Here is a 72089-nt window from a genome sequence, read left to right on the forward strand (position 1 = left end):
AGCAGTAGCTGACTCTCAGAATGTTCTCAAAGGTTAGCTTTTACTTCCAATGACTTTGATCTACCACCTAATAGCCTCTCCTGACCATAGCTGACATCCACCTAACTAAACTCATCTCCAGCTGTGCTGAAACAGAAGTGCTCAAATTCTGCCTTCGAAGTCTTCTCTTTGTATCTTGTCAGAAATCTTCTCTCCAGACTCCCAAAGTGTCATCCACCATTTGCTAGCCTTAAATCCTTGTCCTAAAGTCTCTCAAAACTAAGCCGCTGCCCTCAGTTGACCTCTATCTAACCATAAACTATCCTGGTTGCCATAGACAAGTTAGATTTTGTTTGTCTTCTGCTTCCGAAAAAATGGGATGGCTTACTCCAGTCCACAATTGATCCTTTAGTATCCACCTCAGTCCTCCAGCGTCATCCATGGACACTTATAGACACACTCCCTAGACCTTCTTGACTCTCCTGTCGACCCTCCTCTGACCTTTTCTTCACCTTCCTCCTACAGAGTTCTGCCTTCGAATTTTGCCACAGAACCTTCTGCGTCTGAAATCTACAATCAATCTGAAACTTCCCAAAATGTTCTCTAACAGCTACAGACCCTCATACATCAATCCACTTAATAAGATATTGACTCCCAAGCTCTCTGCTGACTACTACAAGCCCACAGCTTCCTCCGAAAGGACTGTTTCCACACCCAACTAGCCTAACTGACTTAGCTGACACAGAAAATCTCTCCTTTGAGTCAGCTAACACCATAAGAACCTCAAAACACTTAAACACAACCAAAACCAATCCTCAAAAACTATCAGTTGAGCACCAGTGTCAAACTGTTGCCACCGAAACCATTATGATAACCAAGCCTTTTGACACTTGTTCTCAAACAAATCCAAAACTGATAGTTGTACCTCTGAATCACTCCCTTTCAACTCAAATAGATCAAAATAAGGTCCCAGCACAACTTGCTGACGTTTCTGATCTATGGCTGACTCAAAATCAACCCTTACTCAGGCTGATTGGCCCAACTTAAACTCAACTAGAGTTAACTCTCCACCTGAAGTCTTTTCATCAAGAGCACTCCATTCATGTAACACAGAGTTGAATCAAAACACAGAAGAAGTCTTTAATACCACACAACTTGATTCTCTATCTACTCAAAGAAGACTATGCAACACGTAATCAATCTTGAGCACATGATTAAAACAAGCAACAAATCAAAAGAAACTCTTACACACATGAACCCAAAGAAACCCAAACTTATAATTTTAAACTTTTACAAGATCATCAACAACTATATAATCTGCAACAACTATTTGCAAGCTTCACTGGCTAATACAACAGGGAGATGCCTAAGCAATCCTCAAGTCTGGTCCAAGTTCCAACAGTATTGCACTATGAGAGGTTCTGGGACACAATATCCCACACAAACCCTCTCCCACTCCTGCAATTCCCTGCTCTAGATAGATCTTAGTCTTCTCTCACAAACCCCATGTCTCCATTCACACAAAATGAATCCTCAGATATCCAGCTTTATAGCAATCTCACAAAACAAAACTAGCTCGCTTAGCAATTGCTTCGTCCACACCAATGCTCTCACACAATGCTGTCACCAACAAAACTCATTTACACATCCCCCCCTCCTTGCGCAACTATGCTCTATCGCCAGGCGTACTCTCACCTACTCTACCCAATTATATCAGCTAGCCACCATGCAATAGTCATAACATCAACTTATTACAACGAGTTACCAATGCGTATCTACCCAAGCAAGATCCTATGTTTCCTAAGGTCTTTGATCATACCCAATATATTATTTTCTTTTCTTGGGGTGTGGGTGAGCATCTTCATGGAGCATATCCCCTTGGCCACAAAGAAAACTATCAACGTTGCCCTAGGGATGATGAATACTTATACATCATTAAGCAAGCGCACCAAGGGGTAGCTTGTGAACACTTCGCATGTGATGTTACAGCAAGAAAAATACTCCAATCCGGGTATTAGTAGCCCATGCTCTTCGAAGATTGCGCACTATTGTCAAAGGATGTGAGGAGTGCCAACGTTGTGCAAAGCCACAAAATAAGGACATGATGCCACTACATTGATGCCACTACATTGTGTGAGAGTCAACCAACCTTTTAAAAAATGGGGCTTAGATTTGATCCTATTAGTCCTGCTGCATGTTGCACACAAGCACGCTTCATCATTGTCTCTCTATATCCTAGCCAAAGAGCCATACCCTTTGCAAAGGTAATCCTCTACAACTTTCTTCATGGTGAACCATGAGAGTTAACTACTTCCATTAGCTTCCCCTTTGTATGTGAAGTTATGCCTATTAATTATAGTTCTAAAACTACTGAAAATCATAATCTCAATTTAACCAAGGTGGACCCATTGTTTTGCATTCCAATTCTAAAAGTGTTGAAAATGATAACCTGGATCTTATCAGGGGTGGACCCGTTGTTTTGCATGGTCACAAAATGTCTCAAAGGCTACTAAATGCTAGCCCTTGGAGAAAGATGAAATCGCACAATACCATCTACAAAAAAAAGATTTATAAAAATGATGTGACATAAGGGACATCCATATTCACGACATTGCTCAATAAAATCAACCATCTCACCAATGCATATTTCGATAAGGGTTGGATAAAAAGGACATACCAACTTGACACCAATTCTGCTCCTAACCTTCCCTTGGGTAGTTTTGACACATCACGTGACTTGTTCATGAAAGGCCATACGAGCCCAAACACCTCATATCAGTAAAAAAAACATCTTGGATCTTGTTGAAAAGTTTCCTACACGTGATAGCATTGAAGGCCTTTCAAAACTCTACAAAGCTACATTAAACTTTCTCAAACTTGGCACTTGCCGAAGGAAGACTCTAATACAAAAAAGGTGCATCATAAAAGCAACACACAAATTGTCCTTCATGTTCTTGCCTTCAACAACAAAGTTGCTAACAAGAGATACCAAAAACGAAGCATAGGGCTATCCATTGTGTGACTCACAATGATCATCCTCCAATTACTTGTTGCCTCTAGGGATGGTGGGGTTGGATGTCCAAGTTTTTGTTTCACTTGGCAAAGCACCTCATTGACAACTTAACAAACTTCCATCCATATACCCCAAAAAAATGGTAGATCTTCATGATCCTCAATCTTTCTGTTATGTAGTTTTATGTTGGCATCGCATCCCTTACATTAGCAATGATCGATAGGTTGAAAGAGCGCAATCTAGGTATGTGTGAGAAGTCAAGTGAAGGTTAGTTAGGGATATCTAGAAGTGTCCATGTAAATACGAGAGTCTATGATGGGTATAGGAGAGCATTTTCTCAAAACAAGTTTCCAACCATGTGTGTATGTATCATTTTTCTTATATGAGATCCTTTTTTATTCAACAAGTGAAGCTCTTGCCTTTTTCCTAAGCATTCTTGGGTGAAAGTGTACTTCTAGCCACCTCTAATTTCAAATGATCATAATTTTCCTCACTTAGCACCATATCATCAATTTTGAAAAATATACCCCCCACTTTAGAAGCGGATGTGTGAACATGGAGGAATCGTTGGCTTGCATTTTTATGTGTAGACTTCAAGAGGTATGTCACCGAAGCCTCCCAAGTAGACAACCTACGGGATAGTGTGAAGAAAATCCTTGGACATGATTACAACACTACCATGGAAGGTGTGGTCAAAAAGAAATCTTGTGTACACAATGGTAAGTGACAAGATAGGTTGTTTAGTGCTTGTGCAAATTTGGAGAAGGTAAGAATTGCATGACGAGCTCCTCATGTGGGCAAGATACAATTACATCAATGATGTCATGAATGAAAAGATAAGGCTTCTAAGATAATCCATTTTGCTTGAGCCAAATGCAAGTAAGACCACCATATTTGCAGCACCTTTGAATCATGTCATAAATTATCAATTCCACATCTTCACACACACACACAGATTAACATTTGCAAACGGCCAAAATGGCCTATGACACCAAAACAATGGTGCCTAGTGCATCTCTCAAATGCTATTGAAGCAAAATTTAAAGTGACCTAAAACGTGGAAAAATACTATGATCAACTTATGGCCTTTGGGAATATGCTCCTCTACTAAGGCTACAAGCTCACATTGTTTCAAAAGAAAATGATTACAAAGCTAGTAAAGAATCTTATCCTTTTAGGACCTAGATGGTTGATCCTTATATGTCCAAGAAACATACCCACAATCCTCATCCACCCTTGGATGGCATGGTCTATGAGAAGCGGAGTCCCCTATGGGTGTGCCTCAAAATATAATATATGCTCCAAATTAACACACCTCCAAGTGGTTGTCTACAATCCTTGGATAGAAAGAATGAAGAAATTGTGGATGGTATCTTCCCACACTTGAAACTAAGCTTTTTCAAGGATCAACCCCCTATGCCTACAAACCTAAAGTGGGTGGAAAGCAACAAACTTCTTATCCTTACTCCGTGACTCTCCATGGGACAAAACACCCCCCTCGCATCCTGGATCGTGTGCTAAACAATAAACTATAAAACGAGAGAGAGAGAGAGAGAGAGAGAGAGAGAGAGAGAGAGAGTTATATTAAACTTTTTCGAAAGACCCAATGGGTTTAAGAGACCAAAGGTGACACAACAGTGTCCATGTAATCTCATCATGGTACAAAAGAAAATGAAGGCTAAAGCTATGAGCTAGGAATGTAAAATCAAACCCATATGATCATCATCATCATCCAGCCTATGGAGCCAAACCCCTAGTAGGAGCACCAAGCCATCAAGGAAGCATGGAGGTAGCCTATAGAAGGCTCTACAAATTCACTGGGCATGGATAGGTGGCTTTGTGTCTCTCCAAGGTCTCCTCAAGGTGGGACTGATGTCTATGTTATTGGTGAAGTCGAGGGAGTCTAGGGCGTTGAGCTCGCTGTAGTGCCGAGGCCTGCCGAACTAGAGTCATACCAGAGTGGGGTCTAGCAGGTGGTCCAACACTCGAGAATGTATGGCTCGATGAGTTTGTGGGCATGTCATCCATGGCTAGTGTGGCATGTCTCATGGTCGGAAGAACCAAGTGATAGTCATCTGTGGATGTCTCCCACAAGGTCTCGACTCTCTAATTAATGAGTCTTTGTGGCGATGATGCTCTACTAGGCACCACTGATTTAGATAATCCATGATCCTCGATAAGCGTCCACCCTCTCTCTCTCTCTCTCTCTCTCTCTCTCTCTCTCTCTCTCAAATGATTACAGTAATGTTTTCTAAGGACCCAAAGGATCTATGACATCAAAAGGTAATAGTGGCCCATGAATGTCCAAACCATGGAAAGAAAAAGAGGAGACGGTGGGGAGAGAGGGAACCTTTGAAAGCCAATTTCTTATCCCTGCTGAAACAAAGTTGCCCACTGGGTTTTGTAGGAGTCCAAACTTGATCCCAAAAGGTGAATTAAAAATGCAGATAAATAAATAAAATTCGAATGTAGGAAGCTAGAGAACCAAAACAACTGATCTGGCGAACACTACTGCCTGTCAGCTGCACGTGTAAAGACTTGGAAACACGCAAGATGACGAAGCTGAGTAGAATATGGCCTTTAAAGCCTGCATAGCCCATGAGTCTTGTTTTCTAGAATCCCCCACGCACAATCATTTGATAACCAACATCTTGCTATTTTCATTACATCAACACCTTCAAAAATCTTCTCCTTATATCTGCATCCACTCTTTCCTTTACCTATTCTCTTTAGAAGTAAGGACATTAGGCAGGTGACAGTGAGCAACCCTTTTCAATGTCACCTTTGCATAATCATCATTAATACTACACATTGGAAATATCCTACTGTTTTTTTCTTATGGTTTTGATGCGGAGCAACAACTGTTCTGTTCTTATGGCAATGGTGTGGGGCTAGCAAATTCACGCTTATAAAAGCAAACAAGAAAGCCACCTGTGCATTTAGTTCTAGACTTCAACAGTGTGGGAGGGTTTCCTGTCAGCTTAGCATCTGCTGTCTCCATGAAGCCTACTAGCTGTTCAGGCCATGGACTTGGTTGTGCCTGCAGTACTTGAGCAAAAAGAATACTTAGATCCCGCATCAGCAGTTGCTGCTGACAGTTGGTATCATGCACAGAAATGGTGACTGGGAAGTAGAATGACTAAAGATCAATCTCTTCCGGCAAGCAGGCACGACTGGCGATCGACAGACAATAACTAGCAGTTGGATGCAATCTCAGCACGCGCTGCATTTGGGAGTGCAATTCATCAAGAACCCACAATCAAATGAAGAACAGCTTGCAAACCCACAATCTTTAACACTAAATGGTCTTAATGCTTTGCAGAATGAAGAAGATACAAGATTTTACAGTTGGCCAACTTAAGATATAATCTTGTGCATACCATCTCTCTATAGCTCTTTACAGTACAACACACAGATAAAGATCCCTACTATTATAACCAACAGTAGAACTTTCTCTTCAGCTCAAGCACCTGAGAACTACAGAAAACTGCTTTTCCGAAAGTATGTCTGACAAAAATTAGTATGTCAATGTGCTTCCGACAAAAAATAGAAAAGTATTAAAGAACCCACAATACAGATGAGTTTGAAAGGTGATCTGGTGCCACTCTAAACCAGTTGAGAATTACAAAATCGAGCCAGCCTCCACAACTTTGCTTGCCGGGGCTCGCTGGCGTCGTTCCACATGTGATGTCGGGAACCAACCACACTTGGCTTTGCATTCTCCCTCGGACCAGCCAGTAGGAGAAACCTGTAAAATGCAACTTTAATCTCCCTCTCTCTCTCTCTCTCTCTCTCCATGCATAGACATCTCTGGTCCTCATACTGTATGACACGTGATAGGTCATGCTGGGGCAGCGCTCCCAGAGACAAAGCCAGCAAGGCCCTTCCCAGACCTCCATCACATATTTTTTAGGGTTACAGCCACCGACTATAGTAGTACCTTTGGGCCCTAGTATACTCAGACCAACATCCCCGCCCCATTCTCCCTTTCTTCTGCCTATTTGTCTCCAGGGAGTGGGACACTTGTGAAGTCATCTCCTGTCTATACATTTACACCAGGGCCTCTGATGTGGGTGTGCCCGCCCGGATTAGGTGTTTTCTCATTTTTCCCCACTCTCCATATTTTTTCCTATTTTTATCAGGTGTGGGAGGATGTTCCGTGGCTCCTGGCTGATCCAGACACTGGGGCCGACTGCTGGTCTGGGTGTCCTGGATGCTGGCCGACTGCCCCTACTGGTCCCCGATTTGTCCTATAGGCTGGCCGACCCTGAGAAGCTGCTGGTCGTGGACATTTTAGTCCTGTCGGCTGTCTTTTAAGCAGGCCGACTGCTCATGTGGGACCATTTTACTGCTCATGTGGGGCCATATAAAATGGCCCCATGGCCCCCCACTTGTTGTATCATATTTTCGGGATTTTCTTGTGTATATAGAGCAGAGTTACACGCCTCTCTTTGTCCTTCTCCATTGCTGTATTTTTCTGCAGTGCACTTGCTCGTGTTCTCAGATTTTGTCATCATCTCCGCTGCATATTTTGACATGGTATCAGAGCTCTAGGCTCTTGATAGATCTTGGAAACTGTGTGAGCAAGAAGGGGGCTGTTCTGTTGCTGATTGGTGGACTGCTCTGGACTCTTCTGGAAGAGGAGAAGCAAGAGGAAGGCAGGCTGATTTGCTGGACAGCCACTTGCAAGTTTAAGAAGTTCTTTTTTCCCACCCACCCACCCACCCTTTTCAGTTACATCCCTGCAATGGCAGATTTACTTGAGATGGCTGAGAAGCATGTGAAGATCCCAACACTCCCCACGTTCCCAGTGGACCGCCAGTTGGACGGGAATAACTACGGCATCTGGAAGGTAATGATGGAATCTGTTCTGGAGTCTTATGACCTCGATTCGGAAGGACCACGAGGCACAAGCACAATTGTGGGATCAGGTCAATGCCAAGGTCCGCTCTTTCATCTTCCTCAACTGCACACCGCAAGTAATCAATCATATCAAGCACATGATGCTGGCCAGAGGTATATGGTAGCATTTGGCTTCTCTTTATAACAAGGTATCGCCCATGAAGAGGATTTCCTTGGAAGTACAGATGCGGGTTATGAATCCTGCAAAGTCATCGACGATGCGAGAGCACATTAACAAGCTGCAGGCTCTTCAGCAGGAAGTTCTTCAGGCTGGGAAGGAGATATCATTGGAGGATATGGCCATCACATTGCTGTCGCATTCGCGACATCCCCACTAACGTCATCAGTGCCCAATAGTGGGTGTAGAACTCTGTATCAAGATATGCTCTCACACACGCACTCCACACACACACACACATAAGAGCATATATTTACACAAAGCCCTTCGTACTGAGTTTCTGTCAAACCTCCGGAGATGCACACCTACCGCCAAGCGTGTGTTTACAACACACGCCCGGATATTTACTTTGGGGTTTCCCAATGTAGCAAATTTATGCACAGCCCAGGTACAAAGCATTGGCAAGCAATGAAGCAGATCTTCCGCTATCTTCAAGGCTCCCTCGATCTTGCATTGGTATATCCCAGGGGAGGCAACTTGCAGTTACATGCTTACAGTGATTTGGACTGGATTGGACTGGTGACTAGGATACACGACAATCCACCAGTAGGAATTGTTTCTTTTTGGGGCATTCATGCATATCATGGTTGAGCAAAAAGCAGCCCATTGTTGCCACATCTACTTGTGAGGCTGAGTACAGGGTGGACTCTCAATGGAAGTGCAACCATGTGACTCCAAGTGGATTGCAAGATTTTCAAGCCCTAAACCAAGAATTGGCTGAGGTGCCGTGTTTAGTGCTTGCCTCATGGCATGATCCATTCCCCGCACTTGGATGCCTTGGACATGACTCTACAGGAAAACTACAAGTCCTGCATTCAGAGTCTTAGGTCTAGGTGAAGGAGCCTGTGTGTGTGTGAGCCCATAGTTTGCATGGAAACTAGCAACACACAACTGGAATTATGGTGGCTATTGGGGCCATGGGCTGTAGACAGCCCATTTGCTAGGCCCAATGGGAAGGCGGAAGGCCAAGAGAAGGGCCCATGCATGGTTGCCAATCTCTAGGAGACACATGTTGGAATATATCATCTCCAAAGGGTCTAAATCATATTTTTTTCATGCTTATACTAGTCATTTTATGAGACCTTGCATTGGCATATTTAGCACATATTACTCAGTCTCGCATAGCCAAGTCCTCATTTAGGGGGCCTGAGGTGACAGATTTCCCCTTTCCCGCTCGGTTTGGTTTTCTTTCTTTTCGTCACCGAGGCCATGAGCAATTTTCTCTTTGCCCAAGAGATAGGGCTCCAAGGATTGCGTCTCCCCATCCGTACGCAGGAGGAGTTGCTTGATTCAGAGTTTGCAGATGACACAGCGACCTTCCAGAGATTTGCGGAGACGATTAAGATTTTCTACCGCGCATCAAGACCCTACATTGGCATATTTAGCAGATATTATTTAGCACAAACTGTAGAAGGCTCAAAACAGTTGATTATTGCTGAAAATGAGCACGAGGGAAGCCCGTAGGTGCTTATAAGCATAAGAGACTGTTGCTACTGTTAGAAGTCATCTCCTGTCCAGTTTTATACACCAAGGCCTTTGTTGTGGGTGTGCCTGCCCTTATGAGGTGTTTTATCATTTTTCCCCACTCCCCGCATTTTTCCCTTATTTTTCCTATTTTTTCTGTGGCTTGGGAGGCAGCCCATGTGCTGGCCGACTGCTGAACTGGTCCACGACTCCATCAATGAGGTGGCCGACTGCTGATGATCTGGCCGACTGGAGATGTGAGCTGGTCGTGGAGTTTCAGGGCCAGTCGGCTGCCTACAGCAGGCCAACTGCTGATGTGGGGGGCATATAAATACCCGGGATCTTCTTGTGTATATAGAGCAGAGTTACACGCCTACATCTCTCTCTCTCTTGTGCTGTATTTTTTTCTGCATGTGTTTTGCTCTTGTGTTCCCAGATCTGGTCATCATCTCCGCTGCATATTCTGACATGGTATCAGAGCCCTAGGCTCTAGATAGTTCTTGGGATTTGTGTGAGCAAGAGGGGGACTGTTGTGTGGCTGATTGGTGGACTGTTTTGGACTGTTCGGGAAGAGGAGAAGCAAGAGGACGGCGGGCTGATTTGCTGGACAGCCACTTGCAGGTATTAGTTCTTCTTTGTTCCCACCCACCCACCCTTTTCAGAGGACATCCCCGCAATGGCAGATCTGTTTGAGATGGCCGAGAGGCATGTGAAGATCCCGACACTCCCCACGTTCCCGGTGGACCGTCAGTTGGACGGGAGCAACTACGGCATATGGAAGGTTATGATGGAATCTGTTCTGGAGTCTTACGACCTCGCTGATTTCGTCATTGTTGGGGTTCCACGGCCGGAAGTAGAGGAAGGGGAATTACCGTCGATCCGAAAGGACCGGGAGACTCAAACACACATGTGGGATCGTGTCAACGCCAGGGTCCGTTCGTTTATCTTTCTCAACTGCACACCACAGGTAATCAATCATGTAAAGCATATGACGCTGGCCAGAGGTATATGGCAGCATTTGGCCTCTCTTTACAATAGGGTATCGTCCATGAAGAGGATTTCCTTGGAAGTACAGATGCGGGTTATGAGCCTTGCAAAGTCGGCGACGATGCGGGAGCATATTAACAAGCTGCACGCTCTTCAGCAGGAAGTTCTTCAGGCTGGGAAGGAGATATCGTCAGAGGACATGGCCACAACGTTGCTGTCGCACTTGTCCTCTTCGTACTTAGCATTTTACTCGTCTTTGATTACCACTGGCAAGCTCAGCACCATCACGTGGGAGGAGCTTGTGCCCATGGTCCTGGACCAGGAGGAACGATTCACGAACCCTCCTCAGGGTGGAGGTTCGGAGGCCTTAACTGGCCAATGGTCGAAAGGCCGTAACACGGGCAAAGGGAAGGCTTCGACGGAGAAGTCTTCTGAGAAGAAGTCCGTGACTGACCGCGAGAAACTAAAGGCAGAGAGGACCTGTAATGATTGTGGCGAGAAAGGCCACTATTCGAGGCATTGTCCCAAGCGGAAGACCGAGAAGGGTGAAGATTCCTCAGTAGCAATCATGAAGACTCCAGCTTTTGTGCACCTGAAGGTGGTGGACACCGATGTTTCATTTTCTTCAGGCAAGAGATTGGAGGATTCTCTGCACGGATACTCGAGAGTGGATTCTAGATAGTGGTGCTTCCAGGCACAAAACTCCTTCCCGTTCCGGTTTACTGGATCTCTGCAGGCTTTCTGGTCACATACTTACTGGGGATACGTCCACTATCCCAGTTCACAGTGAGGGCAAGATGGAGATAGTTCCCGATGGCAGAGGGGGGAAGCGTTCCTCCCAGGTGTTATATGTTCCGGCACTTGGTTTTCATCTGTTGTCAGTGCATCAGGTTTGCAAGACTGGCGTACGGGTGAAGTTTGATGAGCATTTTGTTGCTCTCCGGGACAAAGCAACACGCCAAGTGGTTTGGGAAGGCGGAGTGGAGCATGGAGTTTACAAGCTTTCAACACTCTCTCTCCCAGGTCCTCAGGTTTGTGATGAGTGGCAGTTTGGTAATGGCCACTTGTGTGTGGATACGCTGCAGCTGCAGGCTTTCCGGGACCAGATGGTGGATAGCTTGCCAGTAGACTGGCGTACGGGTGAAGTTTGATGAGCATTTTGTTGCTCTCCGGGACAAAGCAACACGCCAAGTGGTTTGGGAAGGCGGAGTGGAGCATGGAGTTTACAAGCTTTCAACACTCTCTCTCCCAGGTCCTCAGGTTTGTATAGAGTGGCAGTTTGGTAATGGCCACTTGTGTGTGGATACGCTGCAGGTGCAGGCTTTCCGGGACCAGATGGTGGATAGCTTGCCAGTAGATGGCAGCAGTTGGCAGAAACTTTCCAGTACTGATGTTGGTGGTTCTTGTGTTCATCAGTCAGAGGAAACTGAACAGGTCACTTATGCTCTGATGTCTCGTAGTATTCGGGACAAAGAACCTCCAGTAGATGAGGATGTTCTTTCCACGGGGACCTTTCGGAAAGCCAGGCAGGTGGCAGGTGATTACTTGCAGAAGGAGGTGGTTTCTCCAGGCTTTGTGGTTCTGGATTCAGAGGGGGTGGTTGACAGGTTTCAAAAGGCCTTGCATGGTCTTCATAAGGTTTCCAGGACTTGCTTGTGCACCGCAACAGGTGTTGATCCTTGTGAGCAGTGTGATGCCTCTTTGACTCAGAAGCAGAATGGTTCATTGATCTTGTTGATGGACACCAGATCGGACGAGAGCTTCCTGATGAGGCAGTTGAGCTCATGGTTGCAGATGTCTCTTTGGGAGGCAGGATTGCGTTTCCTGTGGTTTCTGCGGCATGCGAAGGATCATGGACTCTTGTACACAGGAGGGAGATTGTTGGATGGAGTCCGACTCCACGGTTGGAGTGACTCAGTTTGGGGAGGAGATCCGGACACGAGGAGATCTACTTCACGCCCAGGAGCAGCTTTATGGAGCAGTAAGAAGCACTCATCTTTTGCCTTGTCCAACACAGAGGCAGAGTACCGGGCTGCTTGTGATGCTGCTTGTGAGGTGGTGAGGATGCAGAGGTTGCATTGCAGGTTTGGGCTTCCACTGGAGGAACCCATGGTCATCCAGAGGCACTTTGTTCGTGAACAGATCGTTGTTGATGACATCTTGCTAGAGTTCTGTTCGACGGAGGACAGTACGGTGGACCTCTTCACGAAGTCGCTCTCTCAAGGATTTGCTCAGGCGGCACCCCAGCTCCCCTGTGGTTGGTTTCACAGCCAGGAGCTGAGAGGGGGTGTTAGAAGTCATCTCCTGTCCAGTTTTATACACCAAGGCCTTTGTTGTGGGTGTGCCCGCCCTTATGAGGTGTTTTATCGTTTTTCCCCACTCCCCGCATTTTTCCCTTATTTTTCCTATTTTTTCTGTGGCTTGGGAGGCAGCCCATGTGCTGGCCGACTGCCGAACTGGTCCACGACTCCATCAATGAGGTGGCCGACTGCTGATGATCTGGCCGACTGGAGATGTGAGCTGGTCGTGGAGTTTCAGGGCCAGTCGGCTGCCTACAGCAAGCCGACTGCTGATGTGGGGGGCATATAAATAGGCGCCCAGCCCCCTTGCCACTTGTGTATCATACCCGGGATCTTCTTGTGTATATAGAGCAAAGTTACACGCCTACATCTCTCTCTCTCTCTTGTGCTGTATTTTTTTCTGCATGCGTTTTGCTCTTGTGTTCCCAGATCTGGTCATCATCTCCGCTGCGTATTCTGACAGCTACAGCCAATGACCTCCAGCAAGTATGCAAGAATGAGATGAAAAGTGAGGAGAAGGGTGAGAACCCCTATATATCCCTCTAGAGAGCTGGTCGGCCTCAAAGAGGGGAGATGCTATAGTTGCTTTGCATTCTATTATGGAGGAGGATGATATCACTGTATGACCACAAACTGTCATCATGTAGCATCACATCAATATTTTAGCTTCTGTAGCTAGTGTCATACAGTTTTTTCTTTTCCATGGCTCAGTAATCATCATGGATACATTGTAATACCCTTTTGGTCTCATAGACCCTCTGGGTCTTTAGAGGACATTCATACATGTTTCTTTGTTTCTCTCTGTCAGCTTTCTCACAGCAAGGGCACACCATTTTACTTGAAGATTTCAATGCCAGGGCCCAGGACTGTAAACAAGCAGGTGAAACTTATCATTCCCATGAGGATATATCTACATAAATACAACCAGCCTGCTCAGCGCCCACTTACCCATGCTAACAACAGGACCAATTTCATGCCTTAAAATGCTCCATCAAGTAGAGATGCCTTACCTGACGAACTACCACATAATCACCAGCCATTAAAGAAAGCTCACCAGGTGCCTCTGCATCAAAAGGGTGAATGACCTACATGCAAATGCACACAGATAAGTCAAATACAAAGTGCCATAAGCTAAAAAGGAAAGTTTGGTGTGCCATAGGGTGTCCCTGAAATGCTATTTTCAGCTGTTTACCACGGTCCTTACTCAAGGGAAAATTAAGATGAATTCTCCATGGAAGTCCTTAATACAAATGATTTGACACTTCTTCCCATACTAACAGAACTTAGACAAACCCATTACTCAATACTGATGTCTTGGTGATGGCATAAACACAAACTTTGCATTTGATGAATTATACCTCAGCCAAGAAGTACATAGCTCTTTGAGTTGCACTTGCTCCAGGGTTATAATTTGATCCATTTGACTTGATTTCATCATACGATGGTGGTGGCGTATATGACTCCGGCAACGCAGAAATCGATGGAGTTACTTCACTGCGCTGGCGCTCCGCAACCATCTAAACATTTTATAGGTTCACTCAAACTTTCCTATCAGTAAATCTTAAGGCATGCAAGGAGAAAGGCAAATTCTCTTTTTGTGAAAGAGATTTTCAATCAAGAGAAAAGGTAAACATATCAATTTCTCTTTGTGCGAACATAGATTTTCAACCAAGGCACCTCAGAAAAGCAGGAGGTATGTTTAAGGCACACCTGCATGTGTAGATGGTCAAGTGTTTCTGCAGCCCGCTGATGATACAACCGTTCAGCTTCAACCTAGAGAAACACACAACCAAAATCCCATCATGTCTCAAGGAAAATAGAAATGTCCTTTCTAACACAAACACTTAAAATAGTACTGTACATCCACATCTAATTATGCAACCCACCAATGAGAAAAGACCATGCAGCATGAACCTATACCTTAGGATAATTGAATTTACCTACTTTGCAACAAAGGGGGAGTAAAGACACAGCAATGCACTCTCCTGAATTCACAACAGCCGTGGATGGCCAAGATATCATTGTGTGCTTCCTTGAACACAAATGCCAAGTCACATCTTTCCAAGGTAATGATTACCTTTAGAAAATCCTAGAAGCAATCCCACAACATAACACATGCTATTGGCTACACACACTAAAATAATAAAGCTACATTTTTTGCACCGCATGTGGTTTCATTAACTATGTGGGCCATCAGTATTATCACTACCGGGCTCGTTGCCAGCTCTCCCCTCATATAACGAGCATGTTCTTCAACCACTGCTTATTCGGCCTGAATTCATCTTTCTTTGCTGAAGCTCACTGTGTTTCTGCCACGCACTTTTCCATTATCATTATCTGGTTTTCATCCATCCTGTACATGCTTTGCATCATCTGGACTTTGGGAGAGAAGGTCTTCAAATACAAGGCGTTGGGAATAATGAATCTCTTAATAACCTCCAGGGTCCTGGATCAAGTCCTCCTAGGTGTGACAAGCCTAAAGTTTGTTAACATCAAGGGCCATGGCCACTGGGTTGTCTGAAGCATTTTACTCTTGATCGAGACTTTAGAGCACTGAATCATTTAGACAGCTATTAAAACACTTAAAACCATGAAGCAATGGCTGAAAACAGTGTTACATCCCGATGCTCTCTGCGCAAATCAAGCCGGGAACAGAGCAACAAACTGAAGTCTTCTTCTCTAAACTGCACATACCTCCAAATCCTTCAAGATCTGTGGCTGAGATTTTTTAGGCTTCTTGCTGTGGAATTTTGCTCAACAAAAGCTGGGGACTGAAGTGAAAAATGGATGCCCAAAGGAGATGATGGGGTCCCTTTTACCAAAAAAAGAAAAAAAAACCAAATACTCAAAACTATACACAGCTGGTTGGCCTGTTGTAAGTGACTCCCAAAATGGAGAAAGTCCCCATTTTTGACTCTACATTGGCCTTTTACATGCCAGCCCCTGGCCAGGCCTTTGAAAGCTGGCTGGAGCTGATTTGAGGCTGCTCAATGCTTGCTCTTCTAGTCCCTGCTGATATCTGCCCTCCCTCAGCTACACACGCAAAGCTGCTCCTGTTCCCAGACTCAGAGAGTTGGAAACCTTCAGAGGCATGCAACTAATCTACCTATGTGCATTTCTAAACCTCTGAGTCACTTTTCCCTTGATCAATCATGGATCCAGTTTTTAAGGAGTATCCTTGCATCCCACTCTTTTCTTGTCCAATTGTTCATACAAATCACTAATTACAATCTTACAAGCCTTACAATAGCCACAAAGCAGCAGTAAATACTCCTTTTACATGCACTAATACTGAAACCGGCCTCTACACTGGTACCAATTGCTGAGCAATTAAAACTCGCGATCAAGGTTCAGGATAAAGGTCTTTAATCAAAGCTGGCCAACCCTGTAATTGACAAATAAATTAGCAATAACAAGCTCAAACACTCGCAAAATACTTGAACAGAAGGCAGAGGGATCATGAATACAACTAATAAGCGCCTCTTCTTATATGCTCTCTCGTTCGAGTTAATCAAGGGGACTGTGTGCTTTTTGATAAAGTAAGGGACAGCTCTAATATAAGGCCTTCTATGCATCAAGGTCCAGGGTCAGTGGGGAGAACTTTAGATGAACACTCTTGAAAAAGGAGAATCTACAGATCCCTCAGCTGTCCATCTCGGAAAGAAAGCCACCCATGGTTGTCAGAGTGATTGATTCAGTGGTCGCCATCAAGCTGAGAATCAAAGCAGCATTCCAGCTTATTGAAGAATGCCCCCCCCTCCCCAAGACACTTGACAAAGGGGAATTCGCACATTCTCCTATTCTTAACTGGAAATGACAACCAAGCATGAGGCATATGCTGACTGGACATTGGCCAATATACCCAACACCCTCCCTTGATGACTAATGACTCTAGATATGACATCACGATTGGTAGCACAAACTCTCTACACAAGACTCAAGATACAGAAAACCTCAGTGTGAGGCCAATATAAGTGTCACTTGTAGGGTGTAGCACAAGATCTTGGAAACAAGTCCATAAAGACCTGAGGCAACACATGATACAAATAATGACAAAAAAAATATGCCTGAGAGTTTTATCTATCCCTAAGGCCTACAGAACACTGTCCAGATATTAGACTCCCTTAAGGGCCTTCAAGGATACATGCGCACTAGAGGATCTTTTGTCTTATGGTTATTGTACTCTAGTTTTTCCACAAAGCTAGTTTCATAAGCCATGATAAGAAAAAATGTAACTTTGCAAGCTGATTGCTGAGGAACACTGATCACTGTTGTCTCAAATTTGTTGTCTTCTTGAGCGCTAGCCCCCTGAGTGCACCTATCACCCCCCTCCCTTCAGCACAGCTCTGCGCACCCCCCCCCGGCTTCTATGTTCCCTTTACCCCTCTTTCGCACCCCTGTCCATCGCTGCACATGCTGCCCCTATCTCGCATCTGCGCCACATCGCCCTTCTTGCCGTTGCCGCCCTCCTGATCTAAGCCCCTCGGAGGACTCTCATGGAAGTCGCTCCATGTTCCCCGTCTGAGGCCATCCCCAACAGCACATTTCTGATGCAGACCTCCAGCTCCTAGCCTCTTCAGTCCAGTCGTTGGATGACCACTCTTGTCTGCAAAATGGTCGGCAGCCCGCCAGCTCGTGGGCAGCTCCGAGATCTCATGCAGGCAGCCCTCATTGGGGACCAAGGACGGATCGCCAATATCCATTTTCTTGAGTGACGACGACATCAGGATAGTCTTCAACTTGCGGCCCTGGCAACAGCACCCTGTCACAAAGCCCGATATCAATTCAGGAGCTGCTGCTTTCTTTGCCAAAGGGGACCACTAACTCTCTCCTGATGCAGACCCTTTTGGCAAGCATCACCAGATTTCTGGTCACCATTTGCTTCCCCGAGCTTCCCCAAGAGTACTTGGCGCTCCTTCTGACAATTGGGAGCACCTTGGGCCAGGTACTTGAGTCGCGTCAGTGGCTGACAGATTCGCTCAGGCAGCCAGATTCCCCTCGCTCCAGATCCCTGTTGCTTCTTTGGAGAACTTACTCCATCAATTGGTGATCTCCCACCTCAACGGCTCATATTTTCTTCAGCGGGTGGAATTCTCTGCACTCCCAGGCCAGTGCTTCATTTGTCGCCAGATGGGACACCTTGCCTGTGCTTGCCCCCGTCGCCACATTGTGGCACCTAGGGCATCCGGCACCCACAGCTCCAGGTGCGAGCCCCCACCCCGTCCTCGCCATTGACACCGCCCCCCCTTCCAACAGTGCATCACCCAGGAGTGGCATACTGTCGGCCACCACGACTGTGACTACGACCGCTAACATGCCCAGGCCCAGCCTCAGGTGCGAGCCCCCACCCCGTCCTCGCCATTGACACCGCCCCCCTTCCAACAGTGCATCACCCAGGAGTGGCATACTGTCGGCCACCACGACTGTGACTACGACCGCTAACATGCCCAGCCCAGCCTCAGCGCTTGCTCTCACGCACCCCCCCCCCCAAAAAAAAATTTTTTGAGGTGCCACCTGATTAGCCATGTCACATATCCCCAGTGACCTGTTGGCTGCAGATGTCCCAAGTCAGCTTCCATCGTGTTCACCCATCTTGCCTAATGCCAGCGAGCCCATTCATTGCTGCAGCCTGCATCGTTAGACTGGCCCACGGCAAAAAGAGAACAATTTCCCCCATAATTGAGAGTTTTTTTTTTTTTGTTTGAACAGCTCTTAAGTTTACGCCTTAGCTGAAGTCTGACAGCACACAAGGCTTGCAGTAATACCATTAATTATCTGAAAGTCAACTGATAGATAGATTTATTTTCTTCAGTGAAAACTTTTTTTGTTCACATATGTGCTCACAGTGGGTGCAACTATTCCTACCATGGCAATAAGTCGTTGGAGGGTAAGGCGTTGTTGTTGGGCCTCCACAGCAATCATAGCAGCTGCTGCCTCCTTTCCTAGTGTCACCATAGCTGATGTAAGCTCTTGTAACTTTGCCTCTGCTGCTTGCAATTTGTACGTATTCTCAACACCTCCACCTACTTCTTTTGATTTCACTTGTCTTCTGGAAACCTCAACTGCCTGTTTCCCACAATCCCATTTTAAAAATTTTAAAAAATATCACAGAATCCGCTCCCTTTGAGATGAAAATTTGATAGAATAGAAACCTGAGCTTCTGCTTCTTGGCGCAGGCGATCATAGCGCTGGCACAGATGCCTTGCATCCTCTAATGGAGCCCCCATCACCATAGCCCTCAGAGGCTCTGCAACCTGAGGACAAGCAGAATAATATAAGGCTCAATCAACACAAGTACAGTAATGAAAATTAAGGCTCAATCAACACAAGTACTGTAAGGTATAGTTACAAGAAATGGGGAAACAGAAATTTGTACTGTGGGGCCCCACACGAGAACAAGGGTGATTCAAACAAGGGGGGGGGGGGATCAGGAGAGGAAAGGAAACAAGAGAAGAAAAACTGGACACAGTTATTTGGCCTAAACTGAACTTGAAATGGAGGCTGCAAAGGGAAAACAGCGAGTATTGTCACAGACAGCTGAAACGGGGACCAAGCTGTTTTGGGGAAGAAAACGTGCCAAAAGTGTGATCAAGAAAATGGTTGAAACAGCAGAGGGAAAACCGCTGAAACTGGATTCTGGAAACAAATCATTCCAGGAATGAAAACAGCTTAAACATGTTTTGGGCCTAGGGACTCCCCGTGTTTCAGCTTAAAGACCCTGATTTCAGGGCATTTCCCATAAGTATGGAGCTACAACCTGAGCACCAGCACTGGGCCTTCTCCTTAAGAAGGCCAATTTTAGTCAATCGAGCATAAGGGCAGATCACTATGCAAATTTGCTCGGTCAGAAGAAAGCAACAAGCAAAACAAGAGTTCCAAGCATATGGATACACAAAGCAAAGAAAACGTTATAGGCATAAGGATACATAAATACCTGAGTTCCCAAAGCTCGATGCAGAGTCTCTCGTTCCTTCTCCATCTGAAGCACCGAGTTCCCAAAAAGGTTAGAAGCTCGTGCAAGAGCCCCAGTAGAGTTAGGTCCTTCTATTGCATACTTGCAGCAATCTTCTGCCAACTTTGTATCTGCACTTGAAGTGAAGAGGGAGGGGAAACAAAAGTCAAAACGATTGCAAAATCTTCGTAGTTCCTGTAACATGCAGTTGCTTGCGGAAGCGTTTTAATGATTAAAAAATTGATGCTTACTGAAAACTGAATTTCAAAGTTTATGGTAATAGAAGTACACATGATCACCACATTGGATCCCAATCCACCCTCTCAAGGTCCCCCACCTTATAGGTGTATTTGCTTTATTGCTTGCAAGAGAGTGAGTACAAGATTGACTTAATTTTGCTATCTCCCCCCAGGACTGAACTTGACTGAGACTTGAAAGGGAGTTACGGACCTAATTTGGACTGATTATTGACGCCCCTTGGCTTTGCATTTTACTGACCTAGACACCCCCAGTACAGCGGAGTCCAGGCTCACCTCTTATGCCCTGATTTGGGCCTGTTTGGGCGCCCCAAAGAGGCTGAACACCCGTGGTTGCTGACTGCCCTGATGCTACTGTTGAAGGCGCCCTTCTCTGCTGTGTGTTTTACTAAGAAGAAGGCAGTGTCTGTGTGTTTTGCTTCACTCCTACAGTGAAGTGCGTTTGCCTTCATATGCTTTTCTTCCACCTACTGGACCAGGCCGCCCATTGAGAGTTAGTCCTCAAGGTTGGATGGCTACGGCTTGTCACAAGGAGGAGCACCCCTCTCTGCCCCATATGCAGGCACCAATGATGGCTAGGGTTGGCAAGGGTTGCCCCTCTAGATGGCATCAAAAAGTATGCCATGGGCACACTTTCATGGCCCTTTTAGGTCCCTTCTCACCAAGGTTCCCATGGGCTGGTCATAGTACCATGGCTCCACTTTTGACCATTGTTAGTCACTGCCGCCCCTTGATTGATGGTACTTGCCTCTTCTTTGGCTTGAGAGTTGAGTCCTCAAGGTTGGATGGCTATGGCTTGTCACAAGATGATTGGGACACCTCTCTATCTGCCCCTTGTATAGGCACCAATGATAGCTAGGGGTTGGCAACGGTTGCCCCTCTAGATGACCATCAAAATGTCTGTGATGGGCACACTTTCATGGCCCTTTTTGGTCCCTTCACACCCAGGTGCCCATGGGCTGGTCACAACACCATGGCCCCACTTTTTTTTTCCAAGAAAGAGACTTCTATTAAGTATGAAAAAAGGCATACAACAATCACGGCTATAAGCTGGAATAGAATAGAATCACCCCAATATGTAGGGTGATTTCAACCACTGAGGAGCATCATGATGCCATGAGAGACATGTGGGGCTAGAAGAAAAGAAAATGCCATGGTCCCACTCCCGCATAAATACAACGCACTTTGCATGTGCACATAGTTGCCATCCGTTTCATGAAACGCGTTTCAAAACGTTTCTTTCAAATCCCAGACGTTTCATACAAAACAAGGGGGTTACAGGCCGCCCCAAAATTTATATATAAGTTTATAATATGTAAAAAATGTGTTGCCTTCCCTGCAAAACAATATTAAACATGCATCATTTACACATTAAAACATGTTTTCAAGTTAAAACTAAAGAATCTGGATAAAAAACGCTTAAATCGTACAGTTCCCTAGGTGGACACGAATGAAACACGTTTCATTCGTATGAAACGTTTACGAAACGTTTTGTTCATTCAAACTGAATGAAACGCGTTTCATTGCAACTATGCTTGCGCGGAACGAGAGGACCCCTGAATACGAGCCCAAATAGCCATGAGAGTATGGATGATATCACCCCATATAGTATTAATGCATTGAGACCCAAAAATCTGGACACCCTCAATAGCCTCCGTGCATCTAGCTCTCCAAATCTACCATGCTGTAAAACTGGCAACCATTTCCCACCTGGTGTCAATCCTCTGTCTGGGGGCGGGGGGGGGGGGGGGGGGGGGGGGGGGGGGGGGGCGGGGGTTATAATCAAAGTGAGGGACATCCTGCAATAACCTTAATGGTCCCACTTTTGAGCATTGTTAGTCATCATTAACCTTAATGGTTTTCACACATGACACAACACATTTTCCCGGGACTTGGACACAGACTTAACACCTAACCTAGCCTTCCCAGACACCTGACCATGGATCTAATAAGTGTCCTGTCTCACCTGTACAACTTTACATCTTGCAAAGAAGGTTACATGGAATTGTGCCACAGGCACGACACGACTAAACCCTCCTGACCTAGATGGTGCTTGGCGACTTGTCCCCTAGACTAGGAATCATAACATGCTCTTGGCCCATCAAAAAAGGTATCCTCTGTCCTAGAGGAAGAAGAATGTCCACGTAACACCCTAGAACAGATGGTGCATGTGCAAGAAATTTTTTACTTCTTCTTCCTTTTTGGCAGGCAAGCTCTTTTTTTCTTCTTCTTTTTTTTCCCTTTTTTTTTTTTGGGGGGGGGGGGGGGGGGGGGGGGAGGAGAGAGGGGGGGAGGGGGTGGTGTTATATATCTGAAAACATACAGACTTCAAGCTGTTTTGAGCCCGCAGAGATAAAGCCTTCAGTTCCTCTGACAATCTCTCTTTGAAAGTGCTGCAGAAGCAAACAATGTATTTAGAGAGTTATTACTAAATTAGAAAGTTGAAGTCAAAATTAGGTAAAATTTTAGATTTTTTCTATGTTTCTATTTTAGATATTTTATGATCTTTATGATTCTACACACTTTTGTGTGAATAATACCTTGCCCGCTCGAGTAGAAATATAAAGCCTTTCCAACTGCTGGTGTCTTTGAAGCTCTGCTTCATCTGCAACGATGTCGGGACCTTGTGAACCTGCATAGCCTGTAAATTGCTTCAGGACAGCCTGAAATGCCCAAGAACAACAAAAGGCTGTTACTTATTAAAAAAACAAAATCAAAGCACAGAATAAATTAAATCAAATGTAATTTAAAGAATATGAGATACCATACAGCCTAATGCATGCATCTAGACTGGATCTGAGCCAACCATTGTACCACCATGATCTCATTGCATGACTCCTTAGTGCAGATGGCTTCCACCTTTCTTAAGAGTCTAGTGAGAAGAGACATGAGTATGTCTACTAAACTTGCTGTCAAGATCTAAGAGCATTAAAAGTGACATACCACTGCTGAAGATATTAATGACAAATTAGACAGTTGATGTTACACTCAAAAAGGTGAGTGACTCCACGAATGGTAGATGAGTGAAAGTCCACCGACGTCTGCTCAAGAGGATGAGACAATCTCCAAAGGGTCGGAATGGACTTGGCTTCTTTCCATGTCTTTTTTCCCAATATTTTCACTCCTCCTGTCTTCTCACATCATCTTTCTTCTTATAGACCCCCCTGTGCCTCCTCTCCTCCTTCCGCACTGCCCTCGCCTGCCTCCCCCCCCCCCTCTTTCCACCTGTGCCCCCCTCCTCCTGTCGCTCTGCTCCCGCTTGTGCCTCCCCCTTCTCTCATGCTGCCCCCATCTTGGCCCCCCTCTCTCTCACAATGCCCCCCGCCTGCACCCCCCCCCTTCTCCGCCCCCGCCTGCTCCTCTCTCTCATGCTGCCCCTGCCCCCCCAAAACCCCTCCCCTCCCCCACAGCCTCCCCATGTCCCTTTGGCTCCGACTCTCCGTCCCTCCATTTTCATCTGGCAGTTTCTCTAGTTCTTGGGCATTTCATCATTCAGCAAGCTTCGACCCCTTCTAGTCTTCACCTCTCATGAGGACTCCATGGCAGTCACTCCATCATCTCGGACCACGACCACCGTCCCTTGCCTGGTCGGGAGGGATTCAGGCCCTCAGGCAACAAAGCACAAGGACCCGACCGCAGACGACTCTGCTCTACCGGAGAGTGGCGGACCGTTGGCCCACACCAGGGCCACAAGCCAACTTCCAAATCTGAGCGACGTCGCCGTGCGTGCCAGGCTCGCACAGTGCAAGAGGATTCGGTTCTATCAGAGAACAGTTTCAAGCATTTATCGCAGCATCCACCCATCGGCGATAGTCCCCTCAGTCACTTTGAGGGTCCCACCTCCAGCCCCTCCGATCTGGAGGCCATTACCCCATCAAGATTCCTTCTCAGGTTCTCAGATTCCAATGAGGTCACCTGGCCCGACAGAGCCCTCAGCAAGCCCCTTCCCGCACCCTCCCTCTCCGGTGGATCACTCCCAGCCGCTTCCATCTCCCACTTCCCGGCTTCCCCATCCCCCTCAGCCTCCTCCCACCCCCCCCTCCTCATCCTCAACCCTCGCCTCCGACTCTTCGCGCTTACAGCCCCCTGCCTTGTTCTCTTCTTCTGAGCCCCCACTCCCCCCTCCCTCCGCCTCTCTTGAGCATTCCTATCGCCGGGATGAATGTGCTAACACCCCCTCTCAGCACCAATGCTGAACATACTCCGAGAAGCCGAAGATGAGGAGCCAAGGAGGCCTGAGAAACCGGCTTGGTGAACAAATCTGCAGCATTCTCTGTTGGGGTTAAAGGCCCTTGTGCCGTCCGGGCGGTCTCCCGTGTCCGGGCGCCCACATGTGTACACACTTATTCATTTACATATAGTGAATAAGGGGAGGGCTCACAGTACTACTACTTTGGTACTCCCCACTACATCGTGTCTCTCTCTCTCTCCCTCTCTCTTGTGTGCGTGCTCCGCCCCGGTCCCCTTCAACTGGTATCAGAGCCCGGTGTGCCACGTGCGCGCGTGTGCGCTTGCGGGTGTGCGGAGTCGTCTTCATCGTGAAGAAGAAGCTCGGCTATGGAGCCTTGAGCTTGGCATGAGCAGAGGAGATTGCTTGGAGCTTTCTGGTGCTCAGCAAGGAGGAGAGAACTGCTGATTTGCAGATCTGGTAGAGAGCAGTGTGTGGTCTTGAGACAGCAGGACAGGCGTCTTCCAGTAGTACCCTTGCAGATCCGGTGCTGGGCAGAGATCTGAGGTGGTGTGATCATTGAGCTTGGACAGCTTCTGATTTGCGGGTCAGATCTACAGATTCTACTGTCTGGTGTGTTTGACAAGCAGTCACTGTGGTGCCCTGTAGGTGTCCTGGCAGTCCCTGGTCGAAGGTTTCTGAGCAGGAAAAGCCAAGAGCTTGTGGTAAAGCTTGCAGCCTTGTGTGTTGTCAGGTGTAGAGTCAAAGCATGGTCTGGCGCAGTCGCCCCATGAGAGAGGTTGCTGCCATAGCAAGGACAGTCTGCCATGTGATCTGAGTGTCGCGTGTGTGTGTTGCTATTGGTGAAAGCAAAAGCAACGCAGGGCAGCAGGTCGTTGCAGTCCAGAGAAGGTCACGTGTGTGTAAGGCGTTGCAGTTTTTGGCAGAGCCTGGAGAAGAAGTGCAAGAAGTCAACGCATAGGGCAGGTGTGTGCTGGTTCTCATGTGCTGGGCGCAGTCTGTGTGTGCAGTGGCCAGAAGCGACCAGGCATAGGTCAAGGTGTTGTGTGAGGACCACGTTGGCAGGGGTCGTTTCCAGGGCAGCGCTGTGAGATTGTGCAGTCATTGTAGTGTGTGTCCAAGGCCTGGGAGCAGGTGCTGCCGTGTGCAGCACTGATTGATCATCGCCAAGGTGAAGCCTTAGCAAGGGCAAGAGCCTCGTGTGTGCAGGGTAGGGCCAGGTTCAGCCGTGAGTGCAGTGCTTGGCAAGAGTAGGATTGCAGGTTTTCCTGGAGCCAAGAGGTGACTCTAAAGTTGACGCAGGCAGGTGTCTTGTGTTTTGGAGTTAGCTGCTTGGCCATAACTGCCTTGTCTGAGGTGTTTGCCCGTTTGTGTAGACTGCTATGAGAGGTATGCGATCCTCTTGTTGATGTCTACACTTGGATGCCCAGTTGTGGATGCCCATTTGGATGCGTTTTGTACGCCCAGTGGATGACATGACAGGTAGTGGTTGATGCACTTTTGTATGCAGTTAAGGCAGGTTTGTGACAGGTTAGCTCATGCTTGAGCTCAGTTACAGCGTGGGCATTTTGTGGATGCCATGTATGCAGTGTTGGATGCATGACCGCCTCTTGCATGTAAACAAAGTGTGATACCCTGTACATGTAAACAAAGTGTGAGAACTTTGTTGGAGCCGTTTTGGCATTGTTGGATGCACGCTTGCATCTAGTTCGTCGTGTAGACGATTTGGGGGTTTCTTCTACATACAGGGGAGACTCTGCCGGATTTTCTATAAAATCCGCTTGTGCATTGGATGCTCGGTTGAGCTAGTACGCAGCTAGAGAGCATCTTGCAGTTGTCTCTCTACATTTGGATGCGTTTGGTTCAGGTGGGAGACGTTGACAGCCACACTACTCTCGGGTAGGAGTGGATTGTACTCGAGCAGTTTGTCTATCTTGTTTGTGGACAGTCATGGCTTCGGAGTTTGCCCACCATGCTGTTGCCCGTTTAGATGGTACAGATGCTACAGGTACAGGGATGGCTGTGCTTGAGATGCCTCATATGAGAGGCACGTCTCACACTCATGAGAGACAGAGATCTAGATCACGTCGACAGCAGAGATGTTGGCATTGTGGTCATATGGGGCATATTGGTAGTTGCTTCAGGCATATGAGGCAGCAGAGACGACAGAGTCGTGATGCTAGTTTGGCATTGACAGCAGCTGACAGTGAGATTGACTCAGTGGTTGAGTATCTGTGTGACGGTCAGGTCACCTTTCTCACTAGTGTTCCTTCATCGTATTTTGAGCCTATCGATTGCACATTATCTCCACGATGGTTACTAGATACGCATGCTACTTTTCATGTCACTCCGCAGCGTGACTGGTTCAGTAGCTTTTCTAGTGGGAGACTTGGTTGTGTGCAGATGGCAGATCGCTCAGTGTATGACATTGAGGGTGGAGATGTATGCATGTCTTTGCCTAGTGGTGCATCATATACGCTTCGCCATGTACGTTATGTGCCGGGACTCATACAAAGTCTCATCTCAATCTCACAGTTGAGTGACCAGGGATGCAGGGTTTTACTCGATGAGCATTCGTTTCGGATGCAGTGTGGTTCGCTAGTCATTGCGAGAGGTGCGAGGAGTCACTAGTATACCCTTTGCATGTCACTCATATACGAGATGGTCTGATCTCAGTGATACTCCTATCATGCAGACAGCGCGACTCTAGACGCATTTCTTTTGCAGATGAGTTGCATGGTGATGCTCAGACAGTGGTCGAGCATACAGAGCCCGAGGTGCATGGTTTGTCCAGCGTGGGACATGTTGAGAGCAGTGCTTGCTCTAGAGATGCACTAAGTCACGAGATGTGACACAGGAGCCAGTGCATGGGATGTCTGTTGATGGACATGTGGAGCAGATTAGCTCTATGGATGCACAAGGATTCATCACTACCAAGGAATCGCCTCACCCTCCAAGTACCAATTGGCGAAGATCACTCTGTCTCAGTATCATTCTTTCTAACTGCACCAGAGTAAGCTTCAAATTGATGCAACCATGAATAAAGAGTTGTGGGGTCGAGTTTACCATTATACTTACTGAAATTCATTTTCTCGGGAAAATGCTGAGGAAGCCGCTAGTGTCAATCTTCCGTCCAAAGCCGCAAGGTAACGCTCATGTTCCACGCGTCGCATGGCTTCATCTTCGCATTGTCGGATCTCCAATGCACGCATATGCAACTCAAGCATCGAACTCGGCTGCGGTCGTGACCCTTCGAGAGGGTCCCTGTGTAGAGGATCTGGAATCTAGGATACGGAAGGAGAGGGAGGAGGAGATGGAAAACACGGCGCTGGAGAACGGGTGCGCTCTTTCAAAACCAGTATCTGCGCCTTCTACTCTTCCAACTTGGTACTCTGGTCTGCGATTGCTCGCATCATCTATTGGAACATCTCTTTAACACTCATGCCTGATGTCCTAGCTGGGCTGCTTGGTGCACTTTGGTCCCAAGGTTCTTGGTCTCTCTCGTCATCTAAGCTCGCCATAGCAAGAAAATGCACCTCCTTTCCGGAGCGCAATCTGACCATCCACTATGTGTGCGGGAGACTTCCGGAGGCTTCTAGAGGTTGAAAACCAACAGTCCTTCGAGGGACAGGAGTCACTCCGAAAAGAATGGTCCACCGGAGTTTGAAAACCAACCACACGAGCAAGAAAAAATTTCTGGTTTCTTGCTGAATCTTTACACTTGAAGTAGACTTTGATACCACTGTAACATGCAGAAGCTTCGGGGTAGATCGGTAACTTCAATGCTTAGAAATCAGCACACTTATCGCGACGAAAATAACGCACAAAACTCAATGTAGATGTGCAGACAAATAGAGAGAGAGAGAGAGGGGGGGGGGGGGAGAAGAGGACACAGTATTGGGTCCCGAATACCCTCTGTAGGGCCCCCACCACGACTGGTGTATTTGCTTTTATTAGAATGATGCAAATCTGAAAATAAAAGACTGATTCAACCTGTTTTGGCTGAGATAGATCTCTGCCCTTGACCTTCAAACGTTCACCCTTGCGTTAGCTTCTCCCTTGGCTGTCCTAGCCCTTGAGTAGCTTCAGCACCTTGTGAATTATGACATAAATGAAGTGAATTTATGCTATGGGTATTTATACCCCTTCAGTGTGCTGGTCGGCTGGTATAAATCCAGGTGGCTGATTTAGAAGCCTCACGACTGCATTAAAAATAGCAATTAATGCTATTAAATCCTACGCTTCACACCAATGGAGGGCTGGCCACCTATGCGCATGGCCTTTGGCTGCTGGGCAGCCTGTGTGGGCTGCCCCACACCTGGCCGACAGGCCTCTAAGGGCTGGATGCCCTGTCGGCTCCCTGTAAAGAGGCCCTAGGGCTGGCCTACAGCCCATCCCAGGGCTGGTGGGCACAGCCAAGGCCCTCTTGGCCCCTTTGGTGGTGGTTCTACACCTCCCCCATGCCCACATAACTGTTCTTGGGGCAGCCCTATGGGCTGGCCCCATTCCTATATGCAAACCCTACCAGTCTACACAGTGGTTTGGCATCCGGTGTCATACCAGATACACAGAACCACTGACATCATTCCAGAGGGAGACTCACAGCGTGGACTGGCACTGTTTCATGTGCAAGACAATCCACACCTGACCTCGGACGACTGGAGTGGAACCCTGGCTGACTCGTCCCAGGCTGGGCTCACATGGGACCAGTTTTCCACCCCAGGTCCTGCACCTTTTGTGCATATATGTCTACGTGGCATCCAAGTCCGGGATGCATATGATAGGGGGACAAAAATAGTAGACAGTCTAGACAATTGATACATTTTTCCGAGCAATGACGATGCCGCCAAGAAAAAACCCTCTATCAACTATGCACGCAATGGAATTGTGTGGATGATCCGAATCCTAGAAGAGGCCAACTCTCGGCCTCTCTCTCTCTCTCTCTCTCTCGGCCATACTCATCAACCCCATGCTTGATATCTTGGAGAGTGGTATACCATCTACTCGAAGCTAATGTTGCTCCCATGTTTTTATGTTCTTAGTATTCCATGATGAGTTCCATGGGCAGTTTTGTATCACCCCAGTGAGATAGCTATGTTTATGTTTTCTTTCCAGACTAGAGCCCCAAGAGCAGATCCACCCACTCCCCCCGACCTCCAAGCTGATGCAAGAGACCAGCCGACAGGAGTGACATTAGACAGAGTCATCGAGCTATGCAGAGCCCGACGCCCCTGACATAGTGGCCGCCACCCATGCTTACGTCACCTCAAGAGGATCAAAGCCATCATTTCCCACCACCACGGGACTTTCTCCCACCCTATCAGCCTCACTACATTGGGTACTTTGCTGCAGCGCCCTATGCGAGATATTCTTGGCTGATGCGAGAGCTTGAGGCTCTTTGTGCTTCCAGTACCATGATGATGTATGCCATGGACATTATTGTATCACTTTGGTCTCATAGGCCCATTGGGTCTTTAGTAGACGCTTAATCTCTCTCTCTCTCTCTCTCTCTCTCTCTCTCTCTCTCTCACACACACACACACACACAAAAGTTAATGCACCACAATAATTGCACGGTTAATTTATTCATCTAGTGGAAGGCTTTTGGATGTGACACTTTGAGAACAAATGCAACATGCATATGGTATCTTAAAACTCCTTTATTCGTGCTTTGGTCACACAAGTCCTCCAATACAAAGTCAAGATTTATGGAGGCGGTACTTGCAAGGACTATTGGAATGACATTAAGAAAGTACAAAACACATTTCTAAGAAGACACATTTGCGTCAAGACCATTACATGATAAAGCTCATGCCCAATGATCGTTTATCCCTGAACGAGGCTAGCAAGGGGAACAGGCTCCAAATTGGAAAACACTATGAAAAGCAAATCTCTCAGATCAAGATGGGAGGGATGACAACCTATAGGCATATTCAAAAATGGCATGCAAAATGGTATTTGACCTGCCCCAGGAACAGAGCTCTGCAAGCCATAGCATTACACTTGCAAGATGTCCTTCACGGGCAATGGAAAGACACTCCAAAAAATCCAACATTTGATTCTTATTGTATACACATCAATCCTAAGTACTCTGTGACTTACACACAAGCTTGTGGAAGCTTGTGAACTAGCACCGACACACTTGAAAAGACCAATCCTGCAGGCTCAATGAGGTATCACCCTGACTCACACTAAATCCCATAACCTTGGGGTTGAGGCTAGAGCTTGGGGAGGGCAAGCACAGGAGAACAGACTATGCACCCTCTACCATATAAAGACTGGAGAACACTCTTCTTGTTTGCCCAGCATACATCAGACAACAATTTCCACAGGTCTTGGAGATAAGCCTGACAGACAAGAAGATATGGCTGCTACTTTGCTCACATTCTTAATCACCAAGACCATCTGCTCAAGCGTGGCCCAGATAAGTCATGAGACTTCATTAGCCATAATGCACAGCCACATGGCTTGTGCACACTGCACACAAAGAGTACCGCACTCAAATGCTTTGGATATTTTTATCTTCAAAGCAGTAATAAAATCCTCTCTCTCTCTCTCTCTCTCTCTCTCTCTCTCTCTCTCTCCACACAAGCCTAGGGTAATAGAGGATGCAGCCCCTTAGATGCCTTTGACTTCAGAAGGAGCAGAAATGTGAGACAAAGGGAATACAGAGATCGTGCCTGTTGTTGCTTGGCCACCTGCTCCCTTAGTTTACTAGCTTGTTTGCGGATGGCGTCCATCTTGAAGGAAACTCAGAAGAAAGCAAATGGCGCCTAAATCTGCATGAACCACCAAAACCATGCATCATTTACCAGCAAATACTCATTGCATTTAACGGATTTGCTTGCGGGCAGAGGCTTTGCAGGAGTACCGAATCTATTCAGACTGCAACAAAATGCATGGTGATTCCATGTGAGTTTTCAATGGATCTGGGACTTGAAGACCGAGAACATCTGCCCCGCAAAGGTCGGAAAATGAAGTGGCTGCTAGCAGGGGGGGAGAGAGATGGTAGTAGTAACGAATCTAGAGAGAGGAGAGAGGAGAGAGGAGATGGACCTTTAGGTGTTGAAACAAAGAGTCTAGAGAGAGGAGAGAGGTGACCACCATAGGGGGTTTTCAAACACCCACAATAGTTCACTTTCTTCTCTTTTTTTTTCAAACACCCACAATAGGTCACTTTCTTTTTTCTTTTTTTTTATCAATAATAAGTATATGTATTATCTGAAAGCTAAGTACACCACTAAACCATTTACATCAAGAACTATCCCAAACCAGTCACCATAGTTCACTTTCTCATTAAGAGTTGGTTCTCTCCTAGAGGATTTTTCGAGCACTTACGGCATCAATTGTGACGGATTTGGATCAGCACACTTACAATCCCTATGGCCAAGTTTCAGAACCCAAGTAACAGAGCCTCGTTGAGAGAAGGTTGTAAGCTAGGTCTAAAGTAAGCCTCTTGTGCTAAGCGTTTCTTCACTTCATGCAACCATAATGGTAGAGTATAAGAGACAAGAGAGAGGTGACAAACCTAGGAAGGACACAATGTCTCTTGGTAAAACATAGCACTTTTCTTAAAGCAAACATCCCCTTATGATGGTAGAGTCTAAGAGAGGAGAGAGGTGAAGGACCTAGGTAGGACACAATGTCTCTTGGTGAAACATAGCACTTTTCTTAAGGCAAACACCTCCTGATGATGATGGGCATGTTCACAAATCACAACCCTCTAACTTTGCACACAAGTGTAAAAATGTCAACATGAGATCAATCCATTCCAGCTAAAACTATGGGGCTTTGAGGGGACCTTAAGGCAAGCACCCCCTTATGATGTGCATAACCCTCTAACTTTGCGCACGAGTGTAAAAATGCCAACATGAGATCAATCCATGCTAGCTAAAACTATGGGGCTTTGAGGGGGGCTCCTTTCAACAATTGGAGCACTTCTTCCTTGTTTGTGTTTGTTTCAAGCATAGCTACTTGAGATTTTTGCTTAGGTCCTTTGCACACATTGAGCGAAAAATATGGCACATTTCTTGAATTCATAGATTTTCAAGATAGATGGACAAGGGGGACACTCAATCCATGAGCTTGGGTAGGGGAGATCTCCCCCAAAAAGCGAAAAACTATGCATTTTCCAGCCAAAATTCAGTGGCCACCATGAGAAGTTTGTAAAGACCCTTAGGTTAAGGGTATTGTTATCTATTAAAGGGTCACCTCAATTCCATAATTTTCAAGTGACAACATTTCTAGCACGATGGGCTAGGTAATGAAAAATTATCAAGTTATCTACCATAATGGCTTTTTTGTATGGAAAAGATGGATATTGTTAAAAAGTTTAAATATGTCAAGCCACCAAACATACTTGGAAAAAATAAAAAGTAAAATATTAGAACCGCTTTGAGTATGACAAACCACCAACCTAAGAAAATATCACATGAACCATATGTATAACCAACTCTTACAATGGACTTAAGTGTTTCACTCTTAAGCATTATATTCTTATGCCTTTTCCAAGTAGTGTTGTGGGGTACTTTGATTTTCAACAAGGCTATAAGATGGGAAACTTTATAATCATTTTAGAAGGTTCTTTCAAACTTTGAGTTATATTTTTTATCATGGCCAAAGAATCCATTGGCACGCATCTTTAGAGCCTTAAAGTTTGAACTATTGATGTAGGAATGGTGTAGTGATGTAGGTTGAATCTTGCATTTTTGTTTACAAATAGCTATGATTGTTTTCATTCTTTATGTTTATGATTTGCAAGTGTAGGCATGCAAGAGAATCAAATTGCTCTTAAACTAATGGAAAAATTCACAATTCCAATGTCCAAGTTGACCAACATGTGTTGGGTCCTTACGTGTTTTATAGAGAGACATCTTGTAGCTAGCATTGAGCCTTACAGCTATGAAGTATCATGTGTATGTAGACTTACAAGAGGAGTCTATGATAGTTTTAGACTTGCATAGGTGACAACAAAATCTAGAAATATGTGCAAATTGTGACTTATGCATGAATGTTAACATTTTGGGAGGTTAGTGTTTCTAGAAATTGTAACATCACATATATTTGTATAAGTGATCAAACATGACCCCTTCAAATTGTAATATCTCTGAAGCACATTTTAGGCATAAGGATTGAATGGGGAAAAAAGTTTTACACAAATTCATAGCCACATCCAGCACATAAATCTTGATACTAAAAAAATAGGTTGAGTTTAAAGACGACGTGCCATGTGTGCCACAATCATATGGCGCAAAAGCATGGCCATGGCTTTCCATATAAATTGTTCTATTTTTTATGACTCTTATATATATGTTGAAATTTTAGGAGGTAAGTGTTTTTAGAAATTGTGACATACATTGCCCCTCATATTTATAAGTAGCTATCTTTGAAGTATAATTTTAAGCGTAAGATTTAAAAGGAGTGAAAATAAATTCACAAATTCATAGCCCCATCCGACACATAATTCTACATACTCAAGGAATAGTGTGAAAGTCATGCCATAGTGTTCAAGTCAAGACCTTACCTTAGCCTTTTCAAAGCATGTCTCATTTGGCTCTTGCCTTCGAGCTGCAAATGGAACTTACCATTATGTGTGCTAGCTCATCCTTCGTGTACTCACTCCGTTGTCACACTAGAATGCTCCTCTCCAAAGGGGTGAAGGGAGTATATGCATCCAATCCTCTAATTCATCAAGTTCAGTAGGTGCAAATTCCGACTCACATGAACTCTCGTCCATCGTACATTTATTGCATGTTTGACAAATGTTGATTGTAGTGGATCTTGTTTTATTTGACTCATCCAAAATAATATTTCATGCAAGGGGATATGTCTTCAAATCCACTTTGACTGGACGATCACCCTTACACAAATAGATCAGATTTTTGTCCCAATCATGTTTTAATTGCGCTTGTTGCACGTAAGGATGTCCAAGAATCATGTTATACAATCCCAAGCTGTCAAAATTCATGACTACAAATATGTATTTGAAGCCCATTCCCAATGTTTTAATTTTAACATCAGTGAGAATTCCCATAGGTTTGGAAGTGTTATGGGGTGGTTTTCTCCAAGACTCCCAATATTTCAACGCTGACACCAATGCCACCATCTAGGATTGTTGTTTCTTGCTTTCCTTTGTGCACGGTTGATAAAATTGCATTTAGGTCATCACTCTCAAAGTATTAGCCCAATTTGTTTATTGGTACTTTTGCAACTGAGCTTACCCCATCGTTTATTGTCATCATCTTGCTGATCCACTTTGGCCTACAATTTGCCCTCCATTGAATCTTTTAAAGCCTTCCATAGATGCACATTTCCTTGTAGGAGTTATCCTACTAGAACTTGCACTTGTGAAGATAAGAATGATGTCAACCCTTCCACATAATGTATATTTCCTTGTAGGAGTGATCCTACTAGAACTTGCACTTACAAAGATAAGAATGATGTCAACCCTTCTATAGATGCACATTTCCTTGTCTACTAGAACTTGCACTTGTGAAGATAAGAAGGATGTCAACCTTGAAATATTACAAGGTCTATATCTTGACTCACTAGGAGATGGGCTAGACCTACTAAAAACTGCATAAGAAAATGTCATGGATCTCTAATTTGGTGGATGGTTCTCAATATGTGGATCTTTGGGATCACTAAAGAAATCGTCTTCTATCACTCGAGAAAAGAGTGTGTCTTGTCCCATAGGTAGTTTGTCCAAGCCTTCTTTTGTATCCTCAACCCTTACATCTAGAATAGCTCTGGGTGGGTTCAAGGGGTCCTCAGTTGGTAAATCAAGGGCCACTTATCCAATCCATTTTGATGTTAAAGGTGGATTAACTTCTTGCACAAGTTCTAGTGAATCATGGATCTCCTCAGTCTCTTGGGGTAGAAGTGGCACATACTCAGTCACTTGTTCAAGTGAGGGTTCAATTTTTCACACCTCACACTCCTCAGTAGAATTGTGTAGTTGAATGCAAAAATAGGATTGTTCGGGAGATGGCCCGTACCATGCTTTCTTCTTATGATCTTCCTCCCTCTTTATGGGGAGAAGTTGTGAGCACTACTATTTACATCGTGAACCGCTCTCCTATAAGGGTAGTTTCTCATATGACTCTAGATTAGGCTTTTACTGGACAAAAACTTTCCATCTCATTTTAGGGTTTTCGGCTATGTTCATATCCCTGATTCTGACATATGCAAATTTGATCCCAATTTCATGAAGGGCAAATTTCTTAGATATGGTACTCGTTCCAAATTTCTTAGATATGGTACTCATTCCAAAGCTTGTAGGTTATGGGATCCGAAGGCATGATCCTTGGTGATTTCTCGCGATGTTCACTTTGTTGAACCGTCAAATGATTCTCGCTCTCATCCCCAAGCTTACCATCGAGGTCACTCCTCCTTCCTTGGCTACCCTAAGTCCACCATCAACTCTCCACTCCCACTTCCTCCTTCGCCTACTTCTCCTCCTCCTCCTGCTCCCATACAATGGAGGATTGCCCCCAAGATTCCATGATGGCTGGAAACCACTGTTTGTGATTCTCATCTCTCTAATAAGGAACTTCATCAACTTGCTGATTCTTCAGCACAATCTTTGACATAGGCATGGAGACTACAACAACTTTGTCATTCTTGTGACCTCACCACCCTAGTGAGTACAACGATTGAGTCATTTGAGCCTACTATAGTTATAGAGGCTCTTGCTCTTCTTGAGTGGCAAGTGGCCATGGAGGCCAAAATTGGTTCCATTGAGAGAAATCATGCATGGGAGCTTGTGGGTCATTAAGACCAAGTTTCATGCTGATGGATCTTTGGACAAACATAAAGCCAAATTGGTTGCAAGGGGTACTCTTAGATTGAGGGTGTGGATTATAAGGAAACTTTTGCTCCTATAGCCAGATACACCACCATCCGGATAGTTCTTGCTCTTTCTACTCATGAAGCACTGGCTAGTTTACCAAATGGATGTCAAGTCTACCTTTCTTAATGGTGACTTACATGAGGAGGTGTACATTAAACAACCTCAAGGTTTTCAGTGTACAAATTGCACAAAGCCCTTTATGGTTTGAAACAGACACCCAAGGCATGGTATGATAAGATTGATGCATTCTTTCTTTCCCTTGGATTCCAGAGATGCTTTATAGACAACAATCTCTATGTCTTTGCTTAGGATACTTTACTTTGTTTGATTGTCTTATATGTTGATGATTTATTGATCAGTGGCTCACATCTTGCCAAGATTGAATAACTCCATTTAGATTTAGCTCTCACCTTTAAGATGACCAATTTAGGACTTCCCCACTACTTTCTTGGGATGGAGCCCTATCAGTCTTCTGATGGAGTGTTTCTTAGCTAGTACATATATTTGTAGCAGCTCCTAGAGACATTTGGGATGACCAAGTGCCGTCCAATTTCTTGTCCGATGGATCCTAACTCCAAGATTTCCCATGATGATCATGTATATAAGAATGGACATTGTTCATTCATAATTCAATTACTACTTTTTAGTTATTGGCTCAAATGTTGGATCTCTTTTGGCTATCCACTCTCTCTTATGTGATCTCTACTTGCTGCCGCTTCATATTCACATATTCTCACAATTGCATGTAGGGTTCATAGCATATTGCATATGTAGTACAAGGGCTAGTACTGGGTTATTGGAGTACCTAAAGGTCTAGTTGGACACTCAGTAATCCTCTGTGGAGATTTGGCAATGGTAACATTGCAAGGGTTGTATTCATACGCGGTTGTTCATGTTCGCGGCCTTGGTTGAATTTCTTGCTTGATAATACAACAGAATTGGGTTAGAGTACTCATTGGGTACCATCTAGAAGCTTAGTTAAGGATTTTCTATGTACTTGACCTCCTTAGGCTTAAAAACCTCATATTTTGGTTGCTCTTCCATAGTAGCCACATGCCTTATCGGTGTTACTTTTAGAATAGTATAAAAAGGTACTCAACCAAATACATACTAGGGTTCTCTATAGTGTGAACCCAACTAAATGAGTTGGCGCTATAACTATGCCAGTCTCTAGAATGGCTGTCACACAGCCTGTCATCCCACTGGCCGCATATCACCCATGATCTCACCAACCATGCCAGTGGTGTAAGTGTGGGGCGGCCTATCCCCCAAGCGGGTCATCAGTGTCCACCACCTCACTAGATGAGCTTGATATCTCAACACTCCCCCTCGAGCTCAACTCCATCTCATGTACACCAAGCGAAGCCTTGAATCTACGAAGCTTCTCTGTACACAATGCTTTGGTGAAGATGTCAGCAACGTGATCCTGTGTGCTGACATAAACAAGGTCAACGTCTCCTGCCAAAACCTTCTCTCTAACCCCAAGAGCGTTCAGAAGAGCAACCAACCCAAGAGCGTCCAGGAGAGAAACCAACCCAAGAGTGTCCCGAAGAGCAAGTACCCCCTCAACGACAAACCTCACCGCCTCAACAACAAGAATCATCCCACACACAATAGGACGCTTCGTAGGAAAAAATAAGAACATGCTATCAATATTTTAAACATCCAATAAGAAAATGTAGAATATTTCTCTTAGTTTCTATTTCGCTGAGAAATATTTGTCTTAGTTTCTATTTTTCTGAGAAATACAAAATGTTGTCATGATTGATGTAACTATATGCTGTCAAAAATACATTTATCTCCATTTATCTCTATGTGATGGTCATTTGCACCACGAAAACTTGCTTCCTTGTAATGTCTTTACATTGAATGGTCCTTTCTTTCCTCCTTGGTACCTATTTCCAAAAATCAAAGTAATGTATATGAGTAATAATGATTATGGTATAATTTTGGAATGAATACTTTTTCGAGGTTAGATTGAATAACATACCTTATGGTCATTGCACTTGAACACATTCATCAGGCACTTGTAGGTCATCCTCATTTACAAAGTCTGTTCTCACTTGACGCAATGAGATTTTTGACCTTATATTGAGTATTGTCAAGAGCTCATGTTCAAACCATACCTCTAATAACATCAATGGATTTTCAATGTCATCCTCCAAGTCTTGATCAATTGCTACAAGTTTTCCATTGACATAATGCCACCTCATATAATGAAAGGCCAAAATAAAATTCTGGGAGCCAATCATATATTTACAGACAATAGATTTCCTATGGATTTTGTAGGTAATCCCATTTAATTCTTTAACATCCCAATTTTGACCTAAGAAATCCAAACATTTCTCTGATTTACACACAAACATTGATGATATTTTTTTGATCTCCTCGTATAAAAGAAGTCGACAAAAACATGCAATGGCATAAAAACGATTTTCACTTGACGATTTGCTACATTTGGTCTTATATACCTCTGCACGTCTTGGTATATCTTTAATCTAAAGCACTCACTTGTTTTGGCCTGCTGTTGGTATGGGCCATTTTGGACTGTCAAATGAAGGCAGTGGTAATGCTTTCAAAGATCCATAACCTGTAACACTATGAGGTGCATGTAAAATTCATTATAAAAGAAAACTCCTCTCTCTGCCAAAGACCTACTTGATGTTTCTTTGTATAGCTGCTCACCAATAGATGCATGAAAAACATCGAAGATTCCCACAATACTATCTATACGCTGCCAGTCAACCAAGTTTGAAGGATATATATCTATACCAGATGAATACAAGAGAAGTATAAGTATAGAAATAAAACACATTACTTAAACATAATGTAAAAACATTTACTTACAGTTTGGTCTATGGAGTGGGATTCCATTAGGCAAACGTTGCAGATGCAGTTCTAAGTGCATGTAGGTATATAGCATGTAGGTATGCTATATAAGGACTTCCTTAATGCTCCTACCTGTGTCAGAGAGTTTGAAGTCTTAAACTTTGCCTTTGTAAGTGTCGATGAACTCTGCCTTTGTAAGTGTCGATGAACTCATTCTTTGTTTTTTTTGCTTCCTAGTCTACAACATAATCCAACTACCAATAGAGATTGTGGTAGGAATCCACCTTTAATTATCCATATCAAAACTGTTGTATACTATAATAGCTCTAGTAGAGGAGCAAGGACACCTAGGACCTCTGGTTTCCATGGAAGCAAATAGAAAATAAAAGCAGATGTAAGAAGATGGAAGAAGATAAGATGGCAGAAGAGATAACCTCCAAAACGTGTGAAATTTTTAGAGGAAAATCCATTCATTAAATGACCTAGGAAAATCCAAAACGTGTGAAATTTTTAGAGGAAAATCCATTCATTAAATGACCTAAGAACTTTGAAGAGAACATTTCAAATTTTTAGAGGAAAAAACACTTTTATTAAATGAGCTGAATGAGGAAAATTTTTAGATTAAAAACCATTCATTAAATGAGCTGAGATTTATTAAATGAGCTGACAACACTCTAATTTTCATATATATTAAAGAAATGACATTATAAAGTGTGGTCAAATGCATTTTGTATTTCTTTAATAACAATATATTCATATAAAGAATATATGAAAAACTTCTAATTATCAAAAGTTATGTTATGGTGGCTCTCTTCCTATTGGTCGAAAGCCTTTCTCTCTCTAGAGGAAAAAGGCCCAAAGTTGAGTCTAAAATTCACCTAATGCTATGTTGGTTACACACTAAGAGAAGGCATGGGTTGAGAACCTTCTTCCACAAGTAAGGACATGTCCCTTTCCAAATGCATTATGTAAAATTTTGTATACATTGATTGTCTTCTCATCAAATTTTGTATACATTGATTGTCTTCTCATCAAAAAAGATTTTGAAATTTATGTACATTGATTGGGCTTTTAGGTTCCGGCAGAGATGAGGGATGATATATATACATCAAGTCCCAATCTCATGCATAGTGCAATAGAAGATGATTTTGAGACAAGGTACCAACAACTTTTGTAAACGTACTCAGCACAAGACAATGTGGTCCGCCATGTCACATGTGGGAATAATTGCATGTGGAGAAGAAGGTGGCCAAAATTTGGACGGCTTTTCAACTATGGAAATGTTGATACAACAAATTTGGTGGAGCGATTGTGGCAATATATCAAATACACACTCTTGGATGCTTGTAGGGTGGAAGCATGTTAACGTGCTATGCTTTTTGTGGTTGTTAGTAGTAGTAGGTTAAAAAAATGGGCATGTTTGCAAATCAAATCATAATTTGTCAAAAATTATACATCAGCATTCTTTGTTTCAAGAGCTTTCCAATGATATATAACATGATAAGAAATTTTGCATTGTGGGTCATAATTGGATCTAGTTAGCACATCAAAAAATTATGCTAATTCGCACTGTCCCGTGACATGCTTTTTTGAGCATGTTAACATGCTTTGACCCTATATCAATTGATCTATTGTAGAGCTTTTATATGAACTTATCGGGGATTCAAAGATTGGTGATCGCATGGGCGGCACATTACTAAGGTTCTTTAAACAAAAGCAAGAAATAGGTAATTTCGTGTGTCAAATTTTGTAATTTCATTGCCATTTACAATTGACATATGTTGACCCTCTTAAGTAAAAATAGCTTTGTGCTTGTCTAAGATGTAACTTTTTATTCTCATATGATAGCTGATTCTAGTCAATTTAGCATTCGTGGAAAATCGACGAGGCACACCTTGAGATTGCTTCAAGGAGAGCAGATCTTGCAACAATATCAAGATGATTCATCTTCTTTGGAAATTGTGAATGAAATGAAATTGTTGTTTAAGATAAAAAGTAGCTATAGTCTAGGCCAATGGTAAGCATGCAAACCAACTACTGTGATTGTCGAGATTGGGCCTCTGAGTGTAAACATCTCTATGGCATTTGGTTGATAGTGGAGAGACATTTTCCACACTTGCAAGCTACTATACCTATTTTGGATACTATATATATGAGGTGATATCCTCACCATCCACGCACCAACATGAGGTTCCCAATGAAGAAGATGGGATAATCCAATGTATACAACAAATCAAAGATGTCCTTATTAGCATCCAAGAGAAAATGCCCAAGCCTGGTCTCAAAGATGAGGAGATCATCTTGTAACAATTGAAAGTGTTGAGAGGTGGCTCTGAACCAAATTGAAATGCCCTCTCGAGGGAGTGTACGTCAAATTCAAGCCTATGTAATGCAAACATGACTTGGGCATGGTGTTCTGCAAGCAAATGTAGAATTGGCACAACCTATGCATGAAGAAGGAACCTCTACTCAATCCAACAAGCCAACCTATGATTACTGGTGTGCTTAGTTAGAAGCATCAATGTGGTCGACATCGCATATGTTTTGAGAAATGGCCTCAAATTTTGTGCCCACATTGTTCTACAAAAACCTTGCAAGCATGGCAATCAAATCCAAGCATGCTTTCTTCAAATTCTAGCAAGCATGGCAATCAAAATCTAAGACTTTGTATTGCATGAAAGGCATGTTTTCAAAGATTAGAGATTATAATAGATTGTTTTCTTCAAATTCTAGCAAGCATGGTAATCAAAATCCAAGACTTTGTATTGCATGAAAGGCATGTTTTCAAAGATTAGAGATTACAATAGACCGCATAGACAAATTTCGAGGAACTTTGAATTGCAACAACGACAACCTTGCAAGTACATGCTTAAAAAATTACCCACGCAACCTTTTCGAGAGCATACTGTTGGGTCAATACATGCTCAAAACATACTTTCGCAGATTACCTTCTACAAAACACCGCATAGAGATTACAATAGACCGCATAGACAACTTTCCATACATGCTTAAAATTTAGAAAATCATGCAAATACAAACAACCATAGTATAAACTTAACTCTTGGAAAGGCATGTTTTCAAAGATTAGAGATTGTTTTCAAAACATGTTTTCAAAGATTCGAGATTACAATAGAGTGCAACAACAACCTTGCAATCTCCATACATGCTTAAAAATTACCCACGCAACCTTCTCGAGAGCTCAAAGATTGGTTAATACGTGCTCAAAAAATACTTCACAGATTACCTTCTACAAAACACCACATAGAGAATTTAACATACAACTCTGTATCTCATGAATACAAAAAATCTTGATTTCAAAACATATTTTATTACCTTCTACATAAGATCACAAGATTACATTTTGAAAAGCCAATGCCAAGCTACTATCCAAAGTGTCACAAAAACATATCCTCAAGACCACAAAATATGTCCTCAAGACCAAAAAATATATCCTCAAGATTACAAAATATGTCCAATTAGGCCAAAAAGTATATCGTGTGAGGATAAAAATATGTCCTCAAGGACAAAAAGTATATCCTCAAGACCAAAAATGCATCCATCATTAGTGCCAAAATAGAACTCAATAGCAGCAAAAAACTAAGCCAGGATAGTGGCAAAAAACTAAAATGAACCATCTCTTCTACCAAAGGTCAAGCTACTGTGGATCCAATCAAGCAAAGCTGTCTTTAAATTCTCCACATCGCAATGTACAAACCAATTCTTTAACAACTACATGAAGTCATAAGATCATTCAAATTGTGCACATCATTTCTAAACTTAATTCACTTAAAAACATAAAAATACATGAGTCTTGCCCATTGCCTAGGTCTCTTGTGTTGTAGTCCCCCCTCAATCAAGAGACGTATCCATGTCATTGCATAGTATCCACCAGAGTCATAGCCATTAAGGTTGACGGAGAATCTTATACAATTCAAAATGTAATGCAGTTAGTATAAAGACCAATTTATAACCATCTCTACTGTTCTATAAACTGTGTTAGATCATAACATGCCTCCACTGTATAGAAAGCTCACAGAGTTCCCATGGACTCTCTAGTTATCTCTTCATTGTAGGACAATGAAGAGAGAAGTATTGAAATATCCTACAAAACATGACCTCTTAAAAATTAAAGCTTTACACATAAATTCTATTGAAGACATGAAGTAATCTTAGTCGCCTCATACCTACCCAAAGGTGCCATATAGTCCATCAAAGAGTGGATAGACAAAGAGTTGAAGAATAAAATGGAACTTTGGTCCATTGTAGAATACAACGAGGGTCCAATGAGACCAACAAATGTAAACTATTATAAACGCATACAAGGAGTGTTGTACATCACTTATTAGAATAGAATAGAGATTAGAGTACCCAAGAATGATGGGGAAAAATGTAAACATATGTCCTTGAAGATCTGGCAACGTAAAGAAGGTGTTTAGTGGTTTCTCACACTAACTCCATCACGAGCAACAAAACTATACCATATGCTATCAACAATCCACACCCAGTCTATGAAATCCTTAGGCAATGTGTGCTCCATCCACCTATAGGCAATATTGTGAGTATAGTGCCTCATTGAATAGACAATATGCGATTAAACATGAGATGGTTCTAAGATAAATACAGTGAAAAGATATTCATGGTTGTAGAGCTAGCCTCGACCTCTAAACTCTCTCTGATGAGTTTGAGATCTAAATCTACAGTTAATCCATAACAGTCAATCCATATCGCAAAGACTTGAAATGGTATACCATTCAAGTCTCAATCTACGCAACACATTTCAATAGTATAAGATTTTGAGTAAATATTTTTTAAATCCATACTGGCAACAAGAGAGTTATGTCTATGCATACTTGTCAAGATAGGCACTGAGATTATCGGGAGCATGGCTTCTACACTCAATTGTACTAGTACCAACAATTACTTATCCTCCACATTACTACCCATCGGGTATGTAATATTGATAGGAGAGGAGCAGGTGTTTGTAGTGGTAAATTTGGGCTTCATTTACAAAAACACAAATAATTATAAACTAACAATACAAAAACTTATGTAAAGCTATAAAAATACAACAATCCATATTGTATCACATTTTTCTCTCTACATCCTCGCACAACCCAAATGAGATGGGGTAAAGGCATTGTACTTTGTTTCCCGTGGCACCTTTTGAGGAGCGACGTGCATGTTTACCGCATAGAAGCACATAGCACATTTAGACTCTCTCTCTCTCTCTCTCTCTCTCACACACACACACACACACACACACACACACAATTCACATGTAGACTCTCTTTGCAAGATATCGATAAAAGTCGATTCCATACATGAGACATTGAATTCAAATTTCATGGAAAACAACAATAAGTGTGCTTGGTTGAAATCATAACACATAGGACATCTCTCTCTCTCTCTCTCTCTCTCTCTCTCTCTCTCTCTCTCTCTCTCGATATTGACGCATTTACACACCAACACATTTCAAACTTTTGCAAGATATTTCACATGTAACACATAGGACATTTTTCTCTCTCTTTCACTCTCTCTCTCTCTCTCTCTCTCTCTCTCTATATATATATATATATATATATATATATATATATATTGACACATTTTAAACTTTTGTAAGATATTGATAAAAGTCACTTCCATATATGAGCGTGCATACAAAATCCATAGAAAACAACAATAAATGTTTTTGGCAACCAATGACATGGTCATCTCTATGACTCATATTCCATGTGAGGCACCAAAACTATTTGAAGTTGTATGATCTTGTTGGTTTATGTTGGGTCATGGAGGTCCAACCCAATTTGGATACTGATATGGGTTGGTTATGTTAGGTTGTGGTATACCATAACGGTATGGCATCATTGTTGGCCTCATTTCTACTCCTGGTGGAGGTGGATTGTAAGAAAGTTTCCGAGATGTAGAAGTAGCACCACGTGGTACATATGAAACATGCCTTGGCAACCATTGGCGTTGTCCACACCAAGGTTCCTCCAACAAAATTTGAGGTTGCATGCTTTCTTGAATAATTTTCTTGGATTCTTTACCTTAAAAACCACGTGGAACCCAGTTCTATGGGCACATCTTGCAAATGAGCCAACTCCTGATTATAGCATAGCTAATCATTTTCTATGCTTATACAATGTCAGCGAAGCTCCTTGCATGCCGTAGTCTCAACAACGAGTCGCTGAGCTGCACCCCGTAGTGGTTAATTATTTATCCCCCTAATGTGAGTGCCACGCCTTCCTTTTAGGTGGAGTGATTCACTTAGGAGGTCAGTGTAGTGTGTAAACACAGAGGTCGTTAGTAGATGCATCCTTGCCGTTCACTCTCATATATGTTGGAGGTAGGATGCTTGGTGGGTGTCGAACAAATATCCCAACAATCAACATTACTACCTACACACTCATGACATACACCTCGTTTGTTTGAATAATAATTTAGAGTTTTATTTTAATTTCCCAATACTAGAAGAAAAGAAAGTTGTTGTTCATACCTCTTCAAAATCTATCTCATCACAGCGACGTAGCTTTCTTGCAACTCAAGATATAAAGTGCATTATAGAGCAAGATCATGGGCTCTGGCTATCTCCACCACATCACCAAAATGATCTCCGATGCAAGTGCTTACAAAGGTTCCATCCTCTCTTAATAAGTTATTGCAACCTTAACAAGCTCTTTATTCCAAATGTTCTAGTAAGGGACTAGCGGAGTGTCCTTGTCTGTATGCAACCTTGTGGGAAAATATGCCCACACCATTGAACATTCTCCCAAAGATGAGGGCTTGCTTCATATATTTTCGAACTTGTTCAAGCTTGTAAGATTCCTCGCTCCAACTTTTGAGATGTAAAGGTGTAAGAACCTCCCCTTTTGTTCTTGTAATCATTCCTCTCTCTGAAATAGAAGAAAGATCTTGTTTTAACCTGTTTTGGCCTAGAGAGAGAAAATGTCTAGAGAGAGATAATTCAAAATTGAGATATCTTTGGATACAAAAATTCTCCCAGTGTCTAAAATGGATTTCTCTGAAATAGAAGTTCAAAATGAACTTTCCAATGTGCATTAGGAATTAATTGAAAAGGTGTATAAGGGACCTTAGCCGAAGGGTCTACATTTTGGATTATGGTCCAATTAAGGTTCCAATGGGCCAATTGGATTAGTCCAAGTGTTGGGATTAGATAAATCCAAAAAATAAAAGAAAATACCCAAAAATGAGTAAATTCTCACATAAGATGAAGAGTTGACTGAGTATAAGGTTTATTAGTTAAAAATTAAGAGATATTAGTTAAAAAATGAGATATTTTAGAGAAACGATGCATTTTTGTTAGCAAGCTTCTTCTAATGGGTTAGTAGAGTTAGCTATTAAGGTGTTAGAAGAGTTAGTTATTATTTGTTGTTCAGGGGCACTAGATGAAGCTACCACCTATCCTAGAGAAGTGTTTGATGGATTGGGGTGACTTACTTGGGTCTTGAGACCAAGCAAGTGGGACATTTCTTTGGTGGTACATTTAGGTGTTCTTAGGTGGACTCCCTTAGTTTTAGTTAGTGAGGGTTGACCCAGAGAACACCAAGTTTCTTGGGCCATATTTATGGTGATATGATGGTTTCATAGCTTCTCATGACTCGCTTTGACTTGGGATACTGGTGGTTCTTCCCTCAGCACGGATACAAACAATGCTTAGGATGTAAATAGAGGGAGGTTATCTCCATGTTCATATTTTCTAGAATATGTGTCCAATGACTAGGGTCTTTCGATGTGTTAGTCCAATTTCTGAAGAAGGTAGAGGCTGCCTCAATTTCTGAAAAAGATAGATGCACAAGGACGAACAAACGATTGAACGAGGACGAACGAATGACGAGTCAACGTGAAGGATTGCAGTCAATCACACGAGGTTGAATGAGTTAGCATGAGGACAAACGAACAAGTCAGCATGAGGATGAACGAACGAGTTAGCATGAGGACGAACGAATGATTGAATTAACGACAAGCCAGCACCATTTATAGCTTGTCGGCCACGTCACATGTTGCATGCCCGCCATGTTGACCATTGAACCAAGGGCGAGTAGCAGATAGAGAGGTGAGGGAACCTTGGAAGGAACTGATGGGAGTGTGGCGAGCTGCCACCATAACACAAACTTTGGAGAAGCGGCCTCCTGCTGCCCGCCCGCCATGTTGCCCGTCGCATGTTGCCTGTCACATGTTGCCCACCCACCACATCATATTCCGATGCTCAGCAATACGACATGGCAATCATATTCCACATCATCTACCATGGCTCATGTAAATGGAAGCTTTGAGTGTGCCACAACTAATTATACATCACATAATTGATATGTCCATTCATGTCTTCTACATTGACACATAAAGTCACCACACAAGATATCACTTTCCATGTTCCTTTGAAAAATGTCCTTCCACACATCAACTCAGTCGTCCAACATGGTTAAAGGAGCATAAATCCCTAAACTCTACATCTAGAGCCTTGGTGTAAGGTATTGATCTAAATAAAGGAGCTTTTAGGATCTACAACATAGTCCACCCCACCCCATCTCCTATTGACTCCCATTATTAATTCACATTACCATGTAACCCCCTAATCCCACCAAGTGTGATCTTGACTAATAATCCTAGTGATTAACCAACTTGTCTCCTTCCACTTTTATTTCTCGTTGTAGAAAAATGAAGTCCCACTACTCTCTCTGATAAAAAATAACCCAAGCCCTTTGGGGGTTTGAGATAACTCTTATATTCTAGGTCACTACCTTCATCTGATAGGTATAAGTCTCTTCCTTCTCTTGAGGCTCTAGGAACAACCGCTAAGGTGATGAAGAGTTTCCGAGAAGAATAATTATTTTGTCTAATCATTTTCTACTCATGGATTAAGTAATCAAGTGATAAGTGATTAAGCTTCACTTTAATCATCATTGGTTTCTTGTAGTTATGTAGATTCATGAGGCTTACTTATTTCTAAGTTCTTGTAAGAAAATGGTAGCATATTTGCAAAGTGTAACTTTTCCTAATCCCATGTTTAGATCAAATTACTTAGATCCATAAGAATTAGTAAATCCCATGCTTGAAAAAGGTTTTTAACTCAAAAGTAATCCCACTTGTTAATCTTATTTAATCAAGATTAAGTGGCCAACCTTTTTTATCTTATAATCATAGGTTCAAGCTTAATGCTAGATCAATCATTCATATGTTCAAGCTTAAAGCTAGATCAATAATTAAGTGGATAACCTTATTTATCTTATAATCATATGCTCAAGCTTGATGCTAGGACTCCTCTAACCTTTAGTCTTGTCCAATAGAGATTAAGTATAGACTCTAGTTTTATTGTTGAGAATTAATGCTTAAGTTCTTGCAAGGATTTATCTAAAGTGGATTTCTCTAGGTTTACCTAACCTCTTAGATTAACTTAACATAATGTGGATGTTTAGCTGCCCATGTATGGTTCCAATCGTCTAGTCATGATCATTTGGATTAAAATTAAGAATACGATTTTTTTCTAATCCAATCATTGCACATATATGAGTTAATGTTATTACATCAAACAGGATTAGTCTTTCTAATCCAATCATTGCACATATATGAGTTAATGTTATAACATCAAACAGGATTAGTCTTTCTTGTTGTATAAGAAGCATGAGTATGATAGAATGTGGATAAACCGCTTAAAAGGGGTGAGAATAATAGTAGTAGTAATAATGTTTGAGTTGCTTGAGTTTGTGTTGATTGAGGTTAGTGTGTGTGTGTGTGTGTGTGTGTGTGTGTGTGTGTGTGTGTGTGTGTGTGTGTGTGTGTGTGAGTTTAATAGAGAGAAGGAACAACATGATCATAAAATAAAAACAATAAAATAATTAAAAAATTGGTATAATTTAAATTTTAATTTTTTTTACTTTTTAAACACTGAAGTTAAAATGGTTAACACTAACACTAACACTAACCCTAATACAAATGGTAACGTAAATGATATTTGGTAATTATTTATTTAGGACCTAACTAATGATTGTTGTGAGGTGAAAAAAAGAAAGAAAACCCTACCTCTATAGCCCTTCCACCTCGCAAACTTGGAATAACACACACGAACGGGGGCCACCGGCTGGAACGCTTCTCACACTTCACCACCCAACCCATGCCAGACAAACAGCATAAACAGGGGCACCATAGACCAAGATAAACACCCAGCAATATATTCCCAGTCAAAACATTTCATACAAGCTTCTCTCGACATAGAAGCCTTACTCACACAACTCACAAACACATAAGCTTAGACCTGTCAACTGCCGAGGATACACCACATCCCCAATCACCACGAACCACTCGCTTGCTTGCTGTACCAATCACATCAGAAAGAACCCGGCCACTCTCACTTCAGAAGGCGCCCACACCAACTAACCTTCAACTCTCTGCAGCCCATCTACTCTGCATGTGTCGTCAGCAGCAGCTACACCAACACTTCTCTCTCTCTCTCTCTCTCTCTCTCTCTCTCTGTGCTGATCCTCTGCCAGCCTCACCCTTGAACACTTCTCTGCAGCTTATCTGCAGTGCTACTGGCCCACCACCAAGCAGCAACACCTGCTGTCTCTCTGCTTCACTCGGCACCCTGGTTTGTCCACTATCATTAACTGAACCAAGGCTACACCACCTCAGTCCGTCCACGCTCCAGTCTTCACTTATGCGGCCCACACCAGCCCTCTGTTACCTGCAGCTTATCTGCTCCCCTTTTGTCCTCGCTATAGCAGCTCCCTCTCCCTTGCGCTGTCTCCTTTCACGCCCGCCAGTGCTTCCACTGGCCCTTACATGGCCAGCCTCTCTGCTTGTCGAAGACCAAAGCAGTTTCCACTAGTCGCCACCCCTTACCTTTGACTTCCACACATGTCCTCTCACCTCCAGCAGCTGCACCAAGGCGGCACTTCCTCTTAGCGTCCACTCCCTAATTCAAGAGCTCGCCAGCCCGTCTCTTTCCCACAGGCAGCTACACCAAGGACATCTTCGCCTGCAGCAGCTACACCTTACCCACACACGGCTGCGCCCTCTGCAAGCCTTTCTGCAAGTCGTCAGCCCTTCAACGATCCTACAGCAGCTTCACCATCCTGGCGGGCCCCTTGCGCTTCAGCCACGCCAGCTCACACCAGCTCCGCTCACCTCTTCACACGTTGTTCACCTGTCAGCCCGTCGACAGTCTCTAGACGACGGCTACCTTGTCTTCACACAGGAGGCTCCCCTTTGTGTACCTGCAGCTCGTCAGCCACTCTACCAGCTACGCATCTCTTTGGCGCATGCACCCGCTGCAATTCAATTAGAGCCCTCCACGCTCACCTAGAGACCTGCAGCTAGCCTGCTATACTTTGAATCATGTGGCTGCGCTCCATGCTACGCCTCACCTTACTCGATCACTCGAGCACTTCTGCTTTTAGTCACGCACCGGACGCCTTTGGCTGGTCCTCCCTCTTCGCTAGTTGTCGCCTCACACCCAGCGGCCTCAGCCTAGGCGCTACCACGTACAGAGCGGCTGCTCCTTCTTCCCGTTAGCTCTCCACGAACACTCCAGCGCAACTCCTTGCACCTGTCTCTGTTGAATCACCTTTGGCTGGTCCTCCCTCTTCGCTAGTTGTCGCCTCACACCCAGCGACCTCAGCCCAGGCGCTACCACGTACAGAGCGGCTGCTCCTTCTTCCCGTTAGCTCTCCACGATCACTCCAGCGCAACTCCTTGCGCCTGTCTCTGCTGAATCACCAGCGAGCACTTCGTCAACGACGCGGCTGCCTTCTCTTTGGTGCCTACTTCTACGCTCAAGAGCCCCCCACTCAGCACGACGGCCTCCACACGCCAGCCCACACTTCTCTCTTGTGTGTCCGCTGCTCTGCTGGAGAAACCTCCCCTGCCTCTACAAGACCGCCGCACCACGCTGTCTTCTCTGCAGAGAATGACGAGGCTCCCCATCCAAACAACACGGCGGTCTTCACTTTATCTGCACTTCGCCGACTTCGCCAGCTTCACCTTGCTTCTGGAATATGCGCTGGCAGCCACCTAAAGCTCCCATGTGGCCTTACACAAATTGGCCACGTTTTATATCATTATTCATTTTTTTATCAAGGCACATTGGCCACATCATCAATTGCTCCCCCAATCTCCACATACTTCAAATACAACCTCGATGCCCACTTTGCGTCTCACGCTCATCACCACCACGTCAAGGGTCTTTTCCTCTCGCCCAGCAGCTGCCCTACATGCCCACTCATTTAAAGGGACGCGTACACAACCAAACAAAGACTCAACTTATTTCCCAATGGACCTCCAGTAGACCACTTCCGGACAGGCCTGCACAAGCCTAAAACCAATTCTTCCACCCTGTACATCTGGCAACGCCCTCAAAAGCAAAACCTTCACACACGCCATGCATCCATATATACACGAGCCCAACAGATCTTTCCGAAAAACACGTGACATACTTTGCCACCCCCCCATCTGCTAGAGCATTCATGCTCAGCAGCAAAAAACAAAGTCCAATAGCTATCCACCAGGGTCAAAAGGAAACAGCAACTCACCATCCCATTCCCCAACATCCTTGAAACACCATGGCTGCATCACTGCATACCAAATGTCAACCATATGCATCAGAAAATCATTTCCGTCCATCATCTGATCAACATTTACAGACTCTGACCACACAGCATCATCTTCAAGCTTTTGCTCTTCACCCACAACCAACCTCCCCGTCTTCAAAACCTGTGGCATTGCAGCATCTAGCATCCCATCCATCATCACCAATGAAGGCCAGGTTCCATCATTTTGACCTTTATTCACACCAAAAATCAGATCCTTTCCAACAGTAGTGTCCACAAGCACTTCCAGCTCTTGTAATTCAGGTTCCTCTTCACAACCATTCAGCTCAAGTGGTTCAGGACCCTTGTCATCCATGGACTTTGCTTTTAGCATTTTAGCAACCCGTACAGAAGCCTTAGCTACACTCTCAACCATATCTGCATCCACCTCCATCTCTGGCTCCTTTTCATCCAGGCTAGCAACTTCCCAGATATCATCCTCAGGCACAATACTCTCATCACAACGCTCTTCATCAGCCAAATCTACCTGCATACCTTCTTCAGTGTTGCCAACCCCCCTGGTATCATTGTCCAAAGACTCCTCAGCACATAATGCATCCAATGGAACAACATCCACACCATTCATCGACCATCAAGCTGTCCAAGAAAATCCATAATGATAGGATCTTCCTCCATGCTCTCCACATCCGCATCACGAACCATCTTCACTTCATCACAAGTCTCTACCCCATCCTCCTCCCTTGCAGAATCCGGCAAAAAATCTTCTTCAAAGCATCCTGTATCCAGCTCCTCTTCCTTCTTATCATCAGCCAATCCCAAGGCATCATCCTCTTTCCTTCCATGTGCATGCATATCATCCAGATCCAAAGAAGATTCCACTGGCAACTTCTCATCTTCACTTTTCTCTTTCACCTGCTTTTCATCCACCTGCACCTGCTTTAAACACTTTGGAAAAAAATCAGAAGGCACATAAAACATCCCCCTTTGCACCTGTATTGGCCTTTGAGGCTCCTGTCTAATCAAACCTTGCATAGAACTCTTACCCACCTCAACCACATTTACATGCATATCCCTTACAGACACAACACCTTCATACGGATATATACCCATCTCCATCTGCTTCAAAACCTTGCCTTCCTTTTCCCTAGCAACCCTAACTGCATCATCAAATGACTTGGGATTCTTTAACTCAACCCTGACCTTCAAATGGGGTAGCAAACCATCAATAAACAAACTCTTCTTCAAAAACATAGGAGGAACTTCCTGCTTCAATGTCATACACCACTTACCCCACAAACATGTAAATACCTGCACAAAATCATCCAGTGATTGCCCATGTACCTGCTTCAAGATGCTCAACTCCTACCAAAGCACACTAGAATCCTCCACTTGCTGAAAATGCTCCAACAGGCCTTCTTTCAACTTGTCTAAAGTCAAAACACTAGCATCTTGTGCTTCAAAATCCTTAAGCTAGCTTCGGGCATCTCCCTTCAAGAAAATCTTTATCAGCCTCAGAACCTGCTCTTAATTTGTGACATGATTGCTAATGCATGCCAACTGCATCTGCTCCAAAAAGTCACATACATCTTCACCCTTCCTGCCATGAAACTCCGGATAAGACCACATCATGACAACCTGTAACAATCCCTGAGCTCTCCTCAGTGAAACACACGCCCTTCTAGGCAAAGAACAACGCCAGAGCTATCCTCAGTGGGAGCACCAAAAGGATGTGAGGTGAAAAAAAGAAAGAAAACCCTGCCTCTATAGCCCTTCCACCTCGCAAACTTGGAATAACACACACGAACGGGGGCACCACTAGCCCCACCGGCTGGAACGCTTCTCACACTTCACCACCCAACCCACGCCAGACAAACAGCATAAACAGGGGCACCATAGACCAAGATAAACACCCAGCAATATATTCCCAGTCAAAACATTTCATACAAGCTTCTCTCGACACAGAAGCCTTACTCACACAACTCACAAACACACAGGCTCAGACCTGTCAACTGCCGAGGATACACCACATCCCCAATCACCACGAACCACTCGCTTGCATGCTGTACCAATCACATCAGAAAGAACCCGGCCACTCTCACTTCAGAAGGCGCCCACACCAGCTAACCTTCAACTCTCTGCAGCCCATCTACTCTGCATGTGTCGTCAGCAGCAGCTACACCAACACTTCTCTCTCTTTCTCTCTCTCTCTCTGTGTTGATCCTCTGCCAGCCTCACCCTTGAACACTTCTCTGCAGCTTATCTGCAGTGCTACCGGCCCACCACCAAGCAGCAACACCTGTCTCTCCGCTTCACTCGGCACCCTGCTCTGTCCACTGTCATTAACCGAACCAAGGCTACACCACCTCAGTCCGTCCACGCTCCAGTCTTCACTTATGCGGCCCACACCAGCCCTCTGTCACCTGCAGCTTATCTGCTCCCCTTTTGTTGTCCTCGCTAGCAGCTCCCTCTCCCTTGCGCTGTCTCCTTTCATGCCCGCCAATGCTTCCACTGGCCCTCACATGGCCAGCCTCTCTGCTTGTCGAAGACCAAAGCAGTTTCCACTAGTCGCCACCCCTTACCTTTGACTTCCACACATGTCCTCTCGCCTCCAGCAGCTGCACCAAGGCGGCACTTCCTCTTAGCGTCCACTCCCTAATTCAAGAGCTCGCCAGCCCGTCTCTTTCCCACAGGCAGCTACACCAAGGACATCTTCGCCTGCAGCTACACCTTACCCACACACGGCTGTGCCCTCTACAAGCCTTTCTGCAAGTCCTCAGCCCTTCAACGATCCTACAGCAGCTTCACCATCTTGGCGGGCCCCTTGCGCTTCAGCCACGCCAGCTCACACCAGCTCCGCTCACCTCTTCACACATTGTCCACCTGTCAGCCCGTCTCGACAGTCTCTAGACGACGGCTACCTTGTCTTCACACAGGAGACTCCCCTTTGTGTACATGTAGCCCGTCAGCCACTCTACCAGCTATGCATCTCTTTGGCGCCTGCACCCGCTGCAATTCAATCAGCCCTCCACGCTCACCTAGAGACCTGCAGCTAGCCTGCTATACTTTGAATCATGTGGCTGCGCTCCACGCTACGCCTCACCTTACTCGATCACCCGAGCACTTCTGCTTTTAGTCACGCACCGGACGCCTTTGGCTGGTCCTCCCTCTTCGCCAATTGTCGCCTCACACCCAGCGGCCTCAGCCCAGGCGCTACCACGTACAGAGCGGCTTACTCTTTCTTCCCGTTAGCTCTCCACGATCACTCCAGCGCAACTCCTTGTGCCTGTCTCAGCGAGCACTTCATCAACGACGCGGCTGCCTTCTCTTTGGCGCCTGCTTCTACGCTCAAGATCCCCCCACTCAGCACGACGGCCTCCACACGCCAGCCCACACTTCTCTCCTGTGTGTCCGCTGCTCTGCTGGAGAAACCTCCCCTGCCTCTACATGACGGCCGCACCACGCTATCTTCTCTGCAGAGAATGACGAGGCTCCCCATCCAAACAACACGGTGGTCTTCACTTTCTCTGCACGCTGCCGACTTCGCCATTTTCGCCTTGCTTCTGGAATATGCGCCGGCAGCCACCTAAAGCTCCCATGTGGCCTTACACAAATTGGCCACGTTTTATATCATTATTCATTTTTTTATCAAGGCACATTGGCCACATCATCAATTGCTCCCCCAATCTCCACATACTTCAAATACAACCTCGATGCCCACGTTGCGTCTCACGCTCATCATCACCACCACTTCAAGGGTCTTTTCCTCTCGCCCAGCCCTACATGCCCACTCATTTAAAGGGACGCGTAACCAAACAAAGACTCAGCTTATTCCACATCCAATGGACCTCCCAGTAGACCACTTCCGGATAGGCCTACACAAGCCTAAAACCAATTCGTCCACCCTGTACATCTGGCAACGCCCTCAAAAGCAAAACCTTCACACACGCCATGCATCCATATATACACGAGCCCAACAGATCTTTCCGAAAAACACGTGACAATTGTCTCTCTCTCTCTCTTTCTCTCACACATGCACACATCCCTCTATCTCTCTCTCACACACACATCTCGCTCTCTATCTCTATTATGGAGGCTCTGCTTATTTTCCCCAACAATGATACATGTGAGATGAGGGTGCCTTTGAGCAATGGCAAAGGCTTTGTGAACAAAGAATTTCTTATTTGAAAATATTTCACCATTACAGTTGAAGGGTTTAGAGGTGATCACAATCACAGCAAATAAAGAGACACGTGTTGTTGCCCTTGTTCCACTTCAAGATATAGAAGGCAAGGAGCTCTACCTTCTTGATGACCTAATATCTCTTACATGTAAGGTATGTGTAAGCTCAAAATCCAATTCATCAATTGGTACCTCTAATTATGTGAATATTGAAAGTTCAACAAATTCCAATGATAGTGTGCTACAGAAGACATCTATATTAGAGATGCATTGTCTCTATATACCTAGTTACCCAACCATGAAGTACTTCCACCCTTGAAACCAAAAAGCATTATAGAGTTCTTATTGAACATGAGGAAGGAGAACACTTTGACAAAGCTAGTGCGATGTATACCACAGGTGTTTAAGGTGAATGAGCTTCATAGATTCTATGATGGGGATGTAATATTTGAGTTTCCTGACACCATGGGTTCTCGAGTAGGCATGGATGGCATGGATCATAAGTATGATGGCCACATGTGGACAAAGGCAGCTACATCGAATGTCAACTTTCCAGGGGTGTGTAGGATAAGCCATTGCATTGGTGAAATGCATTGTTTACACACCACATGCCCTTGGTATTTGAACAATGGCTTCCCTAATGACATTAGTTTCAAAGGGTGAATAAAGAAAACTTGTGAAGTTGGTGTCCTAGGCATAATGATGGAAAGCTCAATTGTTACTATTGAAAAAAGCCAGCTACTTGCAAGGCATGCTATGTGTATTATGTCATGCCTAGTGATGATAGTCTAACGCGGCTTCTAATACACATCGAAATTCATTCACATGGTGTCCAGGCCGAAACATCAAAGGCATTGCTTGATAAGACTAAAGCAATGGTTCAAAGAGTAATTCATTCACATGATGTCCAGGCCGGAACATCAAAGGCATTGCTTGATAAGACTAAATCAATGGTTCAAAGAGTAATTAAAGTAGATGCAGGTGCTGGTCCAAGGAAGGTGCAGATGTGTGTTGCCAAGAGTTGGTGCTAACTTCATTAGATTAAGAAGGAGATCAAGGACATGAGCTTGGTGATAAAGAATTCAATAATGTGTCAGAAGAACTCGGCCCGCTAGTTGAGAACAAGTGGCAAGTTAAACTAGAGAAGCATTTCTTAAGGCCATATATACAAAGTGGTTAAAATTTCCTTTCTTTTAGGTTTCGAAGGTCTGTAGTGTTGAGATGGGCTTAACTTACACTTTGAGGGTATGATCCTCTCATCCATAGTAAGAGACATGTGTGAATTATAAAACCTTTGGAAGGTCTCATTTAACCTCTCCTCCAAGGGGATGATCTACCAAAATTTGTGATCTCTTGTGCCTATAGTGAGAGGGCATTGAGAGTTATCCCTTATGTGCAAAAACCGAGCTTCATTTGTTAATATGCTGTTTGACTCATTTTCTCTCCATATAGTTAGGAAATCGAATCACACCATTTTTATCTTCATTACAATAGAAGCTCTTGGAAGGAATATATTGTAGAGCCATGCCCAATGAGACCCCCAAGAATCTAAGAAAAGAGTGCTAATATAATGGAGACCAACTCCATGTGGAATCATGTGAATTCATGGCCCTTTCCCTTTGTTCCTCAGCATATCTATTGGTCACATTTATTAACATATCAATCAAGTCTAAGGGAAACAACATAAGAAAGAATTGAATTTCTAAGAACTCATGTGGTAGATCCTATCCTTGATCACCTTCAAACAATGGTAGAGGATGAAAAGTTCCATGTGGCGCAGTCTCCATCCCATCTCTACTATTCCAAGTTGGAGTTGCTATATTCACCCACTCATTAGCACCATCCTCATCATTTAGAACCGGCCCCTCTGCTTCTAAATTCTCGCATTAAGATCAACCTCCTCTCCTGTAGATGCATGCTCCTCTTCAATCTCCTCATTAGCCGATTCCCCATTTGATTATGATGGGATTCGTCCAATGGATCCTCCAACCCTTCTCTTGCAAGGATATCCTACTTGCCTTCTTTTCCTTGTGTTACCCTCATACAATATAGGACCTTGTTCTTCTCTCTTTGGAGAGCTATAAGATGAAGATCTTCCCTCTTGCACTACATGAGGATCTTGATTTTGAGATGATCAAGGCCTCCCTTGGCCTTGAGCAAGACACTTTCAAAAGGCCTTCCATGCAACCTTCCACATTGGGGTAGAGGTGAATCTATGGGGACAAAGCCACATTAATTAACTACTTCAATGTGTCAAAGAACTATTAAAAAAAAAGATATCTTTTAGAATGCATTATAAAAGTTTGTTTACCTGGCTTTGCATGGTCACTTTGTTGGGATTGTTGGGGCTCTCTTGAAGCAATTGGTAAAGATTGTTGAGGGCTACTAGCTTGGCTGCTTGAAGGAAAGTCTTCTTGATCTTTAGTTGAAAGTTGTTCAGGGTCACCAAGCCAATAGTGAAGCGATTCATCATCTGAACCACCTTTGTTTACTACATTCACCTCATCTTCCTTCATTGAATTTTCTATAGGCACAAGATATTCAATAATATTCTGCCAATGAGCCTTGTATGTCTTTTGGTTTACTACCAAAGCGACAACAAGAAAACATGCATGATTTGCGCTAGCAGGATGTGATCTTGCCCGCACAGTTTGTAGTGCTCCATCACTGCCCAAGAGCACTTTGTGCCCAATGCGTGCCAAAGAAGATGGCTAGAACCACCAAATAAAGACCCACTATGTTTTGGCAAAAGCATGGCTGGGTTGCCTAGACTCCACAAGTGACATGTGCAACAAAAGGGTGGCAAAAGCATCACACTTGGTGCAAAACTCCTGTGCACAAGGGATATGCTAACCTATAGAAAAGCAGCACACAGCCATGCAAGACCACGTGTTGGAGATAGGGTCAATTAGGTTACCTCTTTTGGATCAATCAAAGGCATGGATTTCAAGGTTTGAAATTGCAATTGAATGGCTACAATTGTGCATGATATTGAGAGAATTATGCCTTGGATTGATCCTACCATTTTTTCCCTCTTGCTATTTTTTTGTCATCTAGAATTAGTGTTAATTTTATGCAATTAAGAAAAGCAAGAAATCTCATGCCCAAATATAACAAAAAATTAATCATGTGATATTCAAGTGTGTAAAGACTTGGGACAATTGAAAGGAATGAAATTTGAATTTATGAGTGAACAAAATAATTCTCACAATCTGATTGGCAAAAAACAGGGCATAAATATGTCCTCGGACACTTTTATGTCCAGTTACCAGTCTAGTGTTAAATTAAAGATAAGAGTAAACACATAAGAGTAGAAAAGCACATAAGAGAGATGGATGGATAAATTTTGTTCTATTCTCTTCTCCATAACCATCCCATAAAGATAAGAGTACATACTATCAGGGAAAGTAATCTCTATTAAAACATATAAGGTTGGTACATACTATAAGGGAAAGTACTCTCCTATTAAAACATATAAGGTTGGTCCATACTATAAGGGAAAGTACTCTCCTACTAAAACATATAAGGTCGGTCTATTGTGTGTGAACTCATCTACATGCTAGCACTATAACTATGCCATAACTGTACTGAATCAAAGTGGTTGTTACATAACCTTTAAATTATTGGTGACATACCACTAATAATCTCACCAAACATGCTAGTGTCATAATTATGAGTTGTTATCCTAACGTGTTATCTATATCTACACTAATTGCACTCGATATCTTAACACTCCCCCTTGAGCTCAACTCCATACCCAGCATTTCAAGTAAGCTCCTAAACATGCAAAGCTTCTCTATACCTAATGCCTTTATGAAGATATCAAAATTTCTTAATCGATTGAAAGCATGGATAGGTGGTACACAAATTTCACTTTTTTGGTGGTTCAAGAAATGGTAGTTTTGGGGCGCGAATTGGAATGAAAGATAACTTTGCATGAGAATAAAAAGTAAATTATTTCATGAGAATTAAAGTATCATTGCATGGAGCCACTTCTTGATGTTTAGAATCTCACACATGTGAAAGGTAGAATTGTCCCTCTCATCATTTTGATCATGCAACAAATCCCCTTCTCTATCTAGAAACCTTTCTCAGTTTTAAAATCTCAGTTTAAAAAAACAACAGTCTATGCTATCGCCCAATATTTTCTCTACAACTTGCATGCTTGTCATGCCCAACCGTCTCTCTACAACCTTTCTTTAAACAAATCCCTATCCTCAAAATCTTCAGCTTAGGAGTAGTCTTCTTTGAGGGCAACATGGGAAGGACTCCCACACCTATAAGGAGCCAGTTGAAGAAACCCCGCCATTGTAAACACCCAGTAGCACACAAGAGGATTTCATATTAAAGACAGAATCCTCTTCTAAAGGTATGTTTGTGCTTTCATGGCTTGATTGTTCCTCTCTTTCTTTCAACAACAAAGAATGTGTGCCTTTTTTGTGTGTGTGTGTGTGTGTGTGTGAGAGAGAGAGAGAGAGAGAGAGAGAGAGAGAGAGAGAGAGAGAGAGAGAGAGAGAGAGAGAGATTTTTACAAAATCTATGTAGCTTGAAACTGATGTCTAGAGTTAGATTCTTGCTATAGGTACTAGTAAAACTCTCTTTATTTTTAGCAAGAAACAATGTGTGCTTTTGTGTGTGTGTGTGTGTGTGTGTGAGAGAGAGAGAGAGAGAGAGAGAGAGAGAGAGAGAGAGAGAGAGAGAGAGAGAGAGAGAGAGAGAGAGAGAGAGAGAGAGAGATTTTTACTAAATCTATGTAGTTTCAAATTCATGACTAGAGTTGGATTCTTGATATAGGTACTAGTAAAGCTGAACATATATACCCAAAGCTTCAGCGATTTTGCCTAACAAAAGAGAAGCTCCATGAGGAATATGGTTTGAGCATGGAGGGGAAGCTTCCGAAGCATCCATCTCAAAAGAAGACTTGCCAGAGGCAGATTGGCTGAGTATTTTTAGAACATGGTGTGAGAAGAACTCCAAGATCTTCTTGTATATGTTGCGGTCAAAGTTTGTGGATGAGTGTTGCTTGCTTTATCAAAAGGTGTACCAAGTTGTTCCCTCGAACAACGAGATTGGTCACAAGTTCTCCATGTGTTTCGCATATGAAAAGTGTAAATTAACGAAAAATGATCCCGAAGGTCACCAAATTGCATGGGCAACATTTGGGGAGAGTGTCTTAGAAACTTGTAAAGCTCAGCCAGGAGTCTTGCATAAAAAGATCAGTATGGAATGTGATGTAGGTGGCAGTAACCAAAAGATCAAGCATTCAACGTGGGAGCATGGCGATAGCAAGACGGCTCAACGTGGTTCGTGGATACTTGATCACAATCCTTGTTGTGTGCACATTCCGAAGGTGGAGTCCATGGCTGCCAAGGCCAATGAGAGGCTATCCAAAAAGACACACGAGATCGCCTACAAAATAGTAGATTTCAATAAGAAGAGGGACATGTCTTCACAATGAAGGCACATCATCTACAGTAGTTGTCTTGATAGCATACATGGAAGGTCACAAGCAGCGCAGCTGGAAGAGTTGAAGGTAGACCCACACACCAACATAGAGTAAATGCATAAACTTGAGCTTCAAATTGAAGCTCTAGGATGCTCTAGTTGTTAGGAGTGAATAAGGCAATGTTGAACATGAAGGGGGACGTTGCATTGTTGGAGGTATGTGTCCTTTTCCCTAGTTGAGCAAGTTCCTAGTTGAATAAGAAGTACTTACTTTACATAATGTTTAGCTCCTCCAAGTAGTTTTTATTTCTTCTAAAGTAGTTTTCAGATATTGACTAGCACCTAGATATAGTTTAGTATCCATAAAAGTAAACCTTCTATAATGTTCTGCTCTTTAAGGTAGTTTTTATTCCTTTAAAATTACTTTTTACATTGTGAGAAGTAGTTTAGTACCCACAAAATATTTTTCAAAATGTTCAGAGCCCCAAAGTAATTTGAACTTCTTTTCAAGTAGATTTCAAATTGTGAGCAGAACCTACTAGAAGAAGTTTAGTGCCCAATACTTTTCAGGTCGTTTTTATTCCTTTAAAAGTAGATTTCATATTGTGAACAGAACCTAGAACTAGTTTAGTGCCCAAAAATACTTTTCAAGTCGTTTTTATTCCTTTAAAAGTAGATTTCAAATTGTGAACAGAACCTAGAACTAGTTTATTGCCCAAAAAATACTTTTCAGGTAATTTTATTCCTTTAAAAGTAGATTTTAGATTGTGAACAAAACCTAGAACTAGTTTAGTGCCCAAAAAATACTTTTCAGGTAGTATTTATTCTTTTAAAAGTATATTTTAGATTGTGAATAGAACCTAGAATTAGTTTAGTGCCCAAAAAATACTTTTCAAGTAGTTTTTATTCCTTTAAAAGTAGATTTCAGATTGTGAACAGAACCTAGAATTAGTTTAGTACCCAAAAATTACTTTTTAGGTAGTTTTTATTCTTTTAAAAGTAGATTTTAGATTGTGAACAGAACCTAGAAATAGTTTAGTACCAACATAATACTAGTTTTTATTTCTTTAAAAGTTCTTTTTAGATTGTTAACAATATCTAAAAGTAGTTTAGCACACAAAAAGGTCCTTTTTAAAATGTCCTTATATCTTTTTAGATTATCCTTATATCTTTCTAACTTATTATGCTATGTCTTTTTGTGAGGCTATACAAGCTGAGCTAGAACAGTTGCAGACAGAAGTTGAAGATGCTATGCAACATTTAGCATTTATAGAGAATATGGTGTTGATGTTTAAGCAAGGTGAGAAGCTGTGTTTGGTACCCACACCCTATGAAGCACCAAAAGATGAAGAGGCCACAATCAAGGTGGTAGGCAACTGTGCTAGTTGTGGAGATCCATTGGCTGCTGCTGCAAATGTAATTTGTATATATATGCTAGCATTGCAAACACAAATACCATCCTTTATGCTTTGCAAGTGTGATTTCCTTGAGTATGTTTTGTGTGGGTCTTCGTTGCAATGAGATCATCCCAGACAATGCACAATTGTTGCTTCTTGGGCAGCCTCGAATAGTCACTAAGCAAGAGAGTATGTAATCTTTCATGATGTTTTAGTATGTTATCTTTGATGATGTTTCATATGTTATGCTACCCTTTGGTATGAATCTTACACATGTACTTGGATTGTGGATGCAGGGGATTTTAGGAGGGGGTCGACATGCGCAAGGTTGGGAAAAGGGGAGAGTTTGGAGATGTCAGATGTAGATGAGGGATTGGGGAAAGTGACAAGTTCTACAGCTCCGCAAGATGGGCTGGATTTTGTTGGCATGGCAGATGTGTCAACTAAGCCTATGGTTGATGACCTGCATAAAAAGTCACCATCTGAAGTCATGGAGCAAGTAGCCCAAGAGAGTGTGTATAATTCTGACAATGAGGGAAAAGAAGAGGAGCAGGACGATGTTGATACTGAAGCCTCTTCGTGGATGTGACACTAAGCCAATTCAAAGACAAACATAAAAATAAGCGTCTAGCACAAATGGAAGAAAGAAAAATACAAATGAAGGTACCTTGTTTTTAATTTTTAACCATATTGTAATATCATTATTATTGTTATTGAAAGGCTATCATGTTTGTAGGAGCCGGCCCTCCAAAGAAGACAAAGCTAGCATCAGTCGATTGTGATGAAGAGATTAATCATCCCCTGGGGTTCAAAGCAACCACAACCAAGCAATAAAAGTATTGGACCCAATCCCATTGGCCCCCCTTCGCACTTACATAAGCCCTGTGCATGCAAGAAGTTGTAAAGTACTTGTTGTATGCACATGTTCATATCACTGACACTTGCCAATTTTTTGCCTCTTGTATTTAATGTGCATCTATAAGAATTGTTACCATTTTTTGTATTGGTTGCCCCTATTTTAATGAAATGCATCCTTTTTTGAAAATCCTTGTCATCTATGCCTCTTTTCAATGCATTAAGTCTCCTTGCATAAAGTTTTGATGAATTTAGCTTAATGTGTTAATGATCATTTTGTTTATTAGAGGTCTGAAAGGCTTGTGTGTGGCAATACAGGGGGTTGAGGAGATCGACATTGACAGAGTGCCGCCACGGTATTAGAATCCATCAAAGTTCATGGATACAGAGGATCTAGATGATTGAGTGGCATTGGTTCTTGACTTGCAAGGGGTTATTTTGTATACATGCCCTTTAAAGAAAGAGGAACCTCCAAATTTGGATACTAATGATTACATATAGATAAAGGAATCAGAAGAGGAGGTGATCCACTTTGTGCGCAAGGATGCGGAGCCCTTCTTTGCTGATGGCATGCAGATTTACGAATGTTTATATTTGGAGTTATGCCCTCCTCTGAAACGTTCAAAAAAGTATAGAGCTTTGTTTCCCTCATGGTTCAAAAAGTGGCTATGTGCCTTGATTGGTCATCAAGAGTTATGTGATATTGTAGATTTCAATTTTGATTCGGGAAAACTAGTTTTCTTCAAGAACCTTTATAATTTTTGGAAAAGGTTCCCAAGATAAAACAAGAGGAACACACTCTTGATTGATGACAACTATTATAAGTGTAAGGTGAATAGGCCAGGTACATACTTGATTTTGCTACAAGAGTGGAAGCATAATGACATGGTAAATGAGCTTGGAAAATGGCTTCTCAAATGGCTTCAGGCTGTTGATTGCATACCATTTGCAGAATATTGGGAGGGTACACTATCATAGCCACTGTAACAAAATTCCATGACTACAAATTTGAGTTTGAAGTTCAGGTCACTGACTCTAATCTTGAGGTCCTTTGCTAGACCAAGGGGTTGTGCATATGTCCCATCCACCGCAAAAAGCCGTATCTTCAATTGGGTGGGATATAGGGGTGGTTGTCCCTAGTTTTCCCACCACGTTCTTGTGAGGATTCTTATGCAAGCACTCCCATCCAAGATGTCTCTGACCGCATGTCTTTCATAGAGTAGGAAATGGGTAGGGACGCGTTTGTGTCATCACCTTCAAAGTAGTGGCCCAACGCACTTACTCAAATTGTCGGTGTGCCTTTGGATTGTGGGTTGTGCTCATGAAGTAGTTCAGGATGATGGGGCTCAAATTTATTTGAGGAATCTGAGTTATCTTCCCATGTTGACCGCTCAACACATTGAGGGATGGCATACCTTTGACTGTGGAATGAGAAATTGATTAAAGTAATGGTCGATTCTATAGCCGTGACATTGTGGTGTCACTAGTGCTTTTCTTTTAAGGGCATTTAGTCACTCTATGGGGTCCATAGCAGAGGAAACATTGAAGAGGTGGTTTCCCTTTGAGTGCACCTATGGTGTGCACAATGGTTTAAGGGTCCATGTGAGGCATAGCCAAAGGAATATGATGTGTTATGGGTGCCTCATGGGTGTCAGAGCGTAGGGACTCCTTGGGCTTAGTAATGGACAAGGGTTGGATCTTTCCTTGATTAGTTGAGAGGCAACACTTGGAATAGAAAGATGGACACTGTAGAAGGTCGTGGTGGGTGGCGCTATGTGGGAGTGGGTAGTTGGAGGTGGTGCCACCAAAAATGCATGGGGGCCTAGGAGGAGATGAGGGTAATGTTACAAATGAGCTTTGGGTTGTCATTGGCTCAGTGGCCAATTGCGTGGAATGGCTTTCTCGCATGTTGTCATTGAGAAAGATCGCCCATTTATAGGCTTGATCAAAGGTGGAGGATCCCTTCACTAACATGTTATCTCATGAAGCTTTGGATTGTGCAAGCCCAAGAGGAAATGGTCCATTAAGTTCTTGTTACTCAATTTTTCTCTTTCTTTCCAACGTGAATAATGTGCGCGATGTAGTCGCGTAAGGTTTACTTTGGTTTTTGTTCCAATTGAAACAATTGTATTATGGGGCTCCATTTGGGCCCATAGGGTGAAAATCCAAGATTGAAGGCCTCTCCACTACTTTGAAAGTGCCGTTGTGCTGAGGGTCCATGGAGTGGAACCATTGCACCACCTTACCTTTCAAGGCTGAGACCAAAGAGATGGACCTTTGTTGCATCATCAAAAATTTCAAATGGCTGATAGATTTGGTTAAAGAACTCAAGGGTGGGATATGGGATCTCCAACTCCATGGAATTTTGGCATAAGTTTAAAAAATTTCACCCACATAGGTTGTGTATGTAATGTCTGGGGTGCATTTGTTATGCCACTTCCCTAGCTTGTGCTAAGCTTGCAATGTCAATTTTTGGGATCAAGGGGAGGTGATGCATGGGTGGGGGTGGGAATAGATCTGTGGTTATAGGAGGAGACACGTTTGTGTGCGTAGGGCATCTACTCATGTCAGGGTGCATGGAAGGTGCACCACTAGATGAGGGCTCTTCATAAATTGTTTCGCCCTCATGGCCAAATGTGTTTGGCATCATGGTGGCCTCAAGTGAATGTACCATGGCCGAGGTGCCACCCAATGGAATAAAGGCACTTGGGGCATGCAACCATGACCGGAAGGTGTCCATGGTGTGCATTGAGGCTTAGAAAAGCTTCAACAGTGCACGCACGAATCTGAAATAGAGGTTTTGGCTCTCTTTTGCCTTGCGCATGAATGTACCCTTAAGGTGAAAAATGGTCTTTTGAGGTGTTTCGTGTGTGTTGAAACCATCCGAGTGAGTCGGGGAGGTAGACCATAAGAACCTTTAAAGATTTGGAAATTTTAAAATTAAAAAAAAATAATTTGGAAAGGTACGTCTATACACTTATGAGAGAATGGCCTTGGCTATCAGAGTGAATGATCATGGCTTAGGTGTGAATAGCCATGGCTTAGGTGCGAACGACCGTGGCTAAGTTTATATTTTTTTAGGAAGATACTTCCGTACGCTTATGAGTGAACGACCGTGGCTTTCGAAGTAAATGGTAGTGGCTTAGGAGTGAACAGTCGTGGCTTAGGTTTGAACAGCCATTTAAGTTTTTTTCTGAGAAAAAAAATTTATTGGGAAGGTACGCCCATACATTTATGAGCGAGCGGCCATGGCTTTAGGAGTGAATGGTTGTGGCTTTAGGATTGAACGACCATGTCTTAGGTGTGAATGGCCGTGGTGGCTAAGTTTTTCTTTTGATTTGTTTTTTAAACGGGAAGGTATGCCCATAAGCTTATGAGCGAATGGTTGTGGCTTTAGGAGTGAACGGCCATGACTTAGGTGTGAATGGCCATATCTTTTTTTTTTCTCTCGAGTTTTTTTTGGGTGTCGGGTACGTCCGTATGCAATGCGAATTTGAATCGGGGTTGGGTGATTGTTGAGTGAGGGACAACTAAGATTCCCTCATTAATGCAAGGTAGGTGCGAAGAGGCTAAAGTTAGACATTAACTCTATCTTAGTGGTTTTCAACTAATCTAGAGGCACTCTAACTTAAATAAAATTAATCTTTCTTAATCTAATAGCCTTTTAACTCTCTTCTTTTCTCTCTAATTACTCCCTAATGGTGAGGAGTTTAGAGATTAGGATTTGATAGATGGATTAGCAATGTTAAAGCCAATCCAATGATGTGATCACCCCTAATTAATCTTTATAATTAGGTCTCTAATTAACCCACTCAAAAGAAGAAAAATTAGGTAAATGAGACCTAATTAGTGCTAATTCTCACTAATTATGACGTAATGGGAGGGGTCTAGGCATGCAATTAGGTCAATGCAAGTGTTTAGAACACTAATGCCACTCCAATTATTCTAATTGCAATCAATTAGGCTCAATTTTTTATTTTATAACTCTCTTTAAGTTTATTAATCACACTAACTTATAGATTAGTGATAATTAGTAAAAATCAAGAGATTGTTTGTGAGTTTTTTAAGATTTTGTAATTGATTAGGATTCTATCTTACATTCCTAAGCTACCTATGTACGCTAATCTATCAAAAAACATGATTGAAAGCTAAAAACTAGCAAAAAAACACTCTATGTTTAAGCAAACCCCTCTCTAATCACTTAAATATTTAGTTTTTTTTTAAACTCTTGCTAATCCTACTCCCAACCACAATCTATGCACAAAAAGAACAACAAAAATCAATAAAACAAATCAAATAAACAAAAAACTAAATGCCATAGTTACTTACTTAACACACTGGGCAGCAATGGAGACTCCATTTGGATTCGAATCAAGGAAGGCTTCGACAAGTAGCGGATTAGTGCTCCCTAGCAATGGCACCAAAGATGTTAAGCATTCCCTAACATGTCATGGGAAGTTACCGATCCACCGAGCTGGAGCTATGCTCAAGAGCTCCACTGCTCAATCATCGTTGTCCTCCCGTACTCGTTGTCACACCGAGGCGGTTGCTAATCCAACGGGTGGTGCAACCTCTCTTGCGAAGATCGTGTGGGATCTCCGCCACCACGACAGACAATCGCTGATGATAGCCTAATCACTCAAGCAAGAGGGAGAGAAGAAGCAATAGGGAAGCAAGAGAGAACAAGTGATTAGCACTAATCACTCCCAAACCCTAACCCTAAGTACACCACACATGCTAGATTAGAGTTGCAAGAGAGAGGGTGAGAAAACACTCCACTTCTATTGCACAAATGGGAGAATGAGTTACAAACAAGAGAAATTGGCTTTTATAGTTCCAAGCCTTTTCCCACTAGGCCGTTTGAGAGTAAGTGACCCAAGGCGTCCAAAACATAGCTATGGCTTTTCTCTACGGTTTGGCCGACTGACCGAGATCCTCTTGTCTGTCCTTCAAAGCTCAAGACTTGGGAGCATCTTTAGGGAGTTTCCCTCGTCAAATGATGGGATTTACAATATAGTGTGGGCACCCATTATATAAGTGTGTGGACATAGTTATCGATGGAATGTGTTAACCATATGTGGTTAACATTTATGATCTAACTTCACTGGCCTATGTCATGCCCCCACATTACAACACACAAGTGATGTTGAATAACCTTCACTTTCTAGGCTGAACTCTCAATGGCTAGATACCCTTATTGGGATGGTTGAATGAGTGGTGCTTCACCCATGGATGGTTTATGCTTCTTCTTTGGGGTTGATCTATTGACACTTCTCCATCCAACTTAATGCCATCCTCCTCTTGTAATTACTACACTTGGGGCACTTCACTTGCCTTACCTACATTGCACAAGTGCTCAACCTACTTATCACTTGATTCACATATATTATCTTGCTCTATTGCATAGCCTGCACCTCACTTGCTTTGCTTGTACCTCACTTTATTTGCTTGCTTTACCTACATTAAATAAGTGCTCAATGTGCACTTCACTTTCTTCGCCTAAATTTGTTGTTGGTGGGGACAGCTTGCCCTTCAATTGATTTACTCAGTTTCACTCCTTGCATAACTTGCACTTCACTTGCTTCACCTTCTTCAATATGAGTGCTACAAGACCCTTCCACCAATGTAAAATGAACACGATGTTTTTGGTAGCTCCTCTTTCTGAAATCTGAGCACGCTTTGTAGCCTTGTGACTCTACCCCCTATAATGATGCTATGTGCTTCACTTGAGTCCTTCTGGAGATCGGCTGGTAGCTCAATGTCATCTCTCCACCACAATTATTGTAGCCTTTGTAGCTTAGTGCTTGGGCTTCCTATGAGATATGAATGCCAACAAAAAAATAGTAAGTAGTACATCATGACACATGTAACCATATGATTCAAACCATCATTGAATTTAGACACTTCTTTACTGACCAAAACTTTAAACATAGAGAGGATGGAAAAATCGATTTGGATACATAGTTGATAATTAAAAAAAGTAGTTATCATTGTAAAATGATTTTGAGTATAATTCAGTCGGTTTGACTGTTTGGTTGGATTGTGTTTATTATAATATGAAATCACTACAAAAGCCTAAGATCAAACGATAATTTTTTACAGGCTCTTGGCTTTGAGGAGAGCCTAGATAGGGAAGGCTTAGTTTTTGGGTGCTCTTCTCTGTAGTTAGTGTAGGGGTATGTCTGTGGAGCGAGCATGAGTTAGCGAGAGCAAATTGGGTTATTGACAACTTACCAGTGCATGAGCGAGCAAGAGTGAGCCAAAAGATGTATGGATGTTTACAAATGTAGTAATTAATAAAAAAGGAATACTAAACTACCTATATTTACTAACATCAAATAACAATTTGATCATGAATTGACAAGCAATTTACAAATAATATAACATAAAAAATATACCAGTGGTAATACTGAGGCAAGAACAAGTAACATTATAGTGCAAGTTTTTAGGAGAATCTAAGACACATGGCATTTCATGATAACTTCAAAAAGTTAAAATTTCTACCATATGGAGATGCCTATATGCTGGTATTTATACCATCACAAAATAGTGCTATACTAGGTATTCCTAGTCTATCAAAAATGAGTACAACATAAAAGAAGGCAAAGGAACTCTGGCCTAATGTGAAGTGGAAGGGTAGCTCCTTACAGCTTTTGTGAGCATGTCCTTCAAAACATGTTGAGCTATTTTTGCTTGATGGATGTGCATACTATTATTTACATCTTGCCCAAGCACCATCAAAAACACAAAATATATATGCTTGCAAGCACGATATGTCTTCTTGTTGTTTACCCTTTCCATAAATGCACCACATGAATAGGAGGGTTGCTTCTGTATTATCACTTCAAATGGTGGCATCCCCTGCTTATCAGTATCTTTTGTTTTCACATAGAACATTTCTTTGACACCAGCCTTGTATACAACTCCGCCAACAATCTCTACTTTCATGCCCAATGCTTGCTGAATCTATTCAAATGCAGCTTTACATATACCTCTTTTATAGGGAAAATTATGGATTTTTTTCCCAACAAGAAGGTCGCTGTCACCTTGTGAAGTTGTGGATGTTGGGAGATCCTCAAGTGAAATACCAATATCAAAACCTGCACCTCAAATAAGCTTTTATGCTTTCCCAATTTTCAAGGAGGTGCCCTTTGCAATGGGTCATACATCAGGAACACTAGGGGGTGGATTGAAACTAGTATTTGAATCTTCCATGTATGTCTCATATCAATATTGCAGAAATAGCACATCTTATCTTTTGTCCATTGTGACGATTGTTATTCACTTGAAAAACAAGGAGTGACATCCCCACCTTGCAACTGCACATCACATTTACAACCCTTTGCCCAATGATGGAAATTTACCTTGCTTGTCTTCAAAACTCTCCTAATATACCACTTTGTATCATGAATTTCTTTTTCCATTTCTACTAGATGTTTGTATGTATCAGGCTCCAAGTCTATCATTGCATCATTTTCCTTTACAGAGTCCACCTGGTCTAGTATCATAGAGAAAAATTCTGGTCTATGACTACAATTAGCAGCATTTTCCTCTTCTCCTTGGTGAAGAGGTCTCTTTTCTTGAATAGTCTTCTTCTCCCCCTTGAATTTTATCATGTATGTAAACATTGGAGTTCCCATCACTACATCACCAACTATTCGTGAAGTGGCTCCAAGAGATGGACTAGTCTTTTGCCTTGACAAAGTTCTATCTATTAGCATTTGAAGATCAAGTCCACTACCAATGTATTTTCCCTCCATGAAAGCTAGTTGTCAAGTGCATTGCAATATTGCATTTAATATATCTATGACACAAGCATCATAGAGGCTAATTTTGTGCTTATAACCCTCTCATGTTAGCCAACTCCCATGTTTTAATTCCGATAGATTAGTCCTGGGCACCCATGGATTGATTGTGGGATCCTCACCCTGCACACACACACACAGAGGATTGTTAGGTCTTGACATGATCTCATTTTAAGAAGAAAACGTATATCTTAACAACAAAGAGCTTTTATACACCTATACAAGAAAGTGACCTAGTGTCCTACTCTAAAATGCCACCAACTGAGCCAACTATCAAGTTTTGTAATGCTCTTATCTGCAGCTTTACTTGTTGCCCACCAAGCACGAATTTTTCTAAACTGTACACAAGAGCATCATCTTAAAGGCTATCTCTCCAATGAAAAAGGAATGAGTGTTCTTTTCCAACCATCTTTTTGCCATTGTTGTAAACCCTACTAATAGCATTCCAATTGGCTCCTACCTCATCAACCATAAATCCACAAAAATTTGTTGGCTTCCCTCGTTGCTCAATCCTAACTAAATTTAGATTCTCCCATAATAAGACATGTGCCTCTTCATCTTCTTCCTTGAATTCACATGTGACAACTGTTAACAACTCTTGGATATTAAAAATAAAATTAAAATATGAAAGAAGTGTGCAAAGGAGCTATTTGGACACTGAAAACAAAATTAAAATATGAGAGAAGTGTGCAAAGAAAACTATTGATCAGTGAAGGTTGCTAAAAATGAAACTACTCACACAAGGGGTCATGTACATGTGCAACCATCGTATGCCATCCCTCAATTCTATGAACGTGATCAAAGAAAACCCAAGAGTATTGCAAATCACCATCACTATTGACATCCATTCGATCCACAATGTCCACCCCTGAGCTTGATCCTATTGTTATTAACATCTTAAATATAAAACATCTCTTATCCAAATTTTGAGCTTGTAAGGGGAA

At 43.1% G+C, this 72089-nt stretch overlaps 1 protein-coding gene across 1 annotated transcript; it reads right to left on the minus strand.

Moving 5' to 3' along the window:
• Positions 1 to 6296: 6296 nt before the first annotated feature.
• Positions 6297 to 31233, minus strand: LOC147618953 (SH3 domain-containing protein 2-like). Its single transcript, XM_086774155.1, has 11 exons — positions 31093 to 31233; positions 30902 to 31000; positions 22573 to 22695; positions 22356 to 22425; positions 19758 to 19906; positions 18976 to 19077; positions 18689 to 18889; positions 14534 to 14596; positions 14182 to 14340; positions 13834 to 13908; positions 6297 to 6740 (listed from the first exon to the last, which is right to left on the minus strand). The coding sequence occupies exons 2-11, from the start codon at positions 30959 to 30961 to the stop codon at positions 6615 to 6617; spliced, it is 1128 nt and encodes a 375-aa protein (XP_086630281.1). The 5' UTR covers positions 30962 to 31000; positions 31093 to 31233; the 3' UTR covers positions 6297 to 6614.
• Positions 31234 to 72089: the final 40856 nt, after the last annotated feature.

This window comes from Cibotium barometz, chromosome 34 (genome assembly GCF_041138505.1).
Source record: "Cibotium barometz isolate CiBa-2024 chromosome 34, ASM4113850v1, whole genome shotgun sequence".
In the NCBI taxonomy this organism is placed as follows: domain Eukaryota; kingdom Viridiplantae; phylum Streptophyta; class Polypodiopsida; order Cyatheales; family Cibotiaceae; genus Cibotium; species Cibotium barometz.

What these genes read in the sequence shown, in the direction of transcription:
- LOC147618953 (XM_086774155.1), bottom strand. Translation starts at nt 30,961, where the DNA reads ATGGACGCCATCCGCAAACAAGCTAGTAAACTAAGGGAGCAGGTGGCC. An exon ending in TTTCTACTCGAGCGGGCAAG is followed by an intron (nt 22,426 to 22,572) that starts GTATTATTCACA and finishes TTGCTTCTGCAG; the next exon opens with CACTTTCAAAGAGAGATTGT. An exon ending in CTCAAAACAGCTTGAAGTCT is followed by an intron (nt 19,907 to 22,355) that starts GTATGTTTTCAG and finishes CTTCAAGTGCAG; the next exon opens with ATACAAAGTTGGCAGAAGAT.